This window comes from Vigna umbellata, chromosome 7, assembly GCF_029865625.1.
Source record: "Vigna umbellata cultivar VRB3 chromosome 7, Vumbellata_1.0, whole genome shotgun sequence".
NCBI classification, from domain to species: domain Eukaryota; kingdom Viridiplantae; phylum Streptophyta; class Magnoliopsida; order Fabales; family Fabaceae; genus Vigna; species Vigna umbellata.
This window is the reverse complement of record NC_142171.1, coordinates 39,279,904-39,351,992: the sequence shown is the minus strand read 5'-3', so window position 1 is coordinate 39,351,992 and position 72,089 is coordinate 39,279,904. Positions and strand designations below refer to the sequence as shown.

Below are 72,089 nucleotides of genomic sequence, written 5' to 3'. Positions count from 1 at the left end.
CGATAGTGGTCGGACAATAAATGGAACAACATGCCCAACAAACATCGCTAGGATAGGCTCTAACCATAACTCGGATACCATGTTAAGAAGTGGACTTTACGTCTAACTCAACCACACAAAACCAGCTTGTAAGGTAAGGTTTAACCCACTTATATACTATAAATTGGCCTTATCTCTAATCGATGTGGGACTTCCAACACAGTGACAAATGTTGGTAGCGAAAATACATCAGGTGAAGTCCATGATGGGAATGTTGTGACTCTTGCTTGTAAAGTTGCAAAAGGTGTTGTTTTTATTGGAGATAGAGTGGTAGCGTGTGGTGTGTATGTCACAATAGTGAAGGGGGAAGAATTGTTGAGGCCTAGGGTTAAAACAGTGGTGTCAGGGAGCAACCCAATTGAGTCTGTTTACAGAGCCACCAGAGAGGAAAGAAGAGAGGAACTTCTACAAGAGATCAAGAAAGCAAAGAAATACTCAAGTGGAGGAGAAAATTCAATCAATTGGGGGCAAAAAGGAGAAGAGAATGCCATTTACAATAAAGATGCTAGGAAGGGAGAGGGAAAAAACTAGTTTTTCCAGGGGAGAAAAGAGAAGAGTTGACCACTTATAAAGGGACTGACACCCAAGGTCAAACAACAGGTGCAGCAAATGCTTCTGAAGTTCAGAACACCAAATGATGAACAAAAGTACACCCAAACAGCAAAGAAAATGTAGTCCAAGAGTTCAAGACCTGGCATAAAAAATCCAAGAACCTTTCTTGGAAAAATCTGGTAACAACTCTACTAAAGATAGTTAAAGGGAACAGGAGAAGCATGCTATGTGAGAGTTGGGCAGTAGTAACACAGATTGGGAGTGCGGAAATTTTACATTAGAGTTTGCAAGTAGATGGAGGTAACCCCGTGTATCATTCAAATCTGGTTGGATCTTCATTTAATTATCCTAGAATTGGATTTAGTAATGATATGTGGTTGAAGATAGATTTTTGCTTTCAGCCACTCTAGTTATACCGTTAAATCTAGTTTTGTTGGAAATAAGGGAGTAACGGCTGCCGAAAGTGTTGTTGCTACAAGAGCCGATGAAGTCAAAGATGTGATTTTGAGGATTTCACAAAATTGGGCTAAAAGAATCCAGGAAGAGTGGCAGTCATTGGAGGAGGATCTCTCATATTGACCAGCACCCAAGCCTCTAAATTTAAAATTGCAAATAGTAGCCAGTGGGTTCCCTTCATATGATAACATGGTGCAGACCATCCTACTTCATCAAATACCATAAATAACACTGCACTCTTTCAGGAATTTCTCAGATGGTACGAGGACCTTCAGTACGATGGGTCTAGAGTCTCATCTCATGGTATTGGTACTGTTCATATTTTTCCGTCCATATCCATTGATAATGTACTTTATGTCCCTGGGTCTCCTTTTAACTTATTGTCCGTAAGTCGTCTAACTCGTTCCCTTAATTGTGTTATTTCATTTACCAAAGATTCTGTTTGGTTGCAGGACCGGAGTTCGAAACACATGATTGAGTCAGGATGTGACTCTCATGGCCTATATCATCTCATCCCTTCTCCACATGCTGGCGTAATTATGGAGTCACCATCCCTTCTTCATGCTCAGTTAGGTCATCCCAGTCTTGCCAAACTGCAGCAACTTGTTCCGAGTCTATCGAAATTATCAAGTTTGTCGTGTGAGTCTTTTCAGTTAGGTAAACATACTCGTAGTTCCTTTCCTCGTAGTGTTTCACAACGAGCGTCATCCCCCTTTTCACTGGTTCATTCTGATATTTGGGGACCTAGTCGTGTTAAGTCAACTTTAGGATTTCAGTATTTTGTTACCTTTATTGATGACTATTCCAGATGTACTTGGTTATTTCTCATGAAGAATCGTTCTGAGTTGTTTTCTATTTTCCAATCATTTTTCAATGAAATAAAAACTCAGTTTGGGGTTTCTATTCGCACTTTACGTAGTGATAATGGTCGTGAATACCTTTCTCAACCATTTAAACATTTTATGGCTTCTCATGGCATTCTTCACCAGACCTCATGTACCTATACCCCTCAACAAAATGGGGTGGCTGAGCGCAAGAATAGACACCTCATTGAAACAACTCATACACTTATAATCCATGGTCAAGTACCCTCGCGTTTTTGGGGTGATGCAGTTCTCACTGCATGTTATCTCATAAACCGCATGCCTTCTGCCCTAGATAACAAAATCCCTCACTCTATCTTATTTCCTCAAGACCCTTTACATTCATTACCTCTTAGAGTTTTTGGGTCTACATGTTTTGTTCATGATTTTAGTCCTGGCCTTGATAAGTTATCTCCTAGGTCTCACAAATGTGTCTTCTTAGGATTTCCGCAGTCACAAAAAGGCTATAAGTGGTTTTCCCCTTCCCTCAATCGTCATTTTATCTCTGCTGATGTCACTTTTGATGAATCTTCTTTTTACTTTACACATTTATCTTCTAGTTCTGTACCTCCACCTGCTACTGTTGATATTCCTATTTTCTGTGATCCTCCTGGTGATGCTCCACCCATTTTGTCTCCTCCTTCTTTAGACTCTCATTCACCACAAGATCGTCCTTCACCACCACCCCTTCAGGTTTATAGTCGCTGCAATTGTCTCCCTCATGACTCACTTCTAGTGTCGCCTCCTATGTCTCCTCCGGCTCCAGCAAATGAGTCTGACCATTGCCCTCCGTAAAGGTATATGCTCAACTCGTAACCTTTCCCCCCATTATATTGTTCTTAGTTACCACAGATTATCTCCATCTTTTTACACATGTCTCTCATCCATTTCTTCTGTGTCAATTCCCAAGTTTGTGGGTGATGCCTTAACTCATCCTGGCTGGCGTCAAGCCATGCTGGATGAATTAAGTGCTTTACAGAAAAGTGGAACTTGGGAGCTTGTCCAATTACCATCTGGAAAGTCTGTTGTTGGTTGCAGGTGGGTGTATGCTATCAAAGTTGGCCCTGATGGTACAATTGATCGTTTGAAGGCTCGACTGGTTGCCAAAGGCTACACGCAGATTTTTGGTTTGGATTATTGTGATGCTTTTTCTCCAGTGGCAAAAATGACCTCTGTTCGTCTATTCATTGCCATGGCCGCTCTTCGACAATGGCCTCTTTACCAACTTGATGTCAAAAATGCTTTCCTTAATGGTGATTTGCATGAAGAAATTTATATGGAGCAACTGCCCAGCTTTGTTGCTCAGGGGAGTCATCTGGATTGGTATGTCGTCTTCTCAAATCCCTATATGGTCTAAAACAGTCTCTTTGGGCCTGGTTTGGTAAATTCAGTTGTGTTGTTCAACAATTTGGTATGTCTCGCAATGAAGCGGATCATTCAGTGTTCTATCGCCACTCAAGTGTTGGATGTATCTACTTAATAGTGTATGTCGATGACATTGTTCTCACAGGAAGCGACTATCTTGGCATCTCTCAGATGAAACAGCACCTTTGTCACCATTTTCAAACCAAAGATCTTGGCAAACTCCGGTACTTTTTGGGTATTGAAGTAGCACAATCCAATGCTGGTATTGTCATATCTCAGAGGAAGTATGCGTTAGACATCTTGGAGGAAACAGGGTCAATGAACTGTAAATCTATGAGACACCTATGGACCCTAACATCAAACTCCTACCAAATCAGGGGAGCCTTCTCAGATCTTGAACGGTACAGAAGATTAGTTGGTAAATTAAACTATCTTACTATTACGCGTCCTGACATTTCCTTCGCAGTTAGTGTGGTGAGTCAATTTCTAAACTCTCCATGTGAAGACCATTAGGATGTAGTTGTTCGCATACTGAAGTATATTAAAGGATCACCTGGAAAAGGTTTGCTATCTGGTCCTAACAACGATACAAAAATCGTTTGCTATTCAGATGCTGATTGGGCTGGTTCCCTTTCTGATAGGAGGTCCACTTCTGTATATTTTGTCTATATTGGTGGCAACCTGATATCTTGGAAAAGTAAGAAGCAAAGTGTTGTGGCAAGGTCCAGCGCAGAAGCAGAATATAGAGCTATGGCATCTACTACTTGCGAGCTTGTGTGGCTTAAACAATTACTTAGTGAATTGAAATTTGGAGATGTCACTCACATCACACTTATATGTGATAATCAAGCTGCTCTTCATATTAGCTCTAACCCTGTCTTCCATGAGAGAACCAAGCACATTGAAGTTGATTGTCATTTTATTAGAGAAAAAATCATATCTGGAGATATCAAGACTGAGTTCGTTAACTCAAGCAACCAGTTGGCAGACATATTCACCAAGTCCTTACAAGGACCTAGAATTGACTATCTTTGTAACAAGCTTGGAACATATGATTTATATGCTCCAGCTTGAGGGGGAGTGTTAGATGTTAAGTTGTGTGTTTATGTTAATTGGGCTCAGCCCATTCTGTATTTAGGGTTTAACCCTTATCTTACATTATAAATAAACTACCCTATGTGTATGCTAAATACATAAGGGAGATTTCTCCTAATCTTCTCTACTATTTCATAAGCATCCATACCCGATGAAACAAGTAAAGCAAGGAGGCATGGAATACTTACTGTGTGCTTGCCATCAAGGTAGTCAAGGTCATCTCGTAGTGTGATATAGAACTGAAAACAGAAACAACAAAACAATAGTAATTTAAAAGTTATTTTACATATAACTATTCTTAAATAACAGGAAAGGAACCCTCAACCTGCTCCAACCATGTCGTACCTGTGAAGCATTTAAATTCTCCCCAGCACTTGCCATGGCAACCGTTCCAGTTTTCGAATGCTTAAGATCAATATGAATTTCATCACTGAAAAATCGAGCTTGATCGCCGTAAAGAAACCTTAAAAAGAGAAAGCCATTGCATAAACGAGAATGCAATGTCAGAAGCTTCACATTTTATATAAAAAAAAATCAGTGAATCTTAAACAGTAACTAAATGCACAAGCAGTTCCATTTACGTACTTATAAACAGAATCACCACCAGTTCCTGTGCCAGTTGGATCGCCAGTTTGAGCTGTAAAATCCTTTTGAACAGTGTGAAATAAACACCCATTATAGTACTTAATCCTGGTGCAACAATTCCAAACCCAGAGACATTATGATTTGTTGAATATAGTGAAAAACTATATTTGAATTAATCTCCCTTGTGTAAAATACACACATAGGGTTCTCTATTTATAATAAAAGAAATATGGGCTAAGCCCAAAATACAAATGAGAAATAATAACAAACTAACTAAAAGATAAAAGATATAATATATCTAACACTCCCCCTCAAGCTGGAGCATACAAATTGTATGAACTAAGCTTGAAATAGATGAACTCAGTGTTGAACTAGATGATTTGTCTTCAAGAGTGTGAGGCAAACATAGATGGACTAACAGCAGCTTGTGAAACTTCAACTTCAAAAGTGGATGAAGGAGAGCCGTGTGGACAATGATAAACTGCAAGGACTGATTCCCAATCAATGATGGATGAGTGACGGGATCAACAGTAGTAGCTGAAAGCTAAGAGCTACAAAACTGCAGGGACTACACTAAATCCTCATCAATGATGGATGGGTGACGGGATCAACAGTAGTAGCTGAAATCTACAAACTGCAGGGACTACACCCATATTTATGTGACTTGCAGTGTCTTGGAAACGTACTCCCCCTTAGTGTGAAGGTGGAAATGTGAAAGATCACAGTTGCTGAACCACTAAAACAAAACAAAATATTAAGCTACAATGCTGAAACAAAGACATCAAGATATGTTGGAGGTCCAAGATTCTTTGCTGGACAACTCCCAAGTGGTGATACTTAGCAGTGTATCACAAGAAGATCGGGCTAAACTCTAGCATCGAACAACGGCAAACAGTGCTAACTCTAGCACCAAACAGCAGCAAACAGTGCTAACTCTAGCACTGAACAGTGGCAAACAGGGCCAAACATCGGGCTAACTCTAGCACCGAAAAGTGGCAAACAGGGCCGAACAGCGGCAAACTAAACGGCGCCGGACAGCGGAAACGGCACCTGGACAGCGATCAATAGTGGCTGGACAGTGGTCAAACGGCGCGGACAGTGGTCAAACGGCGCGGACAGTGGTCAAACGGCGCGGACAGCGGGAAACGGCGCCTGGACAGCGGGAAACGGCGCGTGGACAGCGACAAACGGCGCGGGGACAGCGACAAACGGCGCGGGGACAGCGGCGATGGTCTGGTTGGCGAGACCGACTCCGATCATAAGTTGGGCAGCCATGGAGAGGGAGAAACCCTAAAAATTCAAAGTACTCCGATTTATGCAACGACCACAGATCCAGAAAGAGGGCGAAGAGGCGATCACGGCAGTGCTGATCGGCGGCGGAAATCTCCGGCGACGCGCCGGCACGCGCGGCGGCAGCAGCGGCAGCGGTGACTCTTGCGGCGGCGCGTGGAGGCGCGTGAGAGGTCCGTTCGCCGCGATCTTCATACCACGGTGGTCGCCCGGTCGAGACGATTCCGATGGTGTGGTCGCCGGTAGATTCTGGAACTCCGGCGGCGGCGGCGGCGGTGGCCGGAGGCGGCGACGGACTGGCCGGAAAGAAGCGGCGGCGACGGTGGAGAGATCTGACTGCACGGTGCTGACTGTGGCACAGATTTAAGAGAAAAAGAAAGAGAGAAGGGTTGCCCACTGAAATTTTAGGGGCTGCCGGCGGCCATGGCGGCCAGCCGCCGGCAGACAGCAGAGACACCAGAAGAAGATCAGAGAACCTGCTCTGATACCATGTTGAATATAGTGAAAAACTATATTTGAATTAATCTCCCTTGTGTAAAATACACACATAGGGTTCTCTATTTATAATAAAAGAAATATGGGCTAAGCCCAAAATACAAATGAGAAATAATAACAAACTAACTAAAAGATAAAAGATATAATATATCTAACATGATTTGACAAAAACCCATATATGAAAATATCACACCAGTACATAACATTTTCCAAAACAAAGTAATAACAATAAGGACTAATTTGGGCAAACAACTTAAATAAGGACTTATTCAATAAGTACTTAATATGCAAAGACTTGTTTGTACATAAGTTATACTTAATATGCAAAGACATGTTTGTACATAAGTTATTTTTTATAGTCAAATAGAAAACAGGGTTTGCTTGTTGACAAATAAATAGGCTGCTGTTTTCATAAGCTACCCTAAAGAACTTAGTTATAAGAAAAACAACTTAAGAGATCATAAGCTATTTTCATACACTCTCACAATCACTTACTTAAGTTCTTAAGTTATAAATAATTTCAAAAAATATGCAAATAAACTATTCCAAATGGAACCTAACTCCATCAAACAATTCATTTATGCAACTAGCACAACAATAGTACATTAAATAAAACAACACGTACATAGCATCACAAATTCATAGCAACAAAGAGCATGTGATTTCCATCAAGCACCCATATATGCAAATACCACACAGTGCATTAAAAAAGACCAAGTTTGGTGCTTTATATCTGAAGAACAAGGACCCAGAAAGGGTATTTGTTTCAGAAGAACCGAGAAATTTATCAAAATCAGTAGAGGGCCCAAAAACAAAATTGCAAAATTGTTACAATCCACAGTCCGTGGATGAGAAATTTCGAGAGCTTACTTGCAAAGCTTCAAGAAATTTTTGCAGGTCAAGGGGCATTTGTTGGTGTGCAAATCGACCACAAGGTCCCCTAAGCTCGTCACGATCAGCACCGACATTTTGGCGTTGTTCTCTAAGGCACAAACTATTCTTCTTTGTTATGCTTTCACTCAAAAACTTCTTTGTTCTTTGAAAATGATCAAGTTCGATTTCTGCTCAAGTCCAGAGTGAGATTGCAAAATGTTCAAATTTCACAGCAAAGAAAAATTATTCTGAGCAGATTTATTCGAACAATAAAAAATTTAAAAGAGACACTCAAAATGGGCAAGGGCTATTTCAATTTACCATTTTCACTATTTCAATTTTAAAATTTTAATAGTGGTAGTTAAGTACTGATAAATTTTAAAGGTTATTTTTAATATTACATTTTATATAATACTGAAAATATTTTTTAATATTATAATAGATAAACAATTTGTTTTAATATTAAGAATCTTGTCATTCATGTGTCTGCTATTATAAGATTTTAATATTATAAGATTTTTCAAAAACCTTGCTCACTTTCTTTTGTTTACCCAAACTAAGAAATTTATTTTTTTATTGTAAAGTTTTTTATTATATTTATATAAAAACATGTTTTTATATAAAAATAAAAAGGGAAGGAAAATGTATTTAATGAATTGAAATGTGTAAATTGAAAAGGCCTTATTTCAGGCCCGGTAGCACATCTGTTCCTGCATGCCAATCCAACATCTCTCAAACATTAAAAAAAAACCCTCATTATTAACAAGATTTTTTATAATCATCACTAAAAATTCTCGGCTAAAGTTTGTCTTTGTAATTGTATCACAAGACAATTCAGATGCAGAGATATTATATCCATGGCTATAGAACTAGCTTAAATTAATGCAACATGAATTGATCATTTTAGCTTCCTTTTAACTAAAAATCATGAAAATATGAAACCAGTGGTATTCATCCATATCACACTAGTAAACCAGCAGCACACAGCTATTTTTATTGAGAACTTGGACAAACACATTCTGCCAGAGAAGATTTTCTTAAGGCACGTAAACATGCCCCTCAAGACAAAGCAATTGCAAGAGAACTGAGACTGCTTGCTGAATATGATAAGGCTGTTTACCAAAAGCAGAAAGAGATATATAAAGGAACATTTGGACCAAGGTCTGATCCAGTTCCTAAGTCAAGAAACTGGCTCATACTTATTTGGCAGTGGTTGCTTTTAGTATTCAATGGATTTGTAGTTTACCTTTGAATGATGATTGGTGTAACTCTAGTTCATGGATATTTTAATCTACCATGCGATTCTTCTATTCTAATCTACTTCAAGATCAAGTCTTCACAAAGAACTTAGCAGTGTACAGTTATTAACCTATAGCCTGTTTTATTTAATTTTCCTAGCATTTCAATATAAAACTATTAAAACATTAAGTAGGATTACTCTGCAGCCCGTCCTTCTTGAACAGAGAAAATCTCAAGCATCCTCTTATGGCCATCACATTCTTTCCCAATTAATCAATATAAAGAGAATCACGAAGCTTTCATTAATCACAAAGATGATATTCACATAGCAAAGGAAAAATATTGATCTAAAAATGGTATTCCGCAGCCATCATCTCTTACCATTGACCAATAAATAGAAGTTTAAACAACATCTTTTCAAAAAGGGACCATAACATCAATCAGCAATAGTATTTGATGGCGTTTAGTCTCTATCACATCAACACCCCTCTCATATATTTACTCCTTTTCAATCTCCACTCTCTGCTACCCTTTTTTTGATCTTGACAATGCTAGACTAAGCAATGGTCTCCGATCAAGAAAAGAAGAGAGAATAGTGGCACCTTCCCAAGGTTTTAGTGGTTTCTCTAACACAAGATAAAGCACTAAGCCTAGGATCATGTTTATGGAGTTCAAACCTGTGGCCAGTACAATGTAAAATGGCAGCAAAAGAGGCAGCTACAGTTAGTGGAACTGTTAAGCCTTGTGTTTTCAAGAAAGACCTCAGTGGATTGAGATGAACTTGGGCAAGCAGTTCTGGGATAGAGGAACTAATATGGGAAAACTTCTACAAAATTGACTTATGAATAAACTAATCTTAGTTTATGAAGAAACTGATTTCTTCTCCTAGAAGTGTTTAAGGAAAATTTTGTCTAAACAAGTCCACAGCTGATGATTTGTCCATAAGTTCTTGAGTTCATTTCAATAAGCTATCCAATCTCTATGACCACTCATGAAAAATACCTTACAATTTATATAAAAATACTAATCATATTTCCTATTCTCGTTTCCCAAAAAAAGTATACATAACAGTTCACAATATAAATAGTTATCTAATTAGCACTTGATTAAGTTGTTCAAACCAAACGCACACCCTAAAACCATCATTTTGACTTTAACGGTTAAGAGGTAGACAATCAGAAACTTCTGACAAAGCGGCCTTAAAAACCAATGTTAAGATGTCACTTACTTGACAAAGATAAAATATAATTGTGAAGCCTGTGTTATGCGACAGCTGAAGAGTAAACCAAACCCTAGTGGACCTTCACCCCAGGCTGAAAATAAACAGGAGAAACATGATTATACTTACAAGTGTTCCTCTTTTCAATAAGTAAACATAAAAAAGTAAGAAAAGATGGCAAAAAGAAAGATAACCTTCCCATAGGTAGCATGACCGCAACCAATGCCTTTCTCCAAGTTTCAAAAAAATTTCGATATCTACATAAAAACAAATATACAATCACTAAGCTTGAGAACAAGGCAATGCTGAGTTGATACTGCAGTACCACCAAGCTACTAGACAAGTTGGGATTGCTTAATTTGTAACAGAAAATAAATAACAGAGACATAAAGAACTAATTTCTAGAAAAATCCCACAAAAATCCACAACAACAAAAATCCAATAATACAACGGTGGGAATCAAGACGAACCGCACCAAATCCACCAGCGCAGTGGTGGCACCACCGTGCAACGTATCGCGAGCAACTGTAGGAATCTCTGCGCAAACGAAATCCAGAATGAAAGAAAAGAGAAATGTACACCAGAAACAAAAATTCAATGTATTACCAATTAAACTTACCTTTGGTTGCTCACTGAAAGTTTAGCGTGAATCGCAAAGAAGAAAGAGGAAAGATGTTTTAGGGTTTATGTTAAAATTTTCGAATCAACGTAGAAGAGAAGAGGTTTCAGATTTATTTTGATCTGAATGCATCTGATTGAATATTTAGATTTTTCAGATTTTAAAATCTGTATTAAAACGGAAATCTGTCTTGGAAATATTATAAAATATGAATCTAAAATAAAAAGCAGATTTAAGTAAATGGATATTAAATGGACAGAGCAGATTAAAAATGGAGCAGTTTAGCCGAAACGGAATTTTTAATTAACTGGTTCCTATTTTTACCAATAGTAATTAATAATATAAACCAATAGTAATTAATAATATAAACCTATAGTAATTAATAATATAAACCTATATCATAGCTCACTTCTAACTTATTTTTGGAAAAGTTCATTTTTTAAGAAAGCCTGAGTTTTTTCAGTTTAGTATCATGTTTTAAAAGTGTATAAATTGGATCTCAAACTTATTAAAATTATATAAATCAAATCTCTTTCGTTATATTGTCAGGAAGAGAGTCGTGCACTTTTTCTTTTCTCTCATTTGTTTTTCGTGTTATGATCCAGCTTTTTCTCTCTTTCCTATATCTTTATGAAATTTTTTCTCTCTTTCCTATATCTTTATGAATTTTTTTCTCTCTTTTTTTTTCACTAAACCCATCATCCACTTAACAACAACAACCAAATTTGACATCGTTCCTGTCTAGCGCCATCAAAACTCGCCTTCAATAGCAATGACCCATCCCCTCTGCTTTTATCTCTAGCACTAGACATCGTGTTATTACATTGAATACTTGAATCTTTCTCCATTTCTTCAACCTTTCCTTGTCATCATCGTCGTCGTCATCATCATACTAGGTTAATTTAACTACTAGCTACCATAAAAATAATTAAAATTAAGATTTAGTCCTTCAAATTGCTACACTTTTAAATTGAAATTGAAATTGGATTTGTGTTCCTTCACAAACACAGACAGCATCTCTCTCATCCACATCCCAATTAATTGAGGTTACTACACTGTTTAACAAGATTTGTGCATCGAATGTTCCATGGATTCCGAACAAAAAAAAATACACTATGAGCATCTTCTATATCTGAGTCAAGATAAAAATGGACGATGACAATAACAAGAGGGAGAGGAACCGAAGATAGTGGAAATGTTCGGTGCACAAGGAAAAAAGAGGTTCAAATTCAATATTTCCACAGGACAGCTAGGATAATGTGAAAACGAGACATCAATCGATTCAATTCAACTGGTCTTCGGCGGTTCTTCTCAATGCCTCGTCTCTTCAAAAGCCACACTAGGATTGTAATATGAAAGTTAACCCTAGAGAGGAGTGCAAAGTCGTTGTTACTAGAAGTGACAAAATTTTAGATGAGAGAAAAATAGAGAGAAAAGAAGAAGAAAGGTTGAGTGAAAAAGAGAAAGATGTAGAGGAAGAGAAAGAAAAATAAGAGAGTGAGAGAAAAGAAAAGGAAAAAGAGAGAGTAGTAGCGAGAAAAGAAACCTAGACCGTGATCTTCTTCCTAAGCCACCACTACAGCGTTGCCGTTCGAACCCTAAATTGAACCGTTGTTCAACCTCACGAGCGTCACGCGCAATCCTCAACGCATCACCATCATCAGCCACACCAGAAACCTGTAAAAGAACTAAGAAATCGCAGACTCCATTGATGCACGAAGCTTCAACCACCATCGCAGAAGACCATCTTCGTCTTCTTCAATGCCTAGCCATGGAAGCCTCCGTAATCGAAAAAACCACTACGATGCCAACATCTTTCACTTGCAAATTCCAAAATCAATAGAACCCTAACTTGTATAAACCATGAAACAGACCCGTCATCATCTTCATTGCACTTCATGAATCCAATGCGCCATTACCGTCAACCCTTGAGCAGTGCCGCTTCTTCATTCACACGCAACCATGAACGCAAGTGAGCGTATACCAGTTACTACATCACCCGGGTGCACGAACGCCTGTAGCTACAAAGATTTCATACAGTCCGGACAGTCAGTCTAGTGATAAGCTTTGTAATGATACTTATGTTGAAATGTTCTTGTGTTGAATTGTTTAACTTATATGTTGAAGCATGAATTAAATTACATAAGCTTACCCTTTGTTTTCCTGTGTTGTCTCGTCCCTGTACGTCTGTCTTGTCGTTGCAATGATCATCCGTGTGGATGTGAACAGAAGGGGACGCGCTGTTGGAGAATGTGCTGGAAGAAGAAAAAATGATAGAAGTGGAAGTGAAGACCGAGCAGTAGGAATGTTTGGCTTGTAGTTAGTATTTTATTTTGACGTGATCATTCGGTCACCTCCTCTCTTTTGTTTAAGTGACCGCTCGATATTTGGTTTTTGTAAACCGTTCGGTCACGTTTCTTCTCATCTGGTACAGATTTAATTTGGTAGCTTATGTATGGCCGTTCGGCCAGAACCGTACGTTCTTTTGAGATGTTAAGACTGATATGAGTTATTATTAAATGTTAATATTCTATTATATGGTATGTTGCTATATTTTGGGATGTTACATTTTGTCATTTAAAATTATAAACAATAATTACTTTAAATTTTATTTACTGCAATACTTGAGTAAAAGGAACTTTTTGTAAAATAATTGTGCAATAATATTTATTTAAAGTATAACGTTAGATTAAGTGAATTCCAAAACATAATGAAATAAGAAAATTAGTTGTATTCAAAAGTAGTTATGTCTATTTGTAAAGTTGATGAAAAGTTATTTATTTTAATAAATAGTATAAATTTTTTTTGTTAGTAGTAATAATTTTAAAGATAGAAAATATAATGAATAAGAAAATTATGATAAGAAAAATAAAAATTTAGGATAAAAAATTATAGTAATTTCAGGTGGAATTCAAAATTTTGAGAATTTATTTTAGAAAGTTTTGTAAAAAAAAATTATTGCAAAAGGACAAAACTACCTTCAGAAGTGGAGTTAAGGAGAACAACTTTCGGTAATGAGATTTTAAATATTGTTTTTAATAAAATATTATCTTAATAAAATATTATTTAAAAAAAAACCTAAATAGTGTTGTTAACACTCTGCTAAGTGTACCGGATCCTATCAAGTAATAATAAATGGTAAGACCAAGTATCGTTTCCCTAGAGACTTAAGACTTAAACAATTATGTGATTTATTGATTAAATAAGACTTTTTAACGAAATCATTGTGTTTATATTGCGGAAAATAAACATGAATGCAAGTGCTGATCAATTGGATTGAAAGATGCAAAACTGATTGATGTAAAATATGGAATAATTATGTTATTGGGGTTTCCGACTTATCCTATCCACTCTCATGTATTTATGAATTCATCTTTCTTCATTAATGTTAATGTCACTTTCTAATGTACCTTAAACCGGATGTCTCGGTGAAGAAAGCCTAATCCTAATTACTAGTTCACAATGTTTTGTCTCCCTAGCAATTAATCATGCATTACATTCGCACAGAAGCTTAAAGGCAACTGATCCTCCTATTCCTATGTCTAGGTAATATTGCTTCTGGGAGAATTTCCCGAGTTCTAGATTTACCTATATATGTCCATATCGATAACATCAATGATCATGTTATTGAATAAGTTAAACAAAGCATGCATATAGTATAGAGGAAAAACCCTAACAATTAATGAAGTAAAGCATATATAATCAAGAATCAATTCAATACATGAGAGTTTTAAATGATTACATTTTTCCCCAACAACAATGGAGGTTTAGTTCACCATAGACATGGTGAAACTAAATGATAATAATGAAAAGAATGAAAGGTAGAACCCTAAAAGTTGAGGATCGGAGCTTCCGCATCCAAAATCCGCCTCCAAGGGGTGAAAGGAGTGTATTTTCGCCTCTTTCTGTCCAAAGATACTAAACCTAGGACGTGCAAGTCCTTAAATAGAACATAAAAATAACAGAAAACTGGCCTAGGCCCAAGTTGACAGCGTTCAACGGTAAGAATTGCACTCAGCGGTAGGTGCGACACTCAGAATGACGCTCAGCGATGGCGCCCAAGCGTGAAACAGTGTACTCAACAGGAGACTCTGGCGCTCAGCGGTAGAAATGTCGCTTAGGGTGACTGCAATACTTGGATTAGCCCTTCGGGATGGCGCTTAGGCGTCATGCAGAGAACTCAACAGTAATATTGGCGCTCAGCAGTGAAAATGGTGCTCAGTGGTGAAAATGGCGCTTAGCGGTGGCTCTGATTCTTATTTTGTGCACTTTTCCTTTGCTGAGTCCAACTCCTTGCTACTTCAACTTCTTCATCCAATTCATCTTAATTCCTGTCAAAACAAGGAAAACCAAGCATAAAACCTATCAAATTCTCTTATTTCCACAACTTAAGCAAAAACATGATTTCAAGCTAGTTTCTAAGTCATAAAGGGTGTTTTTAATGTCAAAATTAAGTATAAAAATAACGGTTTTTCAAACGTTATCACAACCCCAAACTTAGAACTTTGCTTGTCTTCAAGCAAACAAGATGTAACTCAGTCTTCCACCAATTAATACAATGGTTCAACACATTCAAAAACTCTTTCTTTCAAGACAAGTAATTACTCAAATCAGCTCATCAAAAAGAATTCAGTCAAGATGCACACATGCCTTGATTCAACAACTCATCATGATGTTCACATATCACATAATATCTAACAGATGTTATTCTCATGAATGATCAATTAACTAAGCATAGATGTAATCATGTGCTCATGGAATCATTCCTCACCAAATAAAGTGTTTCACTCAATCACACAAGTGTATATAGAGGTCACTCATTCACTCTACTATCACAATGTCACATGAGTCAACTTTGTCTTTCATTTAACCACAATCAAAACACATTCACAAGCAAGCATCATCACAAGGACTTTTCTATGGCTTATAATGTGGCTGGGCTAAGAAGAAAATTGGGTTTTATGGATCACAAAATCCTTGAGTTAAGAGAATCATTTAAACACAACCATTCTTACTTATTCCCAACTTTCCCTTGCATTGAACTTTTCTTTTCTTTCTTTTCTTTCCTTTTTCTTTTGATTTTCATTTGCTCAACACTTAGCTCAATGCTTATTTATTTTCCCTTTTCAGACTTCCCAACAACCCCAAACTTGAACCTTTGTCAATACCACAAATATTTTCAACTTAACTCAAGGTAAAGATTTTCAAAAAGGGTTTTCATATTATGTTCAAGGCTAAAGGTTCAAAGGATAGAATACATTGTGCTCTCTTTTATTGGGCTAAAATCATGCATTGGCTGAAAAGGGATAACAACAGATGGCCTTGATCATATGACACATACAAGCAAGTGATTCAATCATAGAAACCTGGGCAAAGTCATTCATGTTTTCAAAATAATAGCAATCATTCACAAAAACTCTGAAGTTCAAAAACCTCACATATAGGCTCATTCAACATTCCATATATTCCAGATACACATCCTACTTAACATCATAATCACAATCACAACATCATGCATCTTGTTCACATAACTTGTGAACAACCACCTGTATATCAGCATATGGTGCCCAATCTGAACATCAATCAATATATAAGCATCATCAAGCAATACTCACATGCACAAGTCAATATTAAACCATCACATCAGATAAAGGTGTCAAGCTGAGTACATCACAACCTATTCTAAAAACAAAAGCAAATAAGTTCAATAATACAAAAAAAGATATGAAAAGTCCTACTCTAGTGATGATAACATCCATCAGTAAATGCTATCTTAGCTCATCATCAGCCTATGCTATCATCAGAGTCTTCCTCCTCTCCTTCTTCAGCATCTTCAAAATCATCATCATCCTCATCATCTTCCTCCATAGTTGGAGCTTCAGCTGCTCCAGCTCCATTGGCCTGTGCCTGCTCCTCTGGCCATGCCACCACAGTGTTGAATTAATCCATAGTCCACCGTCGTTCAGGAGGTGTATCATACATCCCAATGATCATCTTTGTAGTGGCCTCCTGCCCTTTGTGAATAGACTGCAGCCTAGTGATGGACAGATTTATGATCACCAAAATATGATGTCACAAACTTGTTTAACAATCGGCAAGTATGACCGAATCGTTTCAAGTAATAAACTCGGTAAGACCAAGTATCGTTCTCCCAAAGGACTCACGGCCTAGTTTAGTTATGTGATTTGTTGATTAGCTAAGACTTAAGAACAAAATAATTGGATTTTACTATGCAAAAGACGAAAATAAACATGTATGCATGAGGTTGATCAATGGCTAAAACAAAAGACAAGCACTTTCAATGAAATATATTGATGAATATGTTGTTGGGGGTCAATTTCATCTTATTCACTCTCATATATTTTAGGAATTCAACATTCAAGTCATCATTGTTAATGCCACTCTCTAAATTACCTTTCAAGAAGGCTTCTCCCTAATTACGAGTTCATACGATTCCTAGCATTCCTAATAATTAGTTTTTTTAGCACAGGAGCTTAAGGCAACCAATATACTATTGGGAGAAATTCCCCGGATCTAGACTTCCCCGTACGTTCCCGTATCGACAAAATCAATAATCATGCATTGAATGAGTTAAACAAAGCAAGCATTGAGCAAAGAGGAAAAACCCTAACTAATGATGAAAGAAAGCATAAGTCTTAGATTAAGATGCAAGCACAAATTCCATATATGAGAGCTTCAAAAGATTACATTGATTCCCCAACAAACATACAAGGTTTAGTTCACCATATTCATGGTGAACCTAGATGAATAATAATGAAAGAATGAAAGAGTAGAAAAACCCGAGAAAGAGAAGAGGAGAGCTATCACCATCTCCCAATCTACCCCAAGGGGTGGAAGAGAGAGTGTTTGCTTCTTTCTGCCAAAGATACAAACCCTAGGACGTCCTAAAGCTTATATACTATTCTAAAATTACAAAAAATCTAGGTCCAAGCCCATAAGTGTGCCGCTCAGCGGTAAAGTACCGCTCAGCGGTAAAGTACCGCTCAGCGGTAAAGTACCGCTCAGCGGTAAAGTACCGCTCAGCGGTAAAGTACCGCTCAGCGGTAAAGTACCGCTCAGCGGTAAAGTACCGCTCAGCGGTAAAGTACCGCTCAGCGGTAAAGTACCGCTCAGCGGTAAGTGCGTGAGTAGTTTCTTCCCCTCAACGGCCATTTTGCCCCTCAGCGGTAAGTGCGTGAGTGCCGCTCAGCGGTAAACTGCCGCTGAGCGGCAGTTGCGTCTTCTCCTTTTGCACTTTTTGATGTCTTTTCTGATTTCATCTCTCTCCTTCTTCACTTCTTTCACCAAATTCACCTTAAAACCTGCACAAAAACACTAAAATCAAGCATAAACCTGTCCAGCTCTCTTATTTCTGAAAATATGAATAAAAGCATGATTTCAAGCTAGTTTCTAAGTGTTAAAGGTTGCTTTTAGTATCAATTTAAGCATAAAAATAACAGTTTTTCAACTGTTATCACCTAGCCTTCATCAGAGACATATACATGTCCCTCATCTGTAAAAGGCTCTGCATCATGAGGCGGTGCATGTCCCTGTAGTGGTCCTCTCCTTCTAGGAGGATGTCGTGGTGGTACTGGTTGGGCTACCTCATCTCCCCCGCAATACTGTCTATAGTAGGCCTCATCAATTGCCTTCCTAGACCGCTCCAACGACGGTGTAGAAGTGTTAACCCTAGCTAACTCACAGTGGTGTGTGATCAGAGATGGATTCCCCAAGGGTGCCTTGTTGTTCATAGTACTAGCATAAGTCCAAATCTCATTTGCTATGGCCTTTCCAATGTTAATGCTCATCCCTCTAACCACACAATACAGAAAAAGAGCCCTGTTGACAGTAATATCAGAGACATGAGAACAAGGCTGGATGTTAGCATGAGAAAACACCATCCAGTATTTTGTCATGGGAGTCATATCAGCTCTCCTAATATGCACGGCTGCACCATTCCTATTCCTCTGAAAATGCCCTTCAGGCACAAACAACACACTCTCCATATCATCAAAATCTGCTCCTTCTTCCATGTTTAGAGCAAACTGACAGTGCACACTAGTCCATTCAGTATGCAGAAACCTATTAATACAGTAAGGATCATACGGAATGATTTTTCCTCTAACATAGCTCATGTAGTCCTCTATGTGAAAGTCACCTAATGGCCTTGCATTGGTGTGGAATTCCTTTACCACTGCTATGTTGGCTGGTGTAGGGTAAGTGGCTACTCTCTCCCTATTTTTGCTCTCAAGTTTCTCTCCAAATTGGGAAGCCAAGTCTGGTATCCACCCCGCCTTCCGCTCCATCAAGAGCCTTCAGTCTTCGACTGTCAAGAAGTGTCGCTCATGTCTACGGGAAAGGAACTTGTTGGAATAGGGGCGCGCTGGTTCCTTCCTCTTATTTCCCACAGTCTTGATTCTTTTGCCCGATGAGGAGGTCATTCCTACATCAAACACAATCCACTAAACCACAAGAATTATTGTTAAGCATTAGTAAACCACAAACAACTTCCTAACACTCTTCCTATCATCGATGAGGGCAAAACAATATCCCTCAGCGTCACCTATGCAAAGAAACAGCAAGAAAGCACAAAAATCACAATTCTGCAGAAATCGCGCTCAACGGTAACTGGCGTTGAGCGGCGATCAATATTCTTTTGCATAATGCACTAGCTTGCCTCTGATCTTTACCCACATGCATTTTTCCTAGTTCTAGACCTTAAGCAAGCAATTTAATCGGTCCAATTTCAATCAATCATGCAAAAACATCAAAATCCCTCAAGCATCATGCTTAGACAACCATATTCATTCAAAATCATGCTTTCAAAACACTAGAATGTAAAAGGCATGTACTTACTTGGTTGGAGATGCTTAATGTGTGAAGAACACTCTATGAATGTGAAGAAATCAACCCCTAACAGTAGTGCTCTCACAAAACCCCAAACTTGGATGGAATCTTGATGTAAAAATGGGTGGAGAAAGTGTTTTTGTGAAAAAGGATGAAGGGAAAAGTGGAGAGAATCCTTTGGACAATGCTTGAGAATGCTTGGGAAGAATAGAGGCTGAAAGTGGCGTCTTAGATGCGCCCTAGGGTTAGAAAAATACCTAATGGGCCAACCCCCGTTGAGCCCAACTTTTTAAAACCCAAAAAGAAAAATCTGCAGCGTTCGCGCTCAACGGTAGCTGGTGCTGAGCGGCAGACACGATACCCAATCTCCTTCTTCCTAGCTTGCCCTAAGCGTCCATCACCAATGCCTCTCAACTTCAACTCTCAATTTTTCAAATCTCATATATTTTCCACTCACTCCATACACTCTCACTTAATCAATGCACTTAGTCTCTTACACACTAAAACATTCAACAATCAATCCCTATAATGCAACTAGAACAGAACCAAAAAAAAAAAACAAAGATAAATTCAATCAACTGGGTTGCCTCCCAGGTAGCGCTTGTTTAATGTCACGAGTCTGACCCAAAATCTTCCAACATCCATCAGTAGATATTCTTCCACCTAACATCCATCAGAAAATGTTAATCCTTTTTATCAACACCCATTAGTAAGTGTCTGATAACATAGTATCCTTCAGTAGATACTCAATCACCTAGCTTTCGATCCACCTTCTTGACTCTTCTTGAATATGGAGCTTCAATTTCTATCACTCCATTCTCTTTGAAATCTTTTACAACCCACAACTTGTTCTTGAATCCTTACATTTAGCTTTATGATTAGTCTCCTTCTCTTGAATCTACTGCTCAGCTTTAAAGACATTAAAGATCACCTTTTCCTCTCGGTCTTGAAGCACTATCACCCCATCATCCACATTGATGATTACCTTTTCCATCTTCATAAACGACCTTCCAAGAATAATTGGGATCTTCTCATCTTCCTCCATCTCCATCACCACAAAGTCCACCAGGACATTAAGTTTCTCTATACAAACCACAACATCTTCCGCTACACCATAGTGTTTCTTTGATCACCAATCCTTTCGAGCATAGATAAGGTCATCAAATTAATGCTTGACCCTAAATCAATTAAGGCTTTTCTTATATTCTCCTTCCCAATGACGCAAGGAATAGTAAAACTTCCTAGATCTTTCACTTTTGGAGGAAGTGGTTTCTCCAAAATAGCTCTGCAATCTCCCTTTTCATCCATAGTTTCCTCCTCTAGATATCTCTTCTTTGCGAGGATTTGCTTCATGTGCTTTGCATAAGCAGGAATTTGTTGCAGTGCTTCGGTCAAAGGTATAGTAATCTCTAATTGCTTGAAGATCTCTTTAAAACGCTCATATTGTCTCTCTTTATCAATTTTCTCACTCCCCTTAGGATAAGGAAGAATCTTTTCATTTTTCTCAAAATTTTTCTCTCCCCTCTTCTTTTCTTTCTCTTTTCTCTCAACCTCACATTTTCTCTCTTCTTTTTCCCTCTTATCTAAATCAACTCGTTCTTTTCTCTCTTCTTTTTCTTCTCTCTTTTCTAACTAAACTCTCTCTTTTTTCTCGTCCAATCTCTCATCATGTATACTCACAATAGCTTTACACTCTTCCTTAGGGTTAACCTCAGTATTAGCCCCAAAACTCCTGTCAGGCATATCCTCCAACTTCTTAGCCAATTGGTCAACCCTGTATCTCCAAATTTCTAATTGCAGCTTCAGTGCTCTTGTGGTTGGAGATAGTCACCTGCATAAATTGTTGAAGAGTGTCTTCTAGCTTTGTTGATCTCTCATTTAATGTAGATACTTGTTGCCATAGTAATGGTTGTTGCTCTAGTCTATTGACTTGTCTTGCTTGTCCAGCTTGTCCATTCTGACCTTGACCCATGCTTGGGTGAGGTTTCCACCCTTGGTTGAAGTTCCCTTGGTGGTATTGGAATTGATTGCCCATAAAATTGACATCTTCTAGGGCCTCCACTGGAAAAACACATTGACCATTGATATGATCACCACCACACAATTCATAGAGTTGTTGATGAACCTATGAGACGTTCTTCAGCTCCTTTGGCAACTAAGCAAGTGTCTTTGTCAAATTCTCTAACTATTGAGTTATGATTTTATTTTGTGCAAGCAAGGCATCTTGAGATTACAATTGTCAGACTCCCTTCTACTGAGGTGGAGCTCCTCTTTCATTATGCATCTCGTTGTCATTAGTAGCCATGTTGTCAATCAATTCAAAAGCTTCCTCTGGTGTCTTGCATTTGATATTACCTCCAGTTGAGGCATCTAGCATCAATTTGGTTTGTGAACCAAGACCTCCAAGGAAAATGATGAGTATTGTTGCTTCATCAAAGCCATGTGTGGGCGTCTTTCTCAACAAACTCTTGTATCTATCCCACGCTTGACCTAACATCTCCTCCATGCCTTGTCTAAACGAAGAAATTTCCTGCTTCCCTTTGTTGATTTTTAATTGTGGGAAGTACTTGTTTAGAACCTTTGAAACCACAACTTCCCACTCAATAAAGCTATCCTCCAGGAAAGAATTCAACCATAACTTAGCATTGCCTCCAAATGAGAAAGGAAACAAACTAAGCTTTATAGCGTCATTCGACACACCATTGATCTTTATAGTGTTGCAAATCTCGTTGAATGTGGTTAGGTGTTCATATGGACTTTCATGTGATAGTCCATTAAATTGGTTTCTCTTTACCAATTGTATCAACGTCGGTTTCACCTCCATATTTGCAACATTGATTCTCGACCTTGCTATACTGTTAAAGTGATGAGGGCCAACAACTGTGGTGTAATCCGCCAGAGTACGTCTACCATTGTTCTCTCCGGCCATCTCTTCAATGCTCTATTCAGAACTTTGTGGTGAAGGTTGCAAAAGTATCTCCGGAGGAGGGAATAATTCTCTAGATGTTCGAATTCTCCTGCTCCTTCTACTCTCGTCCAATCCTTCAAGAAGAGGTTCCGGAATTTTCTTGTCCTAGTACGAATTCTATCCTACATACACAAGAAAACAAAACTCTAAAAACAATTGTTAGCACAAAAAGATAAAAAAGATAAAAAGATAGAAAGATAGAAAGATAGAAAGATAAAATAAAAAGATAAAAAGATAAAAATCAAGTCAAAGCTATCAATAATCACACAAATAGAATAGTTAAACCACGAGTCCCCGACAATGGTGCCAAAAACTTGTTAACACTCCGGCACGTGTACCGGATCGTATCAAGTAATAATAAATGCTAACACCAAGTATCGTTTCCCTAGATACTCACGTCCTAAACAATTATGTGATTTATTGATTAAATAAGATTTGTTAACGAAATCATTGTGTTTATATTGTGAAAAATAAACATGAATGCATGTGTTGATCAATTGGATTGAAAGATGCAAAAGCGATTGATATAAAATATGGAATGATCATGTTGTTAGGGTTTCCGACTTATCCTATCCACTCTCATGTATTTATGAATTCATCTTTCTTCATTAATGTTAATACCACTTTCTAATTTACCTTAAACCCGATGTCTCGGTGAAGAAAGCCTAATCCTAATTACTAGTTCACAATGTCTTGTCTCCCTAGCAATTAATCATGCATTACATTCGCACAGAAGCTTAAAGGCAACCGATCCTTCTATTCCTATGTCTAGGTAATATTGCTTCCGGGAGAATTTCCCTAGTTCTAGATTTACCTATATGTGTTCATATCGATAACATCAATGATCATGCAATTGAATGAGGTAAACAAAGCATAGAGGAAAAACCCTAACAATTAATGAAGTAAAGCATATATGATCAAGAATCAATTCAATACATGAGAGTTTCAAAGGATTACATCGTTTCCCCAACAACAATGGAGGTTTAGTTCTCCATAGACATGGTGAAACTAGATGAAAATAATGAAAAGAATGAAAGATAAAACCCTAAAAGTTGAAGATCAGAGCTTCCGCATCTAAAATCAGCCTCCAAGGGGTGAAAGGAGTGTATTTTCGCCTCTTTCTGTCCAAAGATACTAAACCTAGGACATGCAAGTCCTTAAATAGAACATCAAAATATTAGAAAACTGGCCCAGGCCCAAGTTGACAACGCTCAGCGATAAGAATTACGCTCAGCGTTAGGTGCGACACTCAGAATGACGCTCAGCTAGGGATGGCAACAGGCTGGGTCGAGCACGAATAGTGCCTACCCGCAACCCGACCCGCTGGATAAAACTGTACCCGAAACCCGACCTGCTACCCGCTGGATATCTGCCTAAAAAAAATTCGCGTATTTTTTTCAACCTGCGGATATCCGTTGGGTATCCTTTTTCAACCCGCGAATATTATAAAACAATTATTTTTTAAGTTTTCAAATGAAATCCAAATTAAATTTCAAAACAAATACAAATAATATTTAAAACATATATCCAAATAAATTCAATGGATAAGTAAATAGAAGTTAGAACATAAATTAAATTAATAAAAATTAATAGTACAACATGTATCCAAATACAAGTAAATTTAAAAATAATTGTTCTAAAAATAAGATTCCAAAATTTATGTTTCTTCTTCATATCTTCATTTTGACCAGTTAATTCCTAAAACAAATAAATACAAATAAAGTCATCAATCAATGACAAAGTGACACTATTAATAAAATTAAATTAAAATATTATAAACAAAACTACTAACATTATCATCAATTATCTCCTCTAGTATTGTATTAAGCTTCATGTTATCCACTTTCAATTTTGAAGAACCTGAAAAAGGAAAATAAATTCATTTGTCATAGACAATCATTTGAATGAATATAAATATGTAATTTGAATTGTTCATTTAATTATCTTGTATGTCACTCCATAGCCAATCTTGAACACACATCAATGCCTCTAAAGTGTCTGGGTGTAATCTACTCTGATGTGGAGTAAGAAATCGACCACCAGTACTAAAAGAAGACTCAGAAGCAACTATTGAGATAGAAATGGCTAGAAAATCTCTTGCAATCATTTGTAGGATTGGATATTTTAATCCATTAGTCTTCCACCAAATTAAAATGTCAAATTCTTTATCTGAATCAGGTAGTGTCGGTTCTTTCAAGTAATAATCAAGTTCTAACTTATAATTTGATGGTTCATTTTTCTTTGCAATTTGGTGTTTTGCAAAATCTCTCCTCCAAGCATCTTTTCTTCCATCAACAATTTGGCCTACATTTATGTTCGGATTTTGACATGAAGAAACTGACTTCTTACCTTTCATGTACATGTCATACTTTACCAAGTCCTTAAAAAGAATCTTCACCTTTTCAATTTCACAATCAGATTCATTACCATATATTTGAGGGAAAAAATAATCCAACAAATCAATTTTGTACCTGGGATCTAAGACAATACCTATAGCCATCACTCCATTGATCACACTCCAACACTTGTTAAACTTTAAAACCATAAATGCAGCCATTTGGTGAATAATAAAATTGGGAGAGTTAAGCCATTCCATCAAAGCCAACATAATTTCACATACCTTTGGAAAGAAAATGTTGGCAGTTTGATAAGAGGTACCAGAAAACAAGAGTGTCACATCATAAAATATTTCCAACTTTTGACAAATTTCATGTCCCATTTGCCAATCATGTGTGCTAGGCAAAACTTTATATTGACTCTCTCGTTATGATAAACGATCAAATACATCTTTGTATTGTATGGCTACTTGAAGCATTAAAAATGTAGAATTCCACCTAGTTCTACAATCAACAACTAATTTTCTTTTGAATGGAATATTCAATTGAGCACATGTCTCTATAAATTTCACTTCTCTTTTAGGTGTAGCTGTCCAAAAATTAACACTTTCTCTGACCTTTTCAATGACATTATCAATTATGGACAAACCATCCTTCACAATCAAATTCAATATATGTGCACAACATCGCATGTGAAACAATTGACCACCCAAAATAAGAGACCTAGGTGAAATCTTGTCTAAAATGTGACATCATAGCATCATTTGTAGTGCAATTATCAACTGTCAAAGTAGAAAATTTTCTATCTAGATTCCAATATTAAACATTCAACCAATAATTCAGCAAGAACTTGACTAGTATGAGGAGCAGGCACATACATAAACCTAAAATTGAAAGTCATGTTTTATTAATTTAGTGAAGAACAATGTTAATATAAAAATTACACTTAAAATAAAGTATAGTGTTATTACCTCATAAGTCGACTTTGTAGCCTCCATAAATCATCAATAAAGTGAGTTGTTATAGTCATGTAGCCTCTATTTTGATTACTAGTAGTCCATATATCAGTTGTAATTGCAACTCGACTTTGAATCTTTGACAACAATAATTTCAGTTGCTCTTTTTCGACATTGTAATCCTTCATAATATCCTTTTTTTAAGTTGTTTCGAGAAACCACTTTAAATAGAGGTTGTACAATAGCACAAATTTCTTTAAAGCCTATGTGATCAACCATTGACATTGGATACTCATGTAGAATTATCATCTTATGGAGTGCATCTCTAGCTATTTGTTGATTAAACACATAATTTTCAACAACTACGATTTCACCACCTTCTTTATGAGTTTTTAAAAATGATTGCCTGATGTCCCGAGTTGTTCGAAGCTTGCAGCTCTTGAAATGGTTTCTCAAATGTGATGTACCTTGCTTTGCATCACTTACAAGACTTTTGGAACAATAATTGCACATCGCTTTCCATTTTTCATCTACCTTTTGTCCCTTAAAGTGATTCCAAACTTCTGACAATAATCTTCTTGAGTTAACGGTAGGAGTTGAACTTTAACTTTGATTTGAATCTACAGGAACATCATTTTGATTTGAATCTCCTACATTAGGTTCTATAAATTGTCCTTGTTGACCATCATCTATAGGAGAAAATGTATCTTGAGTAGACATCCTAAAAATAAAATTGATCAACATAAGGCTTCTGGTGCAACATATAATTTTATCAAAGCTAAAATATAACAATATATCTACGGGTGAGATAAAATACTTAGGCTATCTAGTGTAATACTGAATCTAGTGAATCCAACAACATAAGTACAACTTCTTCAGGTAACTAATGCATTAAATCAATATTAAAAGTGATGGTATAATAATGCAAAAGAAATGTAAATTGGTGCAGTCCCTAATAGTGAAAAGGTATCCTACAGAACTATCCCTTCTGAAAGGCAAATTCATAATTTATGTACAAAATCATAATTTCTGTATAAAGAAATTATAAGACACATTGGAAAAAATATTCATATAACGATGCATTGAAACTATCCCTCCCCTTCCAATCCTTTTCAATCCAGACTCTTGAGTGAATGGTACCACAACAAAAAGGAAAATAAAATTATGATGTGAAAAGGAAAATAAAATTAATTTTTGAAAAATGTGAAAAGGTTAAAAGTGAAGACTTCATTTTTTTTTTTGCAATTCCAAAAGTACAATATAATGAATAAATTAATTAGGATGTGACGTTTATGATGCAAGTATAATGGCTAAAATAAAAGAAGCCATTGAGGCTTATTTGTGATTGCAATATGTCAATCCATAAGTTTCTAAAGTTTAAATAAATATTAAAATATTTGGTTCAACTTCTAAGATAGAGCATATCATCCAGACCTTTTTGCCTCTCTCTCCTCCTTTTTCATATCAACTTCAATACATTATCCACTCCACTGTGTGCACAAATCCATGACTTCACATTCGTTAACTCTCTAACAGGCATGTTTTTGGGATTCCCTCTCACCTAACTCACAAAAACCTCTCCCTCATTCATCCATAAAATAATCAAAATAACCTTTTTTTTATTCACTCTATTGGCTACTCATGGAATCCATGTCAGACAACCACCGGTGGTGAACGACGAAGTGAGCATTCTTGTCTGCAACTACAACTACTGTCACCCTTCCTTCTTTTAGTCACTATTTATTTATTGTTTATATTTATTTCGTTTCTACTGTTTACTTATTTAATTCTTCTTAAAATTTAATCCCTTCTTTCTTCCTAATACGGACAGAATCTTGTCCAATGTGTCTTATATTTTCTTTATACAGAAATTTTGTACATAAATTATGAATTTGCCTTTCAGAGTATTTAACTCATGCCCTTCTTCACATACATCTATATATTAATATTATTCCCCAACTATTCCATGCATATTGGTTAGTGATAGTTTTTGTTCCTAAATCTGGAAAAAATTTAGGGGTTTTATTTTTCAACCGGTATTCTGTCACATGCGAGAAACTCAACATATAGAATTTTTGTCTCTGTGTATTCAAACCAATTAAAGATTCTTTTCACATAAATGTGCATGCAGAATTTTGAAAAGCATAACAAAACTCACTTTAGACAAGAAAAAAATAGGATAAACAAAAAAAGATAATTCGAAGAGATACCATTCTTGATCGGCAAAGTGCGACTGCATTGAACACTGATGATGATTAAGAGAGTCCAACACAGAACTATATGTCCGATGACGGTGGAACAAAATGCCTTAGCATGGCAGGAGGAAGAGGTTGTTGCAGAGATGTAGAAAGAGACAAAAAGACAAAAGAATAAAACCTAATTTAAACCTAATGATAAAAACGTAATTTTAATTTTTTAGCGGGTAATGAATATCCGCAGATCGGATAATGTAATACCCGAACCCGATCCGTTTATAAGCGGGTATTAAAATACCCGCTACCCGCAACCCGCGGATAGTAAATATCCATGGATGCCAACTATCCGTCATGGATTTTATCTGCAGATATCTGTGGGCGCAGATTTTTTTGCCATCCCTACGCTCAGCGATGGCGCCCAGGCGTGAAACAATGTACACAACAGCAAACTCTAGCGCTCAGCGGTAGAAATGTCGCTCAGCGGTGACTGCGATAATTGGATTAGCCCTTAGCCATGGTGCTTAGACATTAGGTAGAGAACTCAACAGCAATATTGACGCTCAGCGGTGAAAATGGCGCTGAGTGGTGGCTGCGATTCTTCTTTTGTGCACTTTTCCTTCCTCTCCTGAGTCCAACTCTTTGTTACTTCAACTTCTTCATCCAATTCATCTTAGTTCCTGTCAAAACAAGGAAAACCAAGCATAACACCTATCCAGCTCTCTTATTTCCATAACTTAAGCAAAAACATGATTTCAAGCTAGTTTCTAAGTCATAAAGGGTTTTTTTAATGTCAAAGTTAACTATAAAAATAACGGTTTTTCAACCGTTATCAAGTGCCAAATCTTAGCCTATAAATATCAAGTAGGGGAAAGCCTGAAATTGTACCAAAAATTGAGAAATTTTGAGAGAAGAGAGACTTTAAGGAAATTCTAGTTGCAACAGGGAAATTCTTGAAGTTTTCGGGGAACAATTTCTAAGCAGGAGATTAATTCTGGAATAGAGGTAATGGGAGCAAATTTTGAGCTTTTGTTTTTGTATGATCTTAAATCTTGAATATGCAATCTTTTGCTTTTGTCTGATCTTAAATCTTGAATATGGAGTCCTTTTGTTTTTGTATGATCCTGAATCTTGAATATGGAATCTTTTGCTTTTGTCTGATCTTAACTCTAGATATGGAGTCTTTTGTTTTTGTATGATCTTGAATTTTGAATATGAACATGCTTCTGTGATGAGATCCACATTTATTGATGGTCGTAAAATGTGATTTTGATTCTGTTCTGATGTGGTTACATTATGATTTAATTTCTTGTTTCCCAATACATTTAGTTGTTTCTTTTGCATCTTTCTAGAAGGATGAAAATTTGTCTAAGTGGCTTTGCCAAATTCAACTTCTTGTTTCCCAAGAACGTTTATTTGTTTCTTTTGCATCTTTCTGGAAGGATGAGAAGTTGTCTAACCGATTTTACCAAATTCAACTTCTTATTCTCCCAAAACGTTTATTTGTTTCTTTTGCATCTTTCTAGAAGGATGAGAAGTTGCCTAACAGGCTTTGCGAGATTCAACTTCTTGTTTCCCTAGAACGTTTATTTGTTTCTTTTGCATCTTTTTGGAATGATGAGAAGTTGTCTAACCGGATATGCCAGATTCAACTTCTTGTTTCCCCAAAACTTTTATTGTTTTTATCCTTTTCTATTGCATCTTTCTGGATAGAAAGATGTCTAACCGACTATGCCAGATTCAACCTCTTGTTTCCCCAAAATGTTTATATTAAGGCTATTTTTTATGGTAGGATAGAGGAATATTAAAAACCAGAGTTGGTACATCCCTATTCATAGAGCAGCCCTGGTCCGATCTAGTAAATTGTGACTAGTCATATGTACTGGCGTTTATGGTGAGTTTGATGCATCAAACATTTGATTCTTCTTCGGTGACCATTTACAGTGGTATTTTATTATTTTTTTGTTAATATATTTTTTGATATATTGTCAGAACCCTTAAAAACCCCATATGAGTGGAAGCCAGGTGTTAGTGAAAATCCGAAAGTGAAAGATAGGTGTGAGCAGCTGAGTGACCGATCGATTTTGACAGTGATGAAATACTTAAACTTTCAAATTTGGTGCCACTTTTCTACATGCACCCTTCGCCTTCAAACTTCTGAAACTTTCATTTTATCCGCCTTCTCTCTACAATCTTCATCTTCTCTATACCAATTCTTACCTTTTTTTTTTCTCTGACCATCATTCAGGCAACACCTGAATATTGTTGGCGTTAAACCCTTCCTTTTAAGCCGATCAAATTGTCATTCTGAACTGGTAAGTTCATCCCTCTCATAGCATTGTTGTTTTCTGGTATATGTAAACCAAGTTTCTGATTGCATGAGTTTAACATCTTATTCTGAACACACTTTTGGTCTTTTGATTGGTTTAGTTTCATAAATCGTGACCTGTAGAATTCTAAGATTTCTGGTGTTGAGCTATTCTATTCAAACTGTGAGCGTTCAGCTACATTTAGAGGTAAGGGAAGCTTATATGATTTGATTATGATTCTTGTTCTGAGTGGTTGTATTGTTTGCTGGATTGTTGGATGAATATGAAGTATTATTGGTAGTGCATGTTTGAATGTATGTGTGTATGAGTTACAAATGATGGGAATTGGGCTGACGTAGGGTTTTGATCTTAAGTCTACAACTTCCTGTGTAATTTTATTTTATCACCGAAAGTCATTATTGACCGTTCGGTTTTTCATTGAGTATTCGGTCTGGACTGGGTTCTTCTTCTGGGAAGAATTTCAGTTAAGAGACCGATCAGTTTTCTCTTAGTATACTTGTAAATAAGTATTTTGTCTAACTATAGTTGGCTTTTTATATTTGGTAATAAGTCTCGTAAGGTATTCAATATTACTTCCACATATATTAATATATTTATCTTCCAGTAAAAATCAATTATTTGTATTTGTATTTAATACATATATAATCCTTCATTCTATAAGTTAAGAAGTGCTCGGTCTTAAACCAGGCGCTCGGTCTCAGTAGTGCTCGGTTTTAAACCAAACGCTCGGTCTCGTCACAATAATCTACTATTACTATTTTTTAATAAGAACGTTCGGCCAAACTCAATGGTGTTCGGTTTCTACAGTGCTTGGTCTCAAACTAGCACTCGATCTCTTCAATGTTTTGTCTTAAGACTAAAGCTAAGTATTATTAGTACTCAGTATCTTTCTAGCTCTCGGTTTCTTCATAGTATCCAGTCTGTTAATAATATTCGGTGTCAAACAGTATTCGGTCTCAATAAATGGTGTTCGGCCTAGAGTCTTAGTATTCAACTTAGGCTTCGTAGTGTTCGGTTTAAACTCTTAAGGGTCGGTTCAATGAAGTGGTTCACTTGGTAAATAGCGTTCGGTCATGTTAGCTACTGAGGAGTGTTATTCCATTCGGTCTTGTTCACAAACATAATATGAATACCTCTTTCGATCATGTTCTGCGAATAAGTAAAATACCGCTCGGTAATACACTCAGGGTTCGGCTAGTTTAGTCTAAGAGGTGTTCTTTAGTTCGGACTTGTTTCTATGATGAAAAAGTGTTGTCTTTATTCAGTTTGAATATATTGATAATGAAGTATCGTGGAATTTGAAATGTGATACGAATGAAATGTCATGGTTATGGAAGAGTATTTTAGGGAGGAATATCCTAATATTCTGTGATTACTCATTCTCAAGTAGAGAGGAGTAGATCATGTGTGAGAATGGCAGGAGGTCCTAGTCCATAAGTTGAGATGGGCGTAGTATAACGGACTAACCTCGGGTAGCAGCTGTTGAGAGCATCCCAGCTACTACATTACCCAGGTGCAAGAACGTCGTAGCTACACAGAATTCATACAGTCCAGACAGTCTGAGTCAAGTGGTTGTGTATTGCATGCAATAATGTATGATTGATTGTGTATAATTGATTTATCGATTTGTATCATACTTATGTGAAATATATGTTTATTTCATTAATTAAATTACATAAGCTTGCCCTATTTTCTGTCTTGTCTATTTTGTCTATTTTTGTTGTCTTTATTCCTATTGCAATTATCATCCTGTGGATGTGAGCAGAAGGAGAAGAGTTGCTGGAAGAAGCTCTGGAAGAAATGGAAGTGAAATTGGAACCTTAGGACCGTTCGGTCATTAGTTTTGCTTCTATTTTGTAGAACCGTTCGGTATAAGTATAAATTTTGGAAACCGTTTGGTCTAGGTTGTAGATTTTGTAGAGTTAAATTCTGTGGCATTTTGTAAGGCCGTTCGGCCCTAATCGTACCTTCTTTTCTTGCAGAACTGAGCTGTAATATTATTAATATGTGATTATTCTATTATATGATTTTACACTCTATTTTTGGGATGTTACATATATTCATTTTGTATGATTTCTGTGATAAATGTATTTTATGATATTGGATATGAAATTATGCATTTGAATATAGTATGAGTCTTAGGGAGAGACTCTATTATGGCATGATATTAATGTATGTGTTGATGTTGAGGGTCTTGTTGTTGGTGCTTATCCTAATAGTCTAATAATTATCCAATCTCAAACAGAGAAGGATGTGTTATGTGGTGAGAGTTGTAGGAGGTCCTAATCTATGCACAATTATGGTCATAGATGTTAATGGACTAACCTTCTCCGTGATATGACAGATTGTATGTGGCAAAGATTTTGTTGTGAGAGGAGTAGAGGTCACCACAAGTGCATGATCAGCCGAGACTTCCATCAACATTATATCCGAATTATAGAGTCTAATATAATAGTTGCATCTTACATGAATTTATGGTGAATGTATTATGTATAATAATAGTGTTATTGCCTCCTTTTTAGAATTTTGTATGGTAGCTCACCCTTACTTGTCTATTTGTGCCGAAAATCTTATTTTTGCGATGATCGTATAACGTATATGTTATACAGAAGCTGAGGGAACGACGTTTGAACCAATACAAGTGAAGCAGGAGGCAACAGAGAAATGAAGAATAATTTAAGAAGAAAGAAAAAAAGTTATGAGTGTTTTATGTGATGTTTGAAAACATAATGTATTTTCAGTATGAACTTTTTATACTGCTTGAGACGTGATTGTAAAATAAATGTACAATAATTATATTATCTACTCAATTTCAGTGTGAGAATTTGAGGTGTTACACTATTTCTAATTCATTAAGTCATAGTGATTTTATAACAAATTGAATTAATTTTAGTTATATTTAAAAAAAAATATTCCAAAACCCTTTATCTTTGTATTGTTATATCCATAATAAAAATATTAAAAATAAAATATTTTATAAGAAATTTTAGAATATTATTAAGTTTTCTTTAACATTGTAATCCAAATATATATCCTATATTCAATATAATTTATGCGAAATATTAGTTCTTAAATCACTTTATTAAAACTCTTTATGAAGTCTAATATTGATTGGTTATAGTCAAATCATTATATATAAAACGTATAGTATCTTATATTATCAATTTATTATCATTAACATATATATTAAAAAACTTTGTGTGATGAAAATGTTATAACAAACCAATTTTTTATTATAATTAATGTACGTTATTATAAAAGGTTTAATCATTCACTAAGTTCCTATTTTCGCATGGAATCTCAATTTCGTCCCTTTCTTTCTGAAAATATCAATTGGGTCCCAATTTTATGAAAATTGCAACAAATCGATCCTTTCCGTTAAATTGGCTGGACGGCGTTAAAAAAATTGATGAGTGGATGCTGTGATGACGAACGAACGCTCGTCCACCAGCGAACGAACGCTCGTTCACCAGCGAACGAACGCTCGTCCACCAACGAACGAACGTTCCACACTGGACGACCGTTCGTTCCACACTGGACGAGCGTTCGTTCGGTGGTCGACGAGCGTTCGTTCGCTGGTGGACGAGCGTTCGTTCGCTGGTGGACGAGCGTTCGTTCGCTGGTGGACGAGCGTTCGTTCGTCATCTCAGCATCCACTCAAATTTTTTTAACGCCGTTTGACACTATTTAACGGAAAGGATCGATTTGTTGCAATTTTCATAAAACTGGGACCCAATTGATATTTTCAGAAAGAAAGGGACGAAATTGAGATTCCATGCGAAAATAGGGACTTAGTGAATGATTAAACCTATTATAAAATTGACAATTCACAAATAATACATTATTAAAACATAAAATATGCATCTTCTAATTAGACATAATATTATCCGATAAAGTTCCATAGTTTGACTCATAGATAATTTTAAATAATAAATTAAATTTTAAGTTTTTACAAATTTGAATATTTTTATTTATGTTCTAAATTTTAAACAATACAAATTTATTTTAAATATTTTAAAAATTTAAGAAAATTACCTTCCAATGAAAATTCAATTAAAATATTAAAATAAAAAAAACAACACACAATTAAATCAATAAAATATATTTAATTAATACGTCCTAAAAATAATATATTTATAATTCATTCATATATATATAAAAGACCGTCTGTAAGACCTGGGAAATTCAATCCAAGACCCCACCTGTCAAATCTCATTAATTACTCCCAAAACCCTGCTCAGGTGCCTTAAAAACGCACTCACAAACTCTGACGCACAATTGCCAAGTGTCAAAATGGAACATTCTGAAGTCAGTAAGTGGAGGGCAGGTGTCAGTAGAAGAGCGCACGACCGTTTGGACGTGGGGCAAACAAAAATGATTTCTGAAAAACCTGCCACACTCTTCTGCACGCACCGTCTTCCTCCCCAAATTCTGAATATCCATTTTCTCCTTCTTCTCTCTAGAACATTTCCATCTTCTCTCTACTGTAACTCACCACCCTCTTCTCCGATCAACTTTCAGAAACCGTAGGAGCGTTCTCTGAGCTGTGAGCTACAAGTTGGACCGAACAGTTTCAGAAGCTAAAACTGGTAAGTTTCTCCCTTAGTAGTTCGTTCTTAGGTTTCCTGAAAAACTAAGTTTTGGTTGCATGCTAGTGTGTAGTCTAAGTACCTCAACTTTCTTGTGGATAGATTTGATTGGAAGAGTTAAGTGACTGTTAAGGGGGAAAACGTTAGCTGGTCGAGCCACACTTCTTACGTATAGAACGATTCAGTCTCAAATCCGGGTAAGGGAAGCTTATTTAATTTAATTGATACTTGTATGTTGTATGAAGGTCCTATATGGACTGGATGTATGAGATATATGCTGATTGATTATGTATGACGATGGTTGATATGTATGAATTGGAAAAATGGATGATTATTGTAGAGTATGAATTGTTAACATGAATAATAGGAAGTATGTGAATTGATAATTGATATGAAATTATAAGATATGAACTGTAAGAGAAATGTTGAGTTAGAATAGATGAAAAATCTGAATATGGTATTTCTTACCTTGATAAATGTACGCTCGTCATTGAACGGTCTTATACCGTTCGGTTTACTAGTAAATGGTTTAAAATGGAATTCTTTCATTCGGAAAGAACTCTGATCGAGAACGAGCGTCCTCTTGTGAAATGCTATGTTTGAACGTTCGTCTCAGACTAGCGGTATCCGAGTCTCTGAAATAAAAATAATAATATTTATACCCTCGTACTTTAAAAATGAGTAACGCTCGGTCTTATACCTAGCGTTCGTTGTAAGTAGCGCTCGGTCGTATACCTAGCGTTCGTCCTAATGAGCTCTCGGTCTTATACCGAACGCTAGTCCTTACCTTTGATTACCAAATGGGCGTAAATAGCGTTCGTCCAAAAATTTTAGTAAATGTGTATTATCGCGTTCGGTCATTGACTGACAGTCGATCTCTTTAAATGAATTGTATTCAGTATAGTTATTTACTCGTCTTGTTGTATCTTATCCATTTGAATTCGGTCTAGAACCTTTATACTTAAATTATTCTGAATATTGATTGTATCGTTCCAGAGTCAGTTCATTCAACTGATTCGAGTAGCAATGACGTTCGACAAATAATCATGTGTCGAATTATTCTGATTGGCAACAAGTCTTTCTAGGTCTTGGATTTAACGTTCGTCCTCGTCCTTCAGAAGACTGAACGTTCGTTATTTTAGGTATTTGAAACTAAAGATGAAAATGAGAATAAAGTATAAAATTTTAAAGAGAGAACATGATATGGAAATATTAAACGATTGTGGATTTTGAACGAGCGTTCCTGGGGGGAACGACTCATGTATGGATGAATATAGAATTTGGTAAAGTATGACTGTGGGCATGCTAATGCTGGCTGGTCCATCCTGATGTTCCGTGAGTACTCATCCTCACGTAGAGGGGGTAGGTCATGTGTGGGAACGGCAGGAGGTCCTAGTCCTTAGGGGTACTTTGGATAGGGCTAACCTCGAGTGGCAGCTGTTGAGTGTATCCCAGTTACTACATCACTCGGGTGCAAGGACGCCTGTAGCTACACAGATTCATACAGTCCGGACGGTCTGTCTAGTAATATACTTCGTATGATTGTTGTATGTTGAACTATATGTTTGTGTGGATTGAAATGTTTATTTTATATGTTGATGCATGGATTAAATTACATAAGCTTACCCTTTCGTTTTTCCTTGTGTTGTCTGTTGTCTTTGTACGTTCGTCCTGTCGTTGCAATGATCATCCGTGTGGATGTGAGCAGAAGGCGAGGCTACTTTGGAGGACGTTATTGAAGAAGAGAACCTAGTAGACGTGGAGGTTAAAGCTGAACCCTAGAGCGTTCGTTCATTTTAGAGTTTAGTTGTTTTAGTTTTTGAACGTTCGGTTAGTTAATGTTGTAAAACCGTTCGTTCTGAATTTCTAGTAGTACTGATTTACTGTATGGAATTCTGTAATTAAGTCTTTTGGCTTTTGAACCTTGATTCTAGTGTAAGACTGCATTGTTTAACTGTTTAATGTAATTAATTCTATTATATGGTGATTACTGTATTTTGGGATGTTACACCGTCTCTAAAGAAAGATTTTCCTATTAAAAAAATCATATACTTTGATTAAAACTATAAAATTATAAGAAAAACTAATAAACTTTCTCATTAGTATAAGTAATAATTATTTTTAAAAACGTTAGATCTATTAATAATATAAATAATTATAAAATAATAATAATATAAGGTTCACATTATTATTCAATTGAACTTAAAAGGTTTATTTTTATATGATGTCCAAATACGCTAAGGTATGTTATGTGTCAAACTATTTTTGGTTAAAACTAGAGCTGTCAAAACGGGTAATCTGGCCCGACCCAACCCGACCCATCACGGGTTGGTCACTTAGTGAGCCAACCCAACCCGGCTCATTTATTAGCGAGCCGAAAAAATTCGAACCCGACCTGACCCACCACGGGTTGGTGGGTTAAACGGGTTGGTTCATTGGCTCACTTAATTAACTTCTTTTTCACTCTCTTCTTTCGAGATTCTTATAACATGTTACTTTGATCGATCAAATTGAAACAATAATAATTGGATCAATTAATATAAAAGAAAATGAAACAAAAGAAATATATTGTTATATATATTTTAAGCTATCAAGCATAAAATTTTTCCAATTTAGTTTAATAAGACATACGAAATTACATATAGTCGTTAACAAAAATATATAGCACAAGATAAAACTGTCATGCTTGTAGATAGGTCTAAAAACAAGATAAAACAAATGATATATTCCTGAATTAATTTAATTTGTGAAAAGACTATATATTACTCAGTAAAAGTTATACATTTTGAATACTTAATTTAATTAATTTAATTTTAAAAACAAAATAGAATTTAAATAATTAATTTCATTAATTTGATTTAATTAAAAAAAATAGGTGGGTTGGTGAGCCAACCCGACCCACCACGGGTTCAACCCATGTGAGCCGGGTTCTTAGTGAGCCGGGTCAAAATTGGCTCGCATAAAAAATTTGACATTTTTTTCCAACCCAACCCGGCTCAAACCCATAGTGAGCCGGGTTGGCTCACGGGTTTCAACCCATTTTGACGGCTCTAGTTAAACCTAAACTATTTTAAAATGTATAAAAGAATAAAATTATTAAAATGTTGCCTTAATCAAGTTACAGACTTTCGATAAAAAAATTTGTCTTAAAACACTATAATAACTCGGAAGGATGTTACATACTCACAAACCTTAATTATCACCTTCTTTAGAATATTTTTAATTTTCTTCCTTAATGGAAATTGATGATAATGTTGTTAAAAAATTATTTTATTTTATTAATATTATTAATACTCAAGTTGCAATAGTAAAGAAGAAGACATAAGATGGAAGAAAGTAGATTAACAATAAGTATGAAAATAACTCAATATTGTTTATTGGTCATGATTATTTCTTAAACTTTTGTAGGAATATAATTTCTTCTATCAATTTTTCACTCTAAAGTTCTTCTTACAAATTATAACTTTTTTGTACACTCTTGCATGCATGTAATCATCACGTTATTTGCAACACCATCAGCTCATGTCAAGAAAGTAAAGTATATGGTTAAAATTATAAGCAATAGGAAATTGTACTATACCCAGGTAGCCGACCGTTTGAGGGGAGTGTCATCTGCACCGACCGATAATCCAGTGATCGCGAGTCAGGTAAGATGCATGTAATTAATGGCCAGTTAATATATTTAATGACCATATCAAAGGAAAATATATGGTATTTTATGGGTGATTGACAGATGCACAAATATATTGTATTAGTGAATAATTAATATAATTAATGGGCTAGACAACTATGAGGCCAATAAATACAATATTAATGTTCAAGTAGAATCATCTTTATTCCAAATTACTATCTTGATACACAAGGGGCAGTTTTTTCTTACTTGAGTGTCAGAGTATTTTCTACAAGACCACCCCTAACCGGGAGGAAAACTTAAACACTGGACGAACGAATTGGCATAGTGAAGGTCATATCTGCAGGCAAAAGAGGCTAGGATTGAAGACGGACAACCTCGAACCCCAATTAAACCGAAACAGAAAGGAAATTATCAAAGTTATGAAAACATATTTAATAAAACAAAATGTAAATAAAAATGTAAAACTATGGAAACAAATATCTAGTTTGAAAGAGCGCATACTAGTGTCGTAGGCAATGGACTTCATTAAGTCATAACTAGTAAAACATTTTTAAACAGGATCAAAGAATAATTTGTTGTAGTGTGATTCGAAATCCTAAATACATTTTCTATATAATGGAGGAAATGGTTTTTCAGAATCACATTTGAACAGGATCACATTTGAATATACATTTAACTTTGCATCAATTTTTCCATTTAATTCAGTATTTGAAAAACCCAAAAGAATCATGACCTTAATTAAAAGTCCAATAGTTTTTATCTCTTTTTCCTATATCTTTTTTAGGTATTTTTTAAAGATTCAAAATTTGAATAAAAGATAAAGTCTTTTGTATTATTTTGAGAAAGCTAACCATTAATTTATAGAAAAAAAATTATTATAGTTTTCACAGTTAAAAATAGTTACTCAATAAAATCTATTTAATAGGAAAAATATTAATAACTTATTTATTGTTTTAACATATAATTATTATTTTCATATTTAAATTACAATATTTAAATATTGAGAGCTAAATCAAATTTATAAGGAATATTTTTTTATACTTTTTCATTTTTAAAAATATTTAGTCAATTAAATATATTTTAATTAAAATATATCATTAATTGTGACATCCCAAATATATAGCAGATATATATATAAAGACATCACCAATTTATAATATTAGAAAGCAGTTAAGAGATGTACTTAAAGTATTATAGGATTATAGTCTTCCAGAATTTACTAAGAAATTACACCTTCAAGCACTAGAGTATTCCAAAATATGTCCAGAATTTGAAATTTAAAACATAACAAGGTTCTTCAAAATGACATAAGAAAACTAAGAATTCCTAGTGAGTCTAAGCTGCAACATCATCTTCATTTCTCTCTAATGTTGCCTCCAAAGAAACCTCATCTTCCTCTGCTCACATCCAAGTGGATGATCATTGCAAAAGAAAACACATACAACAAGCACACAAACAAGCAAGGGTGAGCTAATTATATAAAAGCACGCATCATAGCAAGCACATAACACAAGAGTTAACTTAAATCAAAGCAGTTTAAGGCATACATCCTAGCATGTTATCTTCTAGACTTGACTCGTCCGGACTTTAGAATGATAGTCGAGCTATGGCGGGTTATGCACTCGTGGTGGCCTCTACTGCTTTGCAAAGCCGTTGCCAATGGGTTCCACCCTACCACACTCACGAGGTTAGTCCGTTCCGCGCCCTGGAGCATACTGGAAGCCTCCAAGACTAGGACCTCCTGCTACTCCTCACCACATGGATTAATCCCTCTACTTGAGTATGATTAGCCACTGGAGTTTCAAAATGACCCCAAGACTGAGCTCTTACTTTCATTCTAAAACACTAAGGATCTCACCAAGAGATTTAGTACTTTGAAACATGTTTCCGTTACTCAATAATCACATACTTATATAGCCACAATTAACCAACCTTTTCATATAAACATACACTCCAGTCATACTTCTCAAACCAAGTAACTCACTAATACTCACCGACATACCCGAGTAATCACACTGAAATTTTTATTTTATAACACAACCCACATACTTCATTTAGTATTTTCTTTTTAAAAAAAACATTTAAATTACAACTAAAATATAATAAAAACTATTAAAGGCAATGTGACAGTACGTTCGTTTTTATTAAACCTATAAGTAAATTCATACTTTATTAATATAATATAATAATATAGGTACATAAATCCCTGCACGAAAACCATTAAAAAGGAAAAAAAAAACCTTTCTTTTCTATTTCTAGTCTGCACATGAACTTCTTAATAAAGGTCACCTTATATTTATTTAATATTAATTTTCCTTCATAAAATCTTGCGGGACCCATCATTCTTTAATACAAAAACGCACCAACAAAGCCTCTAAGGCCTTCTTTTTCTTTCTACTTTACAATGATATATCATGTACTTCTGGTTCCTAGAAATGTCACAACATGACTGGATAACATATTTTATCATTTGAAAGAAGATATTTAACATATTTGAAAGAACACTTATATCAAATTCAACGGGTGACTGGACAACTTCATTTGGGGGTTGACCAAACGAAAATACTTGATTTTCTGATTGAACACTAATTGCATTTGGGGGCTGAATGGTTCCAAGAGTGCATAGGTTTTGGCTTGTCGGAGGTAACTTTAGTTTATATGTTCTACAAATAAATGAATGTCAACAAATTTCAACAACATAAATAAACTTTAATTAAACAATCAGTAAAGGGAACTTACTTCTTTAAGGGGTAGATAGAGATGGAGATGATTGGACTTTAGGTGTTGCACTTTGAGGTGCTGGTGGATGATTTACTATATGACCCCATGTATTATGTGCTTGTGTATGATGTTGTGTCTCATTGTTCTTAACTATCATTCTCTTCATCTTCAGGTGCTCTACAAACAATTACATAAATAAAACTTAAACCAACTATAAATATAATAAACAAGAAAATAAACAGAATAACAATATATATAATAACTAATAATTAAAATTAAAACCTTGTTAATGGTATATTTCTTTCATCATCTGGAAATAATATTTCTAAATTTTGTTGTTGAAATGGTTCACATTCATGAAAATTGTCAACATCATCTTCACCCATGTTGTACAAGTCTTTAGGCTTTATATGTATTGTTGGGATGCACCAATTTTTATCAAAATCATCATCTACATAATATACCATTTGTGCTTCTAACACCTGAATGTATGGTTCATCATCATCATTATCACCGCTATGAATCAAGCGTCCAAAACTTACACTTGTAAATCCCAACTCATCAGTCATAATCCCCTTACATGTGGTTGTATTAGCCCACATACATTTGAACAAGACAATTGAGCAACAACCATGATAATTTATTTCAATTATGTCCACTAATAGACCATAATAAGGCACACCTCCAAATTGCATTTGATTATCACTACTACTTGCATAACTCCTTGTCCCAAATGTACCAAACACTCCAATATTTTGTGTTTTAAGCCATATGTCACGCTCCAAGATCCTAAACTTGAATCCATTAACATTATAGGCACTATATTGTTTTGCACAATCAATCGGACCCATGACTAAGAATTTCAAATCAGTTGAGTGGAGGCTAGTTGAGTCATTCCTTATCTAAAAGGAAAAAAAATAACATGTCCATATCAATTATCAATTATAACATAGAATGAAACCAATGTTCATTGGTATAAATATACGTACACGGCGTGAAAACCAATCTGCAAATTCCCTATGAACTCTCTAGTCTATCAAAGATGATTGTCGACTCCGACTTCTTAATTATCTCTGTATAGTGTCTCTAAATTCCCTACACGAATTGTCCAAATTATACATAGTTACTTTCTAATAAAAGACTAATTAATAGAATTGACGAAGTGAAAATACTTACTGAAGAAATGGGTCAACTATGGAACTATTTGTTAGGCTATGACGATGCGCCTGTAACTTTTCCTTTGCAGATAGAGTGAAGTAAGTGAAACCTCCAACTGGTTTTTCGACTGGTGGGAATAAAGTGCTTACAGTACAAGAGCCAATGCTTGGTTCATCATTAACACGACGCAATCTATTAAACACAATCTCAATTCCATCTAAGTATCTAGAACAAAAAGTTAAGCACTCTTCAACCATGTAACCTTCAGCTATTGAGCCTTCAGCTCTTGCCTTATTACGCACATAAGACTTCAATTTTCCCAACTACCTCTCAATAGGATACATTGATGGACAAATTTATGAACACCAAAATATGATGTCACAAACTTGTTTTTCAATCGGCAAGTATGACCGAATCGTTCAAGTAATAAACTTGGTAAGACCAAGTATCGTTCTTCCCAAAGGACTCACGGCCTAGTTTAGTTGTGTGGTTTCTTGATTAGCTAAGACTTAAAGACGAAATATTTGGATTTTTATATGCAAAAGACGAAAATTAAATATGTATGCATGAATGTTTTGATCAATGGCAAAAAACAAAAGATAAACACTTTCAATGAAATATATGTATGAATATGTTGTTGGGGTTCAATTTCATCTTATCCACTCTCATATATTTTAGGAATTCAACATTCAAATCATCAATGTTAATGCCATTCTCTAAAGTACCTTTCAAGAAGGCTTCTCCCTAATCACGAGTTCATACAATTCCTAGCATTCCTAATGATCAGTTCATAAGTGCAGGAGCTTAACGACAACCAATATGATATTGGGAGAAATTCCCCGGATCTAGACTTCCCCGTACGCGCCCGTATCGACAAAACCAATAATCATGCATCGAATGAGTTAAACAATGCAAGCATTACGCAAAGAGGAAAAACCCTAACGAATGATGAAAGAAAGCATAGATCTTAAATAAAAGATGTAAAAACAAATTCCATATATGAGAGCTTCAAAAGATTACATTGATTCCCCAACAAACATACAGAGTTTAGTTCACCATATTCATGGTGAACCTAGATGAATAACAATGAAAGAATGAAAGATAAAACCCTAAAAAGGTGAAAAGGAAGCCTCAGCATCCAAGATCCTCCTTCAAAGGGGTGGAAGAGAGAGTGTTTGCTTCGTTCCAGCCAGAGATACCTAACCCTAGGAAACCCTAAAGCTTATATATTATTCGTAAATTACAGAAAATTAGGTCCAAGCCCATAAAAGTGCCGCTCAGCGGTAAAGTACCGCTCAGCGGTAAGTGCGTGAGACGTTTCTTCCCCTCAGCGGCCATTTTGCCCCTCAGCGGACCTCCCGTGACTTCCTGAGTGCCGCTCAGCGGTAAACTGCCGCTGAGCGGTGACTTCGGCTTCTCCTTTTGCACTTTTTGATGTCTTTTCTGATTCCATCTCTCTCCTTCTTCACTTCTTTCACCCAATTCACCTTAAAACCTGAACAAAAACACTGAAATCAAGCATAAACCTGTCCAGCTCTCTTATTTCTGAAAATATAAAGAAAAGCATGATTTCAAGCTAGTTTCTAAGTATAAAGGTTGCTTTTAGTATCAATTTTAATCATGAAAATAACAGTTTTTCAACTGTTATCACAACCCCAAACTTAGAACTTTGCTTGTCCTCAAGCAAACAAGATATAACTCAATCTTCAACCAATTCATATGATGGTTCACTCATTCAAAAATCCTCTTTTTAGATAAGTAAAAACTTCAATCAAACTTATGACCAAGAGTTCAATCAAGATGTGCACATGCTTTAGTGTTTCACAAAGTCAGTTAATACCCAACAAATGCTCTTTTTCATGAATGACCAATCAATTAAGCATGATGTTCATGTGCTAATGGAATATTTCCTCACTAGGTAAAGTATTTCACTCAACACACAAGTGTATAAAAGGTAATCACTCATTCACTCTACTATCACAATGTCACATGAATCAACTTTGCCTTTCATTTTACTACCATCAAAAACATTCACAAGCATGCATCATCACAAGGACTTTTCAATGGCTTATACTGTGGCTGGGCTAACAAGAAAATTGGTTTTTCTGGATCACAAAATCCTTGAGTTAAGAAAATCATAACAACACAATTATTCTTATTCATTCCAACTTGCCTTTGCATTTGCATTGAGCTTTGCTTCTTTTTCTTTTCTTTTCTTTCTTTTTTTTTTCTTTGCATATTCTTACTTTTTAGCTCTTAGCTCAATGCTTTTCCTTTTTCATGTTTTCCTAACAACCCCAGACTTGAACATTTAACAATACCACAAAATATTTTCTACTTAACTCAAGGTAAAGATTTTCAATCAAAGGTTTCAGTGTATGTTCAAGGCTAAGGGTTCAAAGGATAGAACACAAAGTGTTCTCTTTTAGTGCGCTAACTTTATGAATTTGGCCAATAAAAAGGGTTCCAACAAATGGCCCTGATCATATGATGCAAAACAAGCAATTAATTCAATCATAGAAAACCTGGGCAAAGTCATTCATGCTTTCAGAATAATAGCATTTAACAATAACAACTCTGGAGCTCAAAAACCTCACATATAATCTCATTCACATTTGACATACACATCCTGCTTAATTTCACAATCACAATCATGATATCCTGCATTTGTTCACAAAGCTTGTGAATCACATGTATAAGTATTTTAATGTGCACATCATCTCAACATCAATCAATCAATAAGCATCATTCAGCATAACTTATCACACAATCACAGTTAATAGCAAACCATCATAACAAACCAGGTGTTCAATAGAGTACATCAAACCCTAATCTAAAAACAAAAACAAATAAGTTCAGAAAACTTAAACCACAAAAGCATAATCATATGATAGCATTTATCAGTAAATGCTATCTCAGCTCCTCATCAGTCTGAGCTGTCCTCTGTATCTTCTTCTTCTTCCTCATCTTCATCATCTTCAAATGCATCATCATCATCAGCTTCATCTTCTTCCATCTCTCTAGCTGAAGCTTCAGCTGTTCCAGCTCCTCCTCCATGCACTGGTTCCTCTGGCCAAGCTACCACATTATGGAATTCATCCATAGTCCACCTGTGGGCTGGAGGTGTATCATACATCCCCACAATCATCTCAGCAGTGGCCACCTGCCCTCTGTGAATGGACTGCAACTGAGCACCTATAAGAGACATATACATGTCCCTCATCTGGAATGGTTCTGCTTCATGTGTCTCAGTAGATGTCTGGCTCTGTGCTGGCCCTCTCTCTCTACGAGCACGGCGTGGTGGAACTGGCTGAGCTGCTTCCTCACCTCCACAGTACTGCCTGTAATAAGCCTCATCAATAGCTTTTCTTGGCCTCTCAAATGGTGGAGCAGAAGTGTCCACCCCAGCTATCTTGCAAAGGTGCGTGATCAAAGAGGGATGTCCTAGTGGTGCTTTGTTGTTTGAGGTATTGGCGCACATACTAATCTCATCAGCTATCACCTGCCTAATATAAACATTTAAGTTTCTAATAGCACAGTAGATGAATAGTGCCCTGTTGAGAGTAATATCTGACACATGTGAACATGGCTGAATGTTGGCATGAGAAAACGCCATCCAATACTTTGCAAGAGGAGTCAAATCCGTCCTCCTAATGTTAACCACTGAGCCAGATCTATTCCTTTGGAAGTGTCCTCCAGGTATGCATAGTACTCTCTCCACATCCTCATAATCAGCACCTTCCTCTATGCAAAGAGCAAACTGGCACTGCTCACCAGCCCATACAGTGTCCAGGAAGTTATTAATAGAATCAAGATCATACCTGATAGCATGGCCTCTGACATAGCCCAAATAATTCTCAGCTGGATAATCACCAATCTTCTTAGCATTGGTGTAAAATTCCTTTACCACAGCTATGTTGGCAGGTGCAGGATAAGTGGCTAGCTTTCCCCAATCATTCCCTAACACTTGCTCTCCAAATTGAGGAGCAAAGTTAGGTATCATTCCAACCTTTCTCTCCATCAGAAGTCTCCTGTCCTGAACCACCCTAAAGTGCTTCTCATGTTTTCTAGAGAGGAACCTGCTAGAGTGGGGTTGCTCTGGTTCCTTTTCCTTTCTCTTGGTTGCCATGGTTTTCAATCTTTTTCCTGAAGAGGATGCCATTCCTACATTCAAACACAAACACAAAACCACAGAACATGATGTTAATCATTAGTAAAACACAGAACGCAACTCCTTTCGAAGCTAAACCACCGCTGAGGGCCAGAATATCCCCTCAACGCCACCAGTGCCACATTCCAACACGCAAAAATTCAGAAAAACCAAATCTGGCAGAGTGCCGCTCAGCGGCAGTTTACCCCTCAGCGGTAACTCTGCAGATTTTTGAAAATCTTGTTTTAAAGCTGTCCTAACTCCACCCAAATGCAATTTTCAGTTTTCCAGTTCATAATCATGCAGTTTAATCGGTTCAAACATCAAATATATCATTAAATCATGCATAGAAATCAAAACCCCTAAATTTTCATGCTTTGACAATCACATTCAAAATCAAAAACCCTAGAATGAACAAAATGCATTTTACTTACTTGGGTGGAGATACTAGATGCAATGAGAATGTTTCCAATCTAAGATACTCTCTTCCAACCCCAAACTTGAATGGAACACTAGTGAGCAAGTGAGTGGAAGAGAAATTTTCAAGAGGAAAGAATGAAAAGATGTGGAAAACCTTGGAAAAGGTATGTGGAAGTGTTTGTGCAGAGAAGAGCCTGGATAGAAAACCTAAAACGCAGCTTGGGGTATAAAAATACCCTAATGGGCTCGGGTCCCGCTAAGGGGAAACTAAAGCCCATCTGCGAGAGTACCGCTCAACGGTAAGTTACCGCTCAGCGGCACTTTCATGATGTGCTCTTCTCCTTCTTTTCTTAACCTACGTGCCTCCCATACATGCCCCTCATTGGTTCCCTGCAATTCAATGTTTAAAATGCTTATGCAAACCCTAACTAAAATAAACAAACAGAAATATTCAATCAACTGGGTTGCCTCCCAGGTAGCGCTTGTTTAACGTCACGAGCCTGACCCAAAATCCACCAACACCCATCAGTAGGTGCAAAATTTTCTTACCAACACCCATCAGTAGGTGTTACAAACATAGTATCCTTCAGTAGATACTTAACCACCTAGCATCCTTCAGTAGATGCTATCTCCAACAAAAATAATTACAAAAATAATGTTCACAAATTAAAAATTACAAAACCAAATCAAAAGTCTTTAAATCCACTGGGTTGCCTCCCAGCAAGCGCTCTTTTAACGTCATTAGCTTGACCCAATAAATTCAAGTTCCATCTTCTTTATAGTTGATGTTGTCATTCCACCAACTCCTCAGTTGTTTCCTCTAAACTGTCTTGGTCCTTCTAGAATATGGAGACTCTATCTCTATCATCTCCTTCTCTTTAAAGCCTTTCACAACTCACAACTTGTTCTTGATTCTTACAGGTGAGCCAAGTTGGAGTTTTCTTTTCTCCCAGTCACTAGGAATTTCTCCTCCTCTTCCAATATTTTCCTCCTTGGGTACCTGAAACAACAAACAATGGTTACCTGAAACCGTGAGATTTTCAACTTTACGGCTAGTCATGGGTGCATCTTGAAATGCAGCTTTATAACTAGCTTCTTCCTCCCTTGCTTGTGTCTCATCTTTGAAGACGTCTACCACCACTCTCTCCTCTCTGTCCTGGAGCACCACTATACCTTCATTTACATCAATAATAGCTCTGGCCGTTTTCATAAACGGTCTTCCAAGTATGATAGGTATCTTCTCTGTCTCCATCTTCATCACCACAAAGTCTGCCAAGAATTGAAGTTTGCCAACACAAACTATAATGACCTCTACAATCCCACATGGCTCCTTTGAAGATCCATCGGCCATTACTATTTTAACCTTTGCAGGTTTCACTTTAACATTGCCGATTTGCTCCAATAAAGAATAAGGTATCAAGTTAACACTTGAACCTAAATCAAGGAGAGCTTTCTTTACCTTTTTCTTCCCTATGGTACAAGGGATAGAAAAACTGCCTGGATCTGATGCTTTAGGAGGGAATGACTCTTTTTTAACAGTTATACACTCTTTTGCCTCATCATCTCTACGTCTCTTCTTTGTAGAGATTTCTTCATCAGATTTTGTGTAAACTGCGATTTACTGTAGAATTTGTTCCCAAGGTGCTTCATTATCCACCATTCTGAATAATTTTGTGAAGTCCATTTGTTTCCCTTGATGGATTGGAAAAGGAAAAGTACTTTTGCTTTCTATGTCTCTTCTCTCTTCTGTATCTAACTCAACTTTATCATCATCAACACTCTTTACCACCTTGCACTCTTCTCTGGGGTTAACCTCAGTATTAGCCCCAAAATTTCTATTTGGCCTTTCATCCAATTGCTTGGTAATCTGACCCATTTGAATCTCCAAGTTCTTTATAGCAGCTTCAGTGCTCTTTTGAGAAGATTCAGTTTTCTGTATGAATTGCTGAAGAGTTTCTTCCAACCTTGTTGATCTTTCATTAAGCATAGATAACTGTTGCCAAAAGGTTGGTTGCTGCTGCTGCTTATTATATTGACTTGGTTGCCCAGTTTCTCCTTGACCAATGCTTGAGTGTGGTTTCCACCCTTGATTGTAATTCCCTTGACGGTATGGAAATTGATTGGCCATGAAATTAACGTCCTCTACAGCTTCAACTGGAAAGGCGCATTGACCATTGATATGGTCACCTCCACATAATTCGCACAACTGGGTTTGTACCTGTGCAGCAGTTTTCAACTCTTTAGGCAATTGTGCAAGAGTTTTAGTCAGAGTCTCCAGCTGTTGAGTTAGAATTTTATTTTGAGCTAGCAAGGCATCATGTGTCTGTAATTGGAGAACCCCTTTTTGTTTCATAGGAGCTCCTCTCTCACTGTGCAGCTCATTATCACTAGTAGCCATGTTTTCTATAATTTCTGTGGCTTCCTCTGGAGTTTTCCATTTAATATTGCCTCCTGCTGAGGCGTCCAGCATCATCTTGGTTTGTGAACCAAGCCCTCCAAGGAAAGTTAAGACTACTTCCTGTTCTTCAAAGCCATGCGTGGGTGTTTTTCTTAGCAGACTTTTGTATCTATCCCATGCATGCCCCAGTGATTCTTCCATGCCCTACTTAAATGAAGATATCTCTTGCTTGCCTTTTGTCACCTTTGATTGTGGAAGGTACTTGTTTAAAAACTTTGTCACCACTGCTTCCCAATCTGTGAAACTTCCTTCTGGAAAAGAATTTAACCAAAGTTTAGCATTGCCTCCCAATGAGAAAGGAAACAAGCTAAGTTTGATAGCTTCATCTGGCACCCCATTAATTTTGACTGTGTTGCAAATCTCATTGAAGGTAGTAAGGTGCTCATATGGGCTTTCATGAGATAACCCATTGAATTGATTGCTTTTTACCAGTTGGATCAGTGCTGGTTTGACCTTCATGTTAGCTGCATTGACTCTAGGTCTAGCTATACTGTTAAAGTGCTGAGGTCCAGCTATATTGGTGTAGTCAGCAAGAGTTCTTCTGATATTATTGTTCTCCATATTTTCTGTGCTATGAACAGAACCTTGTGGTGATGGTTGCAACAGAGTTTCCGGAGAGGGAAAAGTTCTCTAGATGTTCGGATTCTTCTCCTCCGTCTACTCTCGTCTAGACCTTCAAGAAGAGGTTCTGTTGTTTTCTTGCTCCTAGTTCGAATTGCCTCTTGAATACACAAGAACACAAAACCCTAGAATATTTGGTTAGCACAAAAAGATATAGGAGAAGATAAAAACAGAAAACAGAAAATAAAATAAAATAAAATAAAATAAAAACCGAAAAAATAAAAACAGAAAATAAAAACAGAAATTCAAAATTAAAGTCAAAGATAATCAATAATCACACAAATTAACCAGTTAAACCACGAGTCCTAGGCAACGGCGCCAAAAACTTGATGGACAAATTTATGAACACCAAAATATGATGTCACAAACTTGTTTTTCAATCGGCAAGTATGACCGAATCGTTCAAGTAATAAACTTGGTAAGACCAAGTATCGTTCTTCCCAAAGGACTCACGGCCTAGTTTAGTTGTGTGGTTTCTTGATTAGCTAAGACTTAAAGACGAAATATTTGGATTTTTATATGCAAAAGACGAAAATTAAATATGTATGTGATGGACAAATTTATGAACACCAAAATATGATGTCACAAACTTGTTTTTCAATCGGCAAGTATGACCGAATCGTTCAAGTAATAAACTTGGTAAGACCAAGTATCGTTCTTCCCAAAGGACTCACGGCCTAGTTTAGTTATGTGGTTTCTTAATTAGCTAAGACTTACAGATAAAAGATTTGGAGTTTAATATGCAAGACAGAAAATAAACATGTATGCATGAAGTTTTGATCAATGGCAAAAAGCAAAAGATAAACACTTTCAATGATATTAATGTATGAATATGTTGTTGGGGGTCAATTTCATCTTATCCACTCTCATATATTTTAGGAATTCAACATTCAAATCATCATTGTTAATGCCACTCTCTAAAGTACCTTTCTAGAAGGCTTCTCCCTAATCACGAGTTCATACAATTCCTAGCATTCCTAATGATCAGTTCATAAGTGCAGGAGCTTAACGACAACCAATATCATATGGGGAGAAATTCCCCGGATCTAGACTTCCCCGTACGTGCCCGTATCGACAAAACCAATAATCATGCATCGAATAAGTTAAACAATGCAAGCATTAAGCAAAGAGGAAAAACCCTAACTAATGATGAAAAGAAAGCATAAGTCTTAATTAAAAGATGTAAAAACAGATTCCATATATGAGAGTTTCACAAGATTACATTGATTCCCCAACAAACATACAGAGTTTAGTTCACCATATTCATGGTGAACCTAGATGAATTACAATGAAAGAATGAAAGAATAAACCCTAAAAAGGTGAAGAGGAAGCCTCAGCATCCAAGATCCTCCTTCAAAGGGGTGGAAGAGAGAGTGTTTGCTTCGTTCCAGCCAAAGATACCTAACCCTAGGAAACCCTAAAGCTTAAATACCATTCGTAAATTACAAAAACTTAGGTCCAAGCCCATTAAAGTGCCGCTCAGCGATAAATTACCGCTCAGCGGTAAATTACCGCTCAGCGGTAAGTGCGTGTCTTGTTTTCTCCCCTCAGCAGCCATTTTGCCCCTCAGCGGATCCCTGTGAGTGCCTGAGTGCCGCTCAGCGGTAAACTGCCGCTGAGCGGTGACTTCGGCTCCTCCTTTTGCACTTTTTGATGTCTTTTCTGATTTCATCTCTCTCCTTCTTCACTTCTTTCACCAAATTCACCTTAAAACCTGCACAAAAACACTGAAATCAAGCATAAACCTGTCCAGCTCTCTTATTTCCAAAAATATAAAGAAAAGCATGATTTCAAGCTAGTTTCTAAGTGTAAAGGTTGCTTTTAGTGTCAATTTTAATCATAAAAATAACAGTTTTTCAACTGTTATCACAACCCCAAACTTAAAACTTTGCTTGTCCTCAAGCAAATAAGATGTAACTCAATCTTCAACCAATTCATATGATGGTTCACTCATTCAAAAATCCTCTTTTTCAAGATAAGTAACAACTTCACTCAAACTTATGACAAAGAGTTTAAGCAAGATGTGCACATGCTTTAGTGTTCACAAAGTCATTTAAATTCCAACAAATGCTATTTTCATGAATGATTAATCAATTAAGCATGGATGTTCATGTGTTCATGTAATATTTCCTCACTAAGTCAAGTGTTTCACTCACACTCAAGTGTATAAGAGATGATCACTCATTCACTCCACTATCACAATGTCACATGAATCAACTTTGCCTTTCATTTCACCACAATCAAAAACATTCACAAGCATGCATCATCACAAGGACTTTTCTATGGCTTATAATGTGGCTGGGCTAACAAGAAAATTGGTTTTTCTAGATCACAAAACCCTTGAGTTAAGAGAAGCATACAACACAATCATCTTATTCTTTCCCAACTTTCTTTTGCCTTTGCATTGAGCTTTGCTTCTTTTTCTTTTCTTTTCTTTTTCTTTGCATATTCTTACTTTTTAGCTCTTAGCTAAATGCTTTTCATGTTTTCCCAACAACCCCAAACTTGAACATTTAACAATACTACACAAGATCTTCTACTTAACTCAAGGTAAAGATTTTCAATCAAGGGTTTCAGTGTATGTTCAAGGCTAAGGGTTCAAAAGGATTGAACACAAAGTGTTCTCTTTTAGTGGGCTAATTTTTACAAATTTGGCCAATAAAAAGGTTTCCAACAAACGACCTTGATCATATGATGCAAAAACAAGCAATTAATTCAATCATAGAAAACCTGGAACCATTCATGCTTTCAAAGTAATAGCATTCAACAATAACAACTCTGGAGCTCAAAATCTCACATATAAGCTCATTCACATTTGACATACACATCCTGCTTAATTTCAAAATCACAATCATGATATCATGCATTTGTTCACAAAGCTTGTGAATCACCTGTATAAGCATTTTAATGTGCACATCATCTCAACATCAATTAATCATAAGCATCATTCAGTATTACTTATCACACAATCACAATTAATAGCAAACCATCACAAGAAACCAGGTTTCAAATAGAGTACATCAAACCCTAATCTAAAAACAAAAACAAATAAGTTCAGAAAACTTAAACCACAAAAGCATAATCATATGATAACATTTATCAGTAAATGCTATCTCAGCTTCTCATCAGTCTGAGATGTCCTCTGTATCTTCCTCTTCCTCTTCATCTTCATCATCTTCAAATGCATCATCATCATCATCAGCTTCATCTTCTTCCATCTCTCTAGCTGAAGCTTCAGCTGCTCCAGCTCCTCCTCCTTGCACTGGCTCCTCTGGCCAAGCTACCACATTATGGAATTCATCCATAGTCCACCTGTGGGCTGGAGGTGTATCATACATCCCCACAATCATCTCAGCAGTGGCCACCTGCCCTCTGTGAATGGACTGCAACTGAGCACCTTTAAGAGACATATACATGTCCCTCATCTGGAATGGTTCTGCTTCATGTGTATCAGCAGATGTCTGGCTCTGTGCTGGCCCTCTCTCTCTACGAGCCCGGCGTGGTGGAACTGGCTGAGCTGCATCCTCACCTCCACAATACTGTCTGTAGTAAGCCTCATCAATAGCTTTTCTTGGCCTCTCAAAAGGTGGAGCAGAAGTGTCCACCCCAGCTATCTTGCAAAGGTGCGTGATCAAAGAAGGATGTCCTAGTGGTGTTTGTTGTTTGAAGTATTGGCGCACACACTAATCTCATCAGCTATCACCTGCCCAATATTAACATTCAAGTTTCTGATAACACAGTAGATGAAGAATGCCCTGCTGAGAGTAATATCTGACACATGTGAACATGGCTGAATGTTGGCATGAGAAAACGCCATCCAATACTTTGCAAGAGGAGTCAAATCTTTCCTCCTAATGTTAACCACTGAGCTAGATCGATTCCTTTGGAAGTGTCCTCCAGGTATACACAGTACTCTCTCCACATCCTCATAATCAGCACCTTCCTCCATGCAAAGAGCAAACTGGCACTGCTCACCAGCCCATACAGTGTCCAGAAAGTTATTAATAGAATCAGGATCATACCTGATAGCATGGCCTCTGACATAGCCCAAATAATTCTCAACTGGATAATCACCAATCTTCTTTGCATTGGTGTGAAATTCCTTAACCACAGCTATGTTGGCAGGTGCAGGATAAGTGGCTAGCTTTCCCCAGTCATGCCCTAAAACTTGCTCTCCAAATTGAGGAGCAAAGTTAGGTATCATTCCAACCTTTCTCTCCATCAGAAGTCTCCTGTCCTGAACCACTTTAAAGTGCTTCTCATGTTTCCTAGAGAGGAACCTGCTAGAGTGGGGTTGCTCTGGTTCCTTTTCCTTTCTCTTGGTTGCCATGGTTTTCAATCTTTTTCCTGAAGAGGATGCCATTCCTACATTCAAAACACAAATACAAAACCACAGAACATGATATTAATCATTAGTAAAACATAGAACACAACTCCTTTCGAAGCTAAACCACCGCTGAGGGCCAGAATTCCCCCTCAGCGCCACCAGTACCACATTCCATATCACAAAAAACCAGAAAAGTCAAATCTGGCAGAGTGCCGCTCAGCGGCAGTTTACCCCTCAGCGGTAACTCTGCAGATTTTTGAAAAACCTGTTTTAAAGCTTTCCTAACTCCACCCAAATGCAATTTTCAGTTTTCCAGTTCATAATCATGCAGTTTAATCGGTTCAAACATCAAATATATCATCAAATCATGCAAAGAAATCAAAACCCCTAAATCTTCATGCTTTGACAATCATATTCAAAATCAAAAACCCTAGAATGAAAAAAATGCATGTTACTTACTTGGGTGGAGATACTAGATGCAATGAGAATGCTTCCAAGCTAGAATACTCTCTTCCAACCCCAAACTTTGATGGCACACTAGTGAAAAAGTGAGTGGAAGAGAAATTTTCTTAAGAGGGAAGAGTGAAAAGATGTGGAAAACCTTGGAGAAGGTATGTGGAAGTGTTTGTGCAGAGAAAAATCTGAAAGTGTGAAAGAATACGCATCTTAGGGTTTAAAAATACCGTAATGGGCTCGGGTCCCGCTGAGGGGAACTAAAACCCAATCTGCGAGAGTACCGCTCAGCGGTAAAGTACCGCTCAGCGGCACTTTCGTGATGTGTTCTTCTCCTTCTTTTCTTAACCTACGTGCCTCCTAGACATGCCCCTCACTGGCTCCCTACAATTCAATGTTCAAAATGCTTATGCAAACCCTAACTAAAACAAATTAACAAAAAATATTCAATCAACTGGGTTGCCTCCCAGGTAGCGCTTGTTTAACGTCACGAGCCTGACCCAAAATCCACCAACACCCTTCAGTAGGTGCAAAATTTTCTTACCAACACCCATCAATAGGTGTTACAGCCATTATATCCTTCAGTAGATACTTAACCACCTAGCATCCTTCAGTAGGTGCTATATCCAACCTAATAAATACAAAAATAATGTTCACAAATTAAAAATTAAAAAACCAAATCAAAAATTTTTAAATTCACTGGGTTGCCTCCCAGCAAGCGCTCTTTTAATGTCATTAGCTTGACCCAATAAAGTTCAAGTTCCATCTTCTTTATAGTTGATGTTGTCATTCCACCAACTCCTCAGCTATTTCCTTTGAACTGTTTTGGTTCTTCTAGAATATGGAGACTCTATCTCTATCATCTCCTTCTCTTTAAAGCCCTTCACAACCCACAACTTGTTCTTGATTCTAACAGGTGTGCCAAGTTGAAGTCTTCTTTTCTTCCAGTCTCTAGGAATTTCTTCTCCTCTTCCAATCTCTTCTTCATGGGGTACCTGAAACAACAAACAATGGTTACCTGAAACCTCAAGATTTTCATCTTTACGGCTAGTCATGGGTGCATCTCGAAATGCAGCTTTATAACTAGCTTCTTCCTCCTTTGTTGCGTCTCATCTTTGAAGACATCTACCACCACTCTCTCCTCTCTGTCCTGGAGCACCACTATACCTTCATTTACATCTATGATAGCCCTGGCCGTTTTCATAAACGGTCTTCCAAGTATGATAGGTGATAACAGTTGAAAAACTGTTATTTTCATGCTTAAAAGTGATACTAAAAGCAACCTTTAGACTTAGAAACTAGCTTAAAATCATGCATTTTGTTTATATTTTCAGAAATAAGAGAGCTGGACAGGTTTATGCTTGATTTGAGTGTTTTTGTGCAGGTTTTGAGGTGAATTTGGTGAAAGAAGTGAAGAATGAGAGAGAGGACATTAGAAAAGACAAGAAAGAGTGCAAAAAGGAGAAGTCGAAGGCACCGCTCAGCGGCAAACTACCGCTGAGCGGCACTCAAGAGGTGGCGTTGGAACCGCTGAGGGGCAAATGGCCGCTGAGGGGAAGAAAGAAGACGCGTAACCACCGCTGAGCGGTAAATGGCGCTGAGCGGCACTTTTTGGGCTTGGGCTTTTGTAATCTTTTGTAACTCTAGATTAGTATATAAGGGCTTGCACGTCCTTTAGTTAGGTATCTTTGGTAGAAACGAGGCAAACACTCTCTCTTTCACCCCTTTGAAGGAGGATCTTGGATGCTCAGGCTACCTCTTCACCTTTATTGGGTTTATTCTTTCATACTTTCATTGTTATTCATCTAGGTTCACCATGAATATGGTGAACTAAACCTTGTATGTTTGTTGGGGAATCAATGTAATCTCTTGAAGCTCTCATATATGGATTTGTTGAATACATCTTTGAATTAAGACATATGCTTTCTTTTCATCATTAGTTAGGGTTTTTCCTCTTTGCTCAATGCTTGCATTGTTTAACTCATTCTAATGCATGATTATTGGTTTTGTTGATACGGACACGTACGGGGAAATCTAGATCCGGGGAATTTCTCCCAATATTTTACTGACAATATTATATTGGTTGCCTTAAGCTCCTGCGGTAATGAACTAATCATTAGGAATGCTAGGAATTGTATGAACTATTTGATTAGGGAGAAGCCATCTAGAATGGTACATTAGTGAGTGGCATTAACAATGATGATTTGAATGATGAATTCCTAAAATATATGAGAGTGGATGAGATGAAATTGACCCCCAACAACATATTCATTCATATATTCCATTGAAAGTGTTTATCTTTTGTCTTTGCCATTGATCAAAATTCATGCATACATGTTTATTTTCTGTCTTGCATTTTAAACCCAAATATTTCGTTTGTAAGTCTTAGTTAATCAAGAAACCACATAACTAAACTAGGCCGTGAGTCCTTTGGGAAGAACGATACTTGGTCTTACCAAGTTTTATTACTTGAACGATTCGGTCATACTTGCCGATTGTGAAACAAGTTTGTGACATCATATTTTGGTGCTTACAAATTTGACCATCAAGTTTTTGGCGCCGTTGCCGGGGATTCATGGTTTAACTGGTTAATTTGTGTGATTATTGATTATCTTTGACTTATTTTTTTTATTTTATTTTAAATTTCGAATTTTTATTTTATTTTATTTTATTTTTCTGTTTATATTTTTCAGTTTGTATTTTATTTTATTTTATTTTATTGTTCTGTTTTCTGTTTTTCTGTTTTCTATTTTTATTTTCTGTTTTTTTTTATTTTTCGGTTTTTATTTGATTTGATTTTAGGTTAGATTAGATTAGATTTTTTTTAGGTTAGATTTTATTTTTATCTTTTTAGATTAGATTTTATTTTATTTTATTAGATTTTATCTTTTTATCTTTTTAGGTTAGATTTTATTTTATTCTTATTCTATCTTTTAGGTTAGGTTAGATTTTATTTTATTTTATCTTTTAGATTAGATTTTATTTTTTAGATTAGGTTTTATTTTATTTTATTTGATTCTATCTTCTAAATCTCTTATCTTCTTATATCTTTTCAATCTTTATTTTCTTTTATATTTTTTTGTGCTAACAATTGTTTTTAGGGTTTTGTGCCTAATGTCTGCAGAATGCAATTTGGTCAAGAGTTTAACTATAGGGGCACTCAATTCTACCAAAGTAATCTCAACCAATGGTGGGAACCTCACTCAAGCATGGATCAAAGCCAATTTTGGCAAGCTGCTGGACAATTTGAGAACCAACCACAACAACAATGGCAGCAACAACCCTTTCTATCAGGAAGTTTGGATAGGTTGGAGGACACCCTTCAACAATTTTTGAAAAATTCCGACTCTACTCAGAAAAGCATTGAAGAATCATGTAAAAGAATGGAGATGCAACTTCGTCACATTAGTCAGATATTAAATGATGATGTTAATACTGATGTTAACCTTAAGGAGGAAGGGCAAGTCATTATCACTGAAAGTGACAAGATTCTTGATGAGGAAAAATTAGAGGGAGATGAGGAAAGGGTAGAGAGAAAAGAGAAAGAAGAGTTGAGTGAGAAAGATAAAGATGAAGAAAAAGAAAAAGAATTGGTTGAGAGAGAAGAGAGAAAGAAAATTTGTGTGAAGATAAAGAAGTTGAGGAGAAAAAGAGAAAGGAAGAAAAAAATAAAAGAAGAGAAAAAGAGAAAATTTAGGGAGAGAAAAAGGAAGAAAAAGAAGATGAGAGGAAAGAAGAAGAAATCACATGAAAAATCACATCCTCATCTAAAGAAGAATCATAGGAAGGAAAAGAAATTTAAGTGCTTCATGGAAATCTTCAAGAAATTGGAGATTAAAGTTCCTATGATTGAGACACTGCAACAGGTTCCTGGTTTGATCAAATTTCTGAAGAAGTTCAGTAGGAAGAAGAAGAAAAAGAAGAAGGAACTTGAGCTTTACTAGGTCAAGCTAATGACATTAAAAGAGCGCTTGCTGGGAGGCAACCCAGTGAATTTAAAAACTTTTGATTTGGTTTTGTAATTTTTAATTTGTGAACATTAGTTTTGTAAATATTTTTGTTGGATCTAGCATCTACTGAAGGATGCTAGGTGATTAAGTATCTACTGAAGGATACTAAGTTTGTAACACCTACTGATGGGTGTTGGTGAGAAGATTTTGCACCTACTGATGGGTGCTGGTAAGTTTGAAACACCTACTGATGGGTGTTGGTGGATTTTGGGTCAGGCTCGTGACGTTAAACAAGCGCTACCTGGGAGGCAACCCAGTTGATTGATTGTTTTCTGTTTGTCTATTTTAGTTAGGGTTTGCATAAGCATTTTTAACATTGAATTGCAGGGAACCTATGAGGGGTATGCTAGGAAGGCACGTAGGTCAAGAAAAGAAGGAGAAGGGCACATCACGAAAGTGCCGCTGAGCGGTACTAACGCAGATGGGCTTAAGTTCCCCTTAGCGGAACCCGAGCCCATTGGGGTATTTTTAAACCCTAAGCTGCGCGTTTTTACACTCTTTCAAGTTCTTCTCTGCATAAACACTTCCACACCTCTTCTCCTAGGTTTTCCACATCTTTCTACTCTTCCCTCTTTAGAAGATTTCTCTTCCACTCACTTTTATACTAGTGTGTCATCAAAGTTTGGGGTTGGAAGAGAGCATTCTAGTTTGGAAGCATTCTCATATCATCTAGCATCTCCACCCAAGTAAGTAAAATGCATTTTGTTCATTCTAGGGTTCTTGAATTTGAATGTGATTGTCAAAGCATGAATACTTAGGGGTTTTAGTTTCTATGCATGATTTGATGATATATTTGATGTTTGAACCGATTAAACTGCTTGATTATGAACTGGAAAACTGAAAATTGCATTTGGGTGGAGTTAGGACTGTTTTAAAAAGAGATTTGCAAAAATCTGCAGATCACCGCTGAGCGGCATTTACCGCTGAGCGGCACTCTGCCAGATTTGTTTTTCTTCTGGTTTATTGCGTGTTTGAATGTGGCACTGGTGGCGCTGAGGGGAAATTCTGGCCCTCAGCGGTGGTTTAGCTTCGAAAAGAGTTGTGTTCTGAGTTTACTAATGATTAACATCATGTTCTGTGGTTTTGGATTTGTGTTTGAATGCAGGAATGGCATCCTCTTCAGGAAAGAGATTGAAAACCATGGCAACCAAGAGGAAGGAAAAGGAACCAGAGCAGCCCCATAATGGCAGGTTCCTCTCTAGGAAACATGAGAAGCACTTTAGGGTGGTTCAGGACAGGAGACTTCTAATGGAGAGAAAGGTTGGAATGATACCTAACTTTGCTCCTCAATTTGGAGAGCAAGTGTTAGGGAATGATTGGGGAAAGCTAGCCACCTATCCAGCACCTGCCAACATAGCTGTGGTCAAGGAATTCTACACCAATGCAAAGAAGATTGGTGATTATCCAGCTGAGAATTATTTGGGATATGTTAGAGGCCATGCTATCAGGTGATAGCTGATGAGATTAGTGTGTGTGCTAACACCTCAAACAACAAAGCACCACTGGGACATCCTTCTTTGATCACTCACCTTTGCAAGCTAGCTGGGGTGGACACTTCTGTTCCACCATTTGAGAGGCCAAGAAAAGCTATAGATGAGGCCTATTACAGACAGTACTGTGGAGGTGAGGAGGCGGCCCAGCCAGTGCCACCACGCCAGGCTCGTAGAGAGAGAAGGCCAGCACAGAGCAGGACTTCTCTTATAGGTGCTCAGTTGCAGTCCATCCACAGAGGGCAGGTGGCCACGGCTGAGATGATAGTGGGGATGTATGATACCCCTCCAGCACACAGGTGGACTATGGATGAATTCCATAATGTAGTAGCTTGGCCAGAAGAACCATGGCATGGAGGAGCTGAAGCAGCTGAAGCTTCAGCCCGTGACATGGATGAAGATAAAGCTGAGGAGGAGGATGCATTTGATGAAGATGATGATGAAGAGGAAGAGGAAGATACAGAGAGCTCGGACTGATGAGGAGCTGAGATAGCATTTACTGATGAATGCTATCATATGATTATGCTTTTGTGGTTTAAGTTTTCTAAACTTATTTGTTTTTGTTTTTAGATTAGGGTTTGATGTACTCTATTTGAAACCTGGTTTCTTGTGATGGTTTGCTATTAACTGTGATTGTGTGATAAGTAATGCTGAATGATGCTTATGATTGATTGATGTTGAGATGATGTGCACATTAAAATGCTTATACAGGTGATTCACAAGCTTTGTGAACAAATGCATAATATCATGATTGTGATTGTGAAATTAAGCAGGATGTGCATGTCAAATGTGAATGAGCTTATATGTGAGGTTTTGAGCTCCAGAGTTATTATTGTTGAATGCTATTACTTTGAAAGCATGAATGACTTTGCCCAGGTTTTCTATGATTGAATCAATTGCTTGTTTTGCATCATATGATCAAAGGCCGTGTTTTTGAAACCCTTTTTATTGGCCAAATTCATAAAGTTAGCCTTCTAAAAGAGAACACGTTGTGTTCTATCCTTTGAACCTTTAGCCTTAAATATACACTGAACACCCTTGATTGAAAATCTTTACCTTGAGTTAAGTAGAAGATCTTGTGTGGTATTGTTAAATGTTCAAGTTTGGGGTTATTGGGGAAACATGAAAAAGGAAAAAGCATTGAGCTAAGAGCTAAAGAGTAAGAATATGCAAAGAAAAGAAAAGAAAAAGAAGCAAAGCTCAATGCAAATGCAAAAGCAAAGGCAAAAGAAAGTTGGGAATGAATAAGAAGATTGTGTGTTATGATTCTCTTAACTCAAGGATTTTGTGATCCAGAAAAACCAATTTTCTTGTTAGCCCAGCCACATTATAAGCCATTGAAAAGTCCTTGTGATGATGCATGCTTGTGAATGTATTTGATTGTGGTAAAATGAAAGGCAAAGTTGATTCATGTGACATTGTGATAGTGGAGTGAATGAGTGAAACACTTTACCTCTTATACACTTGTGTGTTGAGTGAAACACTTTACCTAGTGAGGAAATATTCCATAAGCACATGAACATCCATGCTTAATTGATTGATCATTCATGAAAAATAGCATTTGTTGGAATTTAAATGACTTTGTGAACACTAAAGCATGTGCACATCTTGAATTAACTCTTGGTCATAAGTTTGAGTGAAGTTATTACTTATCTTGAAAAGAGGATTTTGAATGAGTGAACCATCATATGAATTGGTTGGAGATGGAGTTACATTTTATTTGCTTGAGGACAAGCAAAGTTCTAAGTTTGGGGTTGTGATAACAGTTGAAAAACTGTTATTTTCATGCTTAAAAGTGATACTAAAAGCAACCTTTAGACTTAGAAACTAGCTTAAAATCATGCATTTTGTTTATATTTTCAGAAATAAGAGAGCTGGACAGGTTTATGCTTGATTTGAGTGTTTTTGTGCAGGTTTTGAGGTGAATTTGGTGAAAGAAGTGAAGAATGAGAGAGAGGACATTAGAAAAGACAAGAAAGAGTGCAAAAAGGAGAAGTCGAAGGCACCGCTCAGCGGCAAACTACCGCTGAGCGGCACTCAAGAGGTGGCGTTGGAACCGCTGAGGGGCAAATGGCCGCTGAGGGGAAGAAAGAAGACGCGTAACCACCGCTGAGCGGTAAATGGCGCTGAGCGGCACTTTTTGGGCTTGGGCTTTTGTAATCTTTTGTAACTCTAGATTAGTATATAAGGGCTTGCACGTCCTTTAGTTAGGTATCTTTGGTAGAAACGAGGCAAACACTCTCTCTTTCACCCCTTTGAAGGAGGATCTTGGATGCTCAGGCTACCTCTTCACCTTTATTGGGTTTATTCTTTCATACTTTCATTGTTATTCATCTAGGTTCACCATGAATATGGTGAACTAAACCTTGTATGTTTGTTGGGGAATCAATGTAATCTCTTGAAGCTCTCATATATGGATTTGTTGAATACATCTTTGAATTAAGACATATGCTTTCTTTTCATCATTAGTTAGGGTTTTTCCTCTTTGCTCAATGCTTGCATTGTTTAACTCATTCTAATGCATGATTATTGGTTTTGTTGATACGGACACGTACGGGGAAATCTAGATCCGGGGAATTTCTCCCAATATTTTACTGACAATATTATATTGGTTGCCTTAAGCTCCTGCGGTAATGAACTAATCATTAGGAATGCTAGGAATTGTATGAACTATTTGATTAGGGAGAAGCCATCTAGAATGGTACATTAGTGAGTGGCATTAACAATGATGATTTGAATGATGAATTCCTAAAATATATGAGAGTGGATGAGATGAAATTGACCCCCAACAACATATTCATTCATATATTCCATTGAAAGTGTTTATCTTTTGTCTTTGCCATTGATCAAAATTCATGCATACATGTTTATTTTCTGTCTTGCATTTTAAACCCAAATATTTCGTTTGTAAGTCTTAGTTAATCAAGAAACCACATAACTAAACTAGGCCGTGAGTCCTTTGGGAAGAACGATACTTGGTCTTACCAAGTTTTATTACTTGAACGATTCGGTCATACTTGCCGATTGTGAAACAAGTTTGTGACATCATATTTTGGTGCTTACAAATTTGACCATCAATAGGTATCTTCTCGGTCTCCATCTTCATCACCACAAAGTCTGCCAAGAACTGAAGTTTGCCAACACAAACTATAATGTCCTCTACAATCCCACATGGCTCCTTTGAAGATCCATCGGCCATTACTATTTTAACCTTTGCAGGTTTCACTATAACATTGCCGATTTGCTCCAGTAAAGAATAAGGTATCAAGTTAACACTTGAACCTAAATCAAGAAGAGCTTTCTTTACCTTTTTCTTCCCTATAGTATAAGGGATAGAAAAACTGCCTGGATCAGATGCTTTAGGAGGGAATGACTCTTTCTTAACAGTTATACACTCTTTTACCTCATCATCTCTACGTCTCTTCTTTGTAGAGATTTCTTCATCAGATTTGGTGTAAACTGCAATTTTCTGTAGAATCTGTTCCCAAGGTGCTTCATTATCCACCATTCTGAATAATTCTGTGAAGTCCATTTGTTTCTCTTGATTTATTGGAAAAGGAAAAGTGTTTTTGCTCTCTATTTCTCTTCTTTCTTCTGTTTCTCCTTCTTCTAACTCAATTGTCTCTTCATTCACACTCTTTACCACTTTGCACTCTTCTCTGGGGTTAACCTCAATATTAGCCCCAAAATTTCTGTTTGGCCTTTCTTCCAATTGCTTGGTGATCTGACCCATTTGAATCTCCAAATTCTTTATAGCAGCTTCAGTGCTCTTTTGAGAAGATTCAGTTTTCTGTATGAATTGCTGAAGAGTTTCTTCCAACCTTGTTGATCTTTCATTAAGCATAGATAACTGTTGCCAAAAGGTTGGTTGCTGCTGCTGCTTATTATATTGATTTGCTTGCCCAGTTTGTCCTTGACCAATGCTTGGATGTGGTTTCCACCCTTGATTGTAATTCCCTTGATGCTATGGAAATTGATTAGCCATGAAATTAACATCCTCCACGGCTTCCACTGGAAAAGCACATTAACCATTGATATGATCACCTCCACATAATTCGCACAACTGGGTTTGTACCTGTGCAGCAGTTTTCAACTCTTTAGGTAATTGTGCAAGAGTTTTAGTCAGAGTCTCCAACTGTTGAGTTAGAATTTTATTTTGAGCTAGCAAGGCATCATGTGTTTATAATTGGAGAACCCCTTTTTGTTGCATAGGAGCTCCTCTCTCACTGTGCAGCTCATTATCACTAGTAGCCATGTTTTCTATAATTTCTGTGGCTTCCTCTGGAGTTTTCCATTTAATATTGCCTCCTGCTGAGGCATCAAGCATCATCTTGGTTTGTGAACCAAGCCCTCCAAGGAAAGTTAAGACTACTTCCTGTTCTTCAAAACCATGCGTGGGTGTTTTTCTTAGCAGACTTTTGTATCTATCCCATGCATGCCCCAGTGATTCTTCCATGCCCTGCTTAAATGAAGATATCTCTTGCTTGCCTTTTGTCACCTTTGATTGTGGAAAGTACTGATTCAAAAACTTTGTTACCACTGCTTCCCACTCTGTGAAACTTCCTTCTGGAAAAGAATTCAACCAAAGCTTAGCATTGCCTCCCAATGAGAAAGGAAACAAACTAAGTTTGATCGCTTCGTCTAGCACCCCATTGATTTTGACTGTGTTGCAAATTTCATTAAATGTAGTAAGGTGCTCATATGGGCTTTCATGAGATAACCCATTAAATTGATTGCTCTTTACCAGTTGGATCAGTGCTGGTTTGACCTCCATGTTAGCTGCATTGACTCTAGGTTTAGCTATGCTGTTAAAGTGCTGAGGTCTAGCTATATTGGTGTAATCTGCAAGAGTTCTTCTGATATTATTGTTCTCCATATTTTCTGTGCTATTGTCAGAACCTTGTGGTGATGGTTGCAACAGAGTTTCCGGAGGAGGGAAAAGTTCTCTAGATGTTCTGATTCTTCTCCTCCGTCTACTGTCTTCTAATCCTTCAAGCAGAGGTTCTGTCGTTTTCTTGCTCCTAGTTCGAATTGCCTCCTGCATACACAAGAACACAAAACCCTAGAAAATATTTGGTTAGCACAAAAAGATATAAGAGAAGATATAAGATTCAGAAAATAAAAACAGAAAACAGAAAAATAAAATAAAATCAAATCAAATACAATACAAACAGAAAAACAGAAAACAGAAAAATAAAATAAAATAAAATAAAATAAATAAAAAAATAAGTCAAAGATAATTAATAATCACACAAATTAACTAGTTAAACCACGAGTCCCCGGCAACGACGCCAAAAACTTGATGGACAAATTTATGAACACCAAAATATGATGTCACAAACTTGTTTTTCAATCGGCAAGTATGACCGAATCGTTCAAGTAATTGTTCTTACCAAAGGACTCACGGCCTAGTTTAGTTATGTGGTTTCTTAATTAGCTAAGACTTACAGATAAAATATTTGGAGTTTAATATGCAAGACAGAAAATAAACATGTATGCATGAAGTTTTGATCAATGGCAAAAAGCAAAAGATAAACACTTTCAATGATATTAATGTATGAATATGTTGTTGGGGGTCAATTTCATCTTATCCACTCTCATATATTTTAGGAATTCAACATTCAAATCATCATTGCTAATGCCACTCTCTAAAGTACCTTTCTAGAAGGCTTCTCCCTAATCACGAGTTCATACAATTCCTAGCATTCCTAATGATCAGTTCATAAGTGCAGGAGCTTAACGACAACCAATATCATATTGGGAGAAATTCCCCGGATCTAGACTTCCCCGTACGTGCCCGTATCGACAAAACCAATAATCATGCATCGAATGAGTTAAACAATGCAAGCATTAAGCAAAGAGGAAAAACCCTAACTAATGATGAAAAGAAAGCATAAGTCTTAATTAAAAGATGTAAAAACATATTCCATATATGAGAGTTTCACAAGATTACATTGATTCCCCAACAAACATACAGAGTTTAGTTCACCATATTCATGGTGAACCTAGATGAATTACAATGAAAGAATGAAAGAATAAACCCTAAAAAGGTGAAGAGGAAGCCTCAGCATCCAAGATCCTCCTTCAAAGGGGTGGAAGAGAGAGTGTTTGCTTCGTTCCAGCCAAAGATACCTAACCCTAGGAAACCCTAAAGCTTAAATACCATTCGTAAATTACAAAAACTTAGGTCCAAGCCCATTAAAGTGCCGCTCAGCGGTAAGTGCATGTCTTGTTTTCTCCCCTCAGTGGCCATTTTGCCCCTCAGCGGATCTCCCGTGAGTGCCTGAGTGCCGCTCAGCGGTAAACTGCCGCTGAGCGGTGACTTCGGCTTCTCCTTTTGCACTTTTTGATGTCTTTTCTGATTTCATCTCTCTCCTTCTTCACTTCTTTCACCAAATTCACCTTAAAACCTGCACAAAAACACTGAAATCAAGCATAAACCTGTCCAGCTCTCTTATTTCCAAAAATATAAAGCAAAGCATGATTTCAAGCTAGTTTCTAAGTGTAAAGGTTGCTTTTAGTGTCAATTTTAATCATAAAAATAACAGTTTTTCAACTGTTATCAGTATGCATGAATGTTTTGATCAATGGCAAAAAGCAAAAGTTAAACACTTTCAATGAAATATATGTATGAATATGTTGTTGGGGTTCAATTTCATCTTATCCACTCTCATATATTTTAGGAATTCAACATTCAAATCATCAATGTTAATGCCACTCTCTAAAGTACCTTTCAAGAAGGCTTCTCCCTAATCACGAGTTCATACAATTCCTAGCATTCCTAATGATCAGTTCATAAGTGCAGGAGCTTAACGACAACCAATATGATATTGGGAGAAATTCCCCGGATCTAGACTTCCCCGTACGCGCCCGTATCGACAAAGCCAATAATCATGCATCGAATGAGTTAAACAATGCAAGCATTACGCAAAGAGGAAAAACCCTAACGAAAGATGAAAGAAAGCATAGATCTTAAATAAAAGATGTAAAAACAAATTCCATATATGAGAGCTTCAAAAGATTACATTGATTCCCCAACAAACATACAGAGTTTAGTTCACCATATTCATGGTGAACCTAGATGAATAACAATGAAAGAATGAAAGATAAAACCCTAAAAAGGTGAAAAGGAAGCCTCAGCATCCAAGATCCTCCTTCAAAGGGGTGGAAGAGAGAGTGTTTGCTTCGTTCCAGCCAGAGATACCTAACCCTAGGAAACCCTAAAGCTTATATATTATTCGTAAATTACAGAAAATTAGGTCCAAGCCCATAAAAGTGCCGCTCAGCGGTAAGTGCGTGAGACGTTTCTTCCCCTCAGCGGCCATTTTGCCCCTCAGCGGACCTCCCGTGACTTCCTGAGTGCCGCTCAGCGGTAAACTGCCGCTGAGCGGTGACTTCGGCTTCTCCTTTTGCACTTTTTGATGTCTTTTCTGATTCCATCTCTCTCCTTCTTCACTTCTTTCACCAAATTCACCTTAAAACCTGCACAAAAACACTGAAATCAAGCATAAACCTGTCCAGCTCTCTTATTTCTGAAAATATAAAGAAAAGCATGATTTCAAGCTAGTTTCTAAGTATAAAGGTTGCTTTTAGTATCAATTTTAATCATGAAAATAACAATTTTTCAACTGTTATCATACATCCATCGATATTGGACAGGTCCTCCAAGCTTGACATCTTCTACTAAATGCACAATCAAATGGACCATCACTGTGAAAAAAGAAGGAGGGAATAACATCTCCATGTGACACAATGTGAGGACAACTCTATCTTGTAATTGGACAAGTTCATCTATCTTCAAAACTTTATTACATAATTATTTAAAAAAAGAGCATAGATCAATCAAAATAGACGAGACTTCTTTAGGGAGTGTCTTTCTTATTGCCAAAGGGAGAAGTTGCTCCATCAACACATGTGAGTCATGACTTTTTAGTCCTCCAATCTTACGTTGTTTGACATCAACACATCTACTGATATTACTTGAGTAACCATCAGGTCCAATTATATTCTTCAAAGTTTTCAGAAACATATCCTTATTTACATTTGACAATGTATATATAGCAGGAAGATATCTAGAATGCTCGTCAGACCACAAATCTAGTCTTATACCCCAAAGTTGCAAGTCCTTTCTTGCCTTTAGATTGTCTTTGCATTTATTATTTGTAATATCATTCAACAATGTAAACAATATATTGTCACAAACATTTTTTTCAATATGCATGACATCCAGATTATGGTGCAATAAGTTATCTACCCAATAAGGAAGGTCAAAAAATATACTTTTCTTTCGCCATTGTAGAGTCTCTACCTTAGAGATGCGTTGTCTTTTTGAGCTTTCTTCAATTATAGGTTCTTTCCCAAATTCAACGTGAACATTACCAAGTTGTTGTAAGATATCATGTTCTGAGATTGTCATTGGTTGGCTTCTATTTTCAATAGTTCCATCAAACCTCCAATGAGCCAATCTAAACCTATGTCTTCCATCTAACCAACAATAATGACTTATAAAACAAAATTTACCACCTTTGACAAGCTTCTTAGGAGTAGTATCAAAATTACATCTCGGACATGCCAATCTTGTATGTGTGTTCCACCTAGATAAGGGTCCAAGTCCTAGAAAGTCACTAATAGTCCATAATATGGCTGCATGGATATCACATAGTTCATTGCCATATGAATTAAAATTTTTGATGCCAGTGTCCCACAACTCCTTCAACTCTTCTATTAATGGTTATAAGTAAACATCAATATCATTGCTCGGTGCTCGCTTTCCAGGAATGATAATGGATAGAATGAATGAACTTTGTTTCATACACATCCAAGGAGGAAGGTTGTATGGTATGAGAAAAACTGGCCAAATACTGTGATTGGTGCTCAAGTTGCCATATGGATTGAACCCATCAGTAGATAAATCGAGTCTCACATTTCGAGGCTCTAAGGCAAATTGAGGGTGCATCAAGTCAAATTTCTTCCATGCTTCAGAATCTCTTGGATGTCTTAACATGCCTTCATCCGTACTTTCTGATGCATGCCATCTCATATGCTCAGCTATTTTAGATGACAAAAACGTCCTCTGTAATCGAGGCTTCAAAGGAAAATACCTTAACACCTTTGCAGGAATCTTCTTTCGCTTATTACCAACAACATCGTCACCAATTGTATTTCTCTTTTTTGGCTTCCATCTTGATGTCTTGCATTTCTTACAAGAATTTCTATCTTCGTCTTCTCCAACATGCAACATACAATCATTTGGGCAAGCATCAATTTTGGTGTAATGAAGACCAAGCTTTTTTGGATTCATAGAATGAATTTGGAATTTTAGCATGTTCAAATGCATCTGCTAGCAACTCCAGTATCATGGACATAGCTTTGTCACTTATTCTGCATAGACATTTCATGTGATACAACTTCACCAAGAAAGAAAGTTTTGAATATTTATCACATCCTTCATATAAGCTTTGTTGTCCATCTTGCATTAATTCAAAAAAATTGGTCCCATCATGAATTTTAGTATGGCTTGACTCTGCACCCATTTGGTCATCATCTGCCATGTCGTTGTTAGAGCAATGACGTGCAAATACATCATTAATCATTTCACACATATTATCATTAATTTCAACTCTTCCACCATCTTTTTCGGCCATTACTTGAGGAGCTTCGACCATTACTTGAGGCGCTTCGTCATTTACTCTTCTCTCCTTGTGTAAAATCCACACTGTATACCCTTTTGGAAAAGGTTTAATAATTAAGTGATCATATACTTCTTCACGATTTTGAAATTTCTTAAAATTGCATTTTTGACATGGACATATTATCTTTCCCCTAACACCACTATTAGTGAATGCGAAGTCCAAGAAAGTATTCAATCCTCTCATATATTGACTTGTATTTCGAGGCATGTCTATCCATGATTTATCCATTAAAATATTTGTTCATGCCAAGAGGATTGAAACGTTAGAACAAGTGACCGTATTCAACGAAATACATTACATAAGATGAATTTACTAAATTAAGTTAGTAAATTCAAAACTAAGTAGTTCCCCTACTTAGTTATGAAATTGTTGCCTAGAATAATTTAATACTAAGTAGTACACCTACTTAATGTTAAAAGTAAATGGTGAATAAAACACTAAGTACCAGCTACGATAGCATTGCTCAAGAATAGTATTTACTAGACTTTGAATCACTACTTCTAAGAAACAATTTAATACTATTAACAAAATATTTTTAAATGTCATAAAAATAAATTAATATATATATATACATATATATATATATTGTTTTTTTGTTTTATGTAAATATGTAAATTAAGAAATAATCAACATTGATGAAAACTCATACCTCGGAAGTTATTCACTTGGACAAATGATGGATGTGATAGCACAACAACTTTCACAAGGCCATAACACACCTTATGTTTACGTTCAACAAGGCTAAGTCAATTAAGAAATACAATACCCAAAATATCCTGTTAAGAAGATTAATGTCATCATCTATTGACATCAATATGAAAATTTGATTACAATTCTTATTTTAAAGAGAGTATGAACAATTTGATTGCACACAGAACTATTCTAAACTAAACAACTACTGAAAAAAATCAATCACAGTTCGTAATGAGCACGACAACGCGAGGAGAAGATTCAACCTGCATTGATATATGTCTTTTTCAACTCCAACAACAATCACTTGAACTTGTCCATGTCAGTTTTTAGAAATATTTAATGACTTTTCTGATCTAGGTGTTACATTTTACTTCATCTTATAAGTTAAAATCTTAAATTCTATCATGCTAAAATTGCCTAAATCTGTTAGTTTGAGTTTGACATTCGAACTTCAATACAGTAAAATTGAGAGACATCTATCAATCACTATTTTCTTAAGTTGTAATGAGTACTGTTGAGAGGGTCGCACCTCCCACAAAAGTTGTTTGCAAAATTAATGCAGTATAGTACTAGGAAGTGACTCCTAGGTCGTCTCTCAAGGACCAATGTTGTGGTTCAGTCTCAGATCAAACAATGAGTGGGGGGTTTTGAAAGTGTTTTTATGATTAGAAACGAACTAAATTAAAACTGGGAATCAAACACGACCAAACATAATTGAAAGCATTGAAATAAACGAACAAAACATGAAGACCGAACGGTTCTACATTGAGACCGAACGATCTCTAAAGCAAGTGAGGAAATTGAAAATACAGAAAAATAAAGAAGCAGAACAAAATAGACAACATAGTGAACGAAAACAGTAAACTGTCCTAAAACAAGATGTGTGAACTAATTAGAATGTAGGAAATAATAAAGAAACATATGATGTGCTATTCAAATGCAACACATTAAATACACAAACCAGCGAGAATTAAAAGAAGATCTCCAAAAAGTGCTTGAACCAATTTTAATGAGCGAAAACAAAATTAAATTGTGTGAACAACTTGAATGGCAAGGATAAATAATCATTTAATGCTTTGCAATGTTGAGTTAAAAGGTGAAATGCTAAATTCGGCAACCTCAACGCATATTCATAAAGAAACAACAATTTAAAAATGCATGACAATGAAAATAAAATATATGACTAAAGCTAAATTCATTCCATGTATATAATATATATAAATCTCGGTGCATGCATTAAAACAAGGTGAATCATAACATTTCTATTTAAAACTAAACAAAGTCAAAGCAAAGCAATTCCCAAATGAAAATAAAGCCTCCTCTGCTCCAAATTCAAATCAACGTCACTTTTTCT

The 72,089-nt window shown here is 36.5% G+C and overlaps 2 protein-coding genes and 1 pseudogene across 4 annotated transcripts in view; all 3 read right to left on the bottom strand.

Moving 5' to 3' along the window:
* The window catches only part of LOC124823100 (peptidyl-prolyl cis-trans isomerase CYP59-like), a 21,813-nt gene extending 10,963 nt beyond the window's left edge, over window positions 1–10,850 (bottom strand). The window contains exons 1-8 of one of the 3 annotated variants that reach the window (XM_088093973.1): window positions 10,691–10,850; window positions 10,542–10,608; window positions 10,266–10,328; window positions 10,081–10,165; window positions 7,611–7,801; window positions 4,956–5,060; window positions 4,716–4,833; window positions 4,559–4,609 (exon numbers count right to left, since the gene is read on the bottom strand). In XM_088093973.1, the coding sequence (XP_087950099.1) occupies window positions 4,559–4,609; window positions 4,716–4,833; window positions 4,956–5,060; window positions 7,611–7,708 (372 nt within the window). In that variant the 5' untranslated portion in view covers window positions 7,709–7,801; window positions 10,081–10,165; window positions 10,266–10,328; window positions 10,542–10,608; window positions 10,691–10,850. The remainder of the gene's footprint in view (window positions 1–4,558; window positions 4,610–4,715; window positions 4,834–4,955; window positions 5,061–7,610; window positions 7,802–10,080; window positions 10,166–10,265; window positions 10,329–10,541; window positions 10,609–10,690) is intronic. The other 2 variants (XM_088093971.1, XM_088093972.1) reach the window with 2 other exon arrangements.
* A 30,455-nt stretch (window positions 10,851–41,305) lies between these two features.
* Window positions 41,306–42,129, bottom strand: LOC148195974 (uncharacterized). Its single transcript, XM_088093789.1, has 2 exons — window positions 41,546–42,129; window positions 41,306–41,440 (listed from the first exon to the last, which is right to left on the bottom strand). The coding sequence occupies exons 1-2, from the start codon at window positions 42,112–42,114 to the stop codon at window positions 41,410–41,412; spliced, it is 600 nt and encodes a 199-aa protein (XP_087949915.1). The 5' UTR covers window positions 42,115–42,129; the 3' UTR covers window positions 41,306–41,409.
* Window positions 42,130–42,154: 25 nt separating this feature from the next.
* On the bottom strand, window positions 42,155–70,270 carry LOC148195973 (uncharacterized; annotated as a pseudogene).
* Window positions 70,271–72,089: the final 1,819 nt, after the last annotated feature.

What these genes read in the sequence shown, in the direction of transcription:
- LOC148195974 (XM_088093789.1), bottom strand. Translation starts at nt 42,114, where the DNA reads ATGGGTCCGATTGATTGTGCAAAACAATATAGTGCCTATAATGTTAAT. An exon ending in AGAAATATACCATTAACAAG is followed by an intron (nt 41,441 to 41,545) that starts GTTTTAATTTTA and finishes AATTGTTTGTAG; the next exon opens with AGCACCTGAAGATGAAGAGA.